This window comes from Hyalella azteca, unplaced genomic scaffold, assembly GCF_000764305.2.
Source record: "Hyalella azteca isolate HAZT.00-mixed unplaced genomic scaffold, Hazt_2.0.2 contig6976, whole genome shotgun sequence".
NCBI classification, from domain to species: domain Eukaryota; kingdom Metazoa; phylum Arthropoda; class Malacostraca; order Amphipoda; family Hyalellidae; genus Hyalella; species Hyalella azteca.
This window is the reverse complement of record NW_025937115.1, coordinates 23,426-95,514: the sequence shown is the minus strand read 5'-3', so window position 1 is coordinate 95,514 and position 72,089 is coordinate 23,426. Positions and strand designations below refer to the sequence as shown.

Here is a 72,089-nt window from a genome sequence, read left to right as displayed (position 1 = left end):
TTCTCTAATGAAAGAGAACCTACAGCGATCTACGAATGTTTCTGAGCCAACTCAATATCATTGCGAAGGAACCATTAAGTGGTGCGCAAAAATATGAGCTAACGCGTGCTAACTCATGGTTGTACGGACCCTAAATTAATTAGAAGTCCACTCTCTGCAGGTTTATTGCCACTGTACACTTAGCAAGTGAGATGCATGAAACTCAATAAAGTTTGAGTGCCCACTTCAACGCTTATCGTTAGCTAAGAAATCCTTAGTTTATTAATCCTTATTAATTTTGCGCGAAGAAAGAAAAATGGTGGAATTATTTCCCTCGTGGTTCTGCAAGCAAATTCATTTCGGATATCGATGATATTGCTAGACGAGCTATACCAAAAGACATGAAATTGTGTGTTTTCAAAGAGTGGACAAATTTCAGTCTGCTAAACATCCCAAACAGCTTTTGTCCCAGTCAAGCTTTTTTGAAGTTGCGTCATTGATGTCAATTTCAAGTCATAAGTTTCCTAGAGTCGTAAGCATAACCGAGGAAAATCGAATGATTTTTTCTTTGAGAACTTGTGCGTTGTACAGAGTTTTGAGAGCCATAGAAAACTTTGAGATTCACATCGTAGTTCTTGCAGCGAATGAGAAATCTGGCTTGAATTTATTCTCGATGATCTGGACGATAAGATCTCGCGCAAGTTTCAGGATCGTTTTTGCCTCCCCGAACTAGGAGATCTTTATCGAGAACATAATAATGAACATGTGGTGTGAGACATCAATGCGAAAACTTCACCGTTTTTTCGCCATCTTACGGCACTTGGTGGTTTATGTGACGATGTAGGCAGAGTTTGAGAGTGGACCCTCAGTATGAAGAGTTTGCAATTGTGAAATAACCAGCCTTTTTTCTGTACAATGAGGTAACTGCTCGGTGCTCAGTGCTGTTAATTATCACTTTTGAAATGATTATAAGCGCGGACCATGTTAATATTCGTCTTGGCTTATTTGTGGTAAACGATTGGCCGACGGGAAGACTTGGTAGATTGATTTGATGATTATATGGTTGACTGAGTAGGTGGTTTTTCCATGTTGCAAGTTGGTCAGCTTCTTGCTGAGAAGTTTGACTTAATAGATCCTAATGTCCGATCCCTGATTTAACAGCCGAGCAGCAACCCGATCCACAGCCTCTGCTATTAATTTTTATTTATGCGTTCGCATAAAATTCCTTCTAGACACGATAATTCGAGGCTTTGTGAACACTACGACAGAACGATCCGAAATGGCAGCTGATCCGGGGCCCAGTAGTTGCAGTGACCGGTGTTGCTGGCTGGGTTGCATACGAGTCACCAAAATTCAATACGAAGTGAGTTCATGTTGAAGCTGAACGCTGTTTAACTTATAAGTTAAAAGTTAAATATATATCGGCCAACTTATATCATGCAACTGCACCAATTGCAAATACACATATCACGATGTTTTTATGTATAAAAAGAACTTCTTGGTGAAGAAAGAGTAAATTTTACTTTTCTTTATTGTACCTGAACCACGATGCATGAAAAGTGTCGCAAATCGCGACCACGTACGCTGTGAGATCGACCGCAGCGATGAGGTAGGGCTGTGTTATCTCGTCCTCTTTAATCGCAGCCTCGACAGCTATCGAGCAATGCCAGTCTAATTTACGATCGACGGCTCTCATTAACGGCTGCGTCCGACCATTCGGCACTTCAAGACTGCTGACACCACCGTCACCTAACTGAGCATTCGTCCAAGCTTTCGGCACTTCGTGGCTGCTGACACCACCGTCGCCTAACTGAGCATTCGTCCAAGCATTCGGCACTTCAAGACTGCTGACATCACCGTCGCCTAACTGAGCATTCGTCCAAGCTTTCGGCGCTTCAAGACTGCTGACATCACCGTCGCCTAACTGAGCATTCGTCCAAGCATTCGGCACTTCAAGACTGCTGACACCACCATCGCCTAACTGAGCATTCGTCCAAGCTTTCGGCGCTTCAAGACTGCTGACACCACCATCGCCTAACTGAGCATTCGTCCAAGCATTCGGCACTTCAAGACTGCTGACACCACTGTAGCCTAACTGAGCATTCGTGAAAGCTTTCGGCACTTCGTGGCTGCTGACACCACCAGTCGCCTAACTGAGCAATCTTCCAAGCATTCGGCTCTTCGTGGCTGCTGACACCACCATGTACAGTAGCCTAACTGCTGACACCACAGTAGCCATGTACAGTAGCCAAACTGCTGCTGATGGAAGCCGCAACTCATGTGGACGCTGTATTAAAATTGAGACCGAATTCAATCAAACGACTTCATTATTTTATTTCAAGCATCACTTGCAATTGCTATTTATAAGGTATGTTTGCGTCTCGCAGAACTTTTAAAATGCGTTCGATTTAATGAACCTAAATTTGCTTACTCATACAAATATGTTATTTTACAAATTCAAGTACTGCAGGGCAGGAACACAAAAGCTTCTTTGTGAAGTAATGTTACGACTTTTGTAAAAAACATCTGTAATATTAATAACAATTTCTAACGATCCCTCATCATACCTGCACTGGCCAATGAAACTCCTCAAGGAATGTCATATAAATACTTATTGCTTAGATATTCAGAACAGTCACGAAGGCGAGTCATAATCCATTCTCTCGACAAACCGTGACGCCATGCAGATATTTGAGCGAACTACAACAGCACTATAGAACCTGCGCGAAACGATAGAAATATAATACAAGTGTAAATCCTTGGCTTGCGACAGCAAAAATCAATGTAAGAGCAGGATTTTTCTGGATTTTCTACTTAGATGAGGCAAATAAAAGTGATCAATAAATTTCCAATTCGCACATCCTCTAACTGTAATCAGTTTCCAGCTACTTTCTGAACTGCGCATCGCTTAGATATACGATGCTGATCCAAGTTGGATTTTTATTGCGCTTTCAGAGATTGGCGGAATCATGAGAGCTAATTCTGACTGATATCTACTGTGTGGCAGAAAACTGGTTCTCGTCTCGAGGCCAGCTTCTTTTAATTAGTTGAACGGCGGTAACAAGAATGCGCTGAAGAACTGATATCTTCCGTGACCTCAGCGGTATGCTCTACTTGCGTCGAGCTCATTAATTACGATGTCTAATTAGACGAATAAAACTTTCTCCTTCGTTCTGAGACAATTTTTCTTGTGTGTCAATTTTCGGCTTCGGCGCGAAGTAAATAAGTAATTGTTTGCTAAAGTAGAATGATTAATTCGATGGTGATATATGTGCGCGTACAGCTCTTGGTTAGAATAGTATATGTTTTGCACGTAGCTGTCCCAGGCCACGATGGATTTTTACCCAAACGTCGAACTTAGACAAAAGACAAACATGAGATAAAGTGTCATAAATCCTGCTGGTTCAACTTCATAGCAGTACACTGACTCGAGGAATACCGAATGAAAGAAAAATAACCTGTCAGCGTACGTTGAGACGAGCCACGCAAACTGTACCACTCAGTTCAAAAAAACACTACATTACGATCAAATAAAAAATACAAAATAAATACAAATATTTTCCGCCTAAAGTGAATAACAAATTATAGCAGTAGATTATTTTGTATTTTTTAAAACCATAATCTCGACCACAATCATTATTATTCGCATTCCTTTCAGCACAGCTCAAGCTCAATCATTTTTCTTTGAATGCAAGTATGATTTTATAGCGGTGCACATCGTAGACGCAGAGGAACTTGAAGCTTGAGGTTAATATAGCTCATAACTCACAGAAGACAGATCGCAAGCTTTTGTATATTCATAATATTGCTACTAATATTTGCATTAGGTTTCGAGCACGACTTATTGAACGTGTGGTTTGGGAAAGGTGCTTTCGTAAGTTAGTAAGTGCACATTTCCATGCGTTGTTCCTAAACATTTCAAGGTAGTCTGCCAATTGCTGTTTGAAGGAGTGCTAATTAGGGCTTACGCTATACAAAACGCGAACTCGTTTATGTCCGGCCTATCGCCGGCCAGCTAACATCTGCCCATTATGAGGGCCTTGCATTTACGAGGGTCTCAACGGGGGCGGATGCTAGGCAGAGCGACAGACGCAGCCACTCTCAGCGTCGCGGGTCTGTGCCACTAGGAACACTCGGCGCACTAGGAACATTCGGCGCACTAGGAACACTCTCCGCAATAGGAACACTCGGCGCTCTAGGAACACTCTCCGCACTAGGAACACTCGGCGCACTAGGAACATTCGGCGCACTAGGAACATTCGGCGCACTAGGAACACTCTCCGCACTAGGAACACTCGGCGCACTAGGAACATTCAGCGCACTAGGAACACTCTCCGCAATAGGAACACTCGGCGCTCTAGGAACACTTTCCGCACTAGGAACACTCGGCGCACTAGGAGCACTCTGCACACTAGGTGCACTCTGCACACTAGGAACACTATGCACACTAGGAACACTCTGCACACTAGGAACACTATGCACACTAGGAACACTATGCACACTAGGAACACTATGCACGCTAGGAACACTCGGCGCGCTCGGAACACTCTGCACACTAGGAACACTATGCACACTAGGAACACTCTGCACACTAGGAACATTCTGCACACTTGGAACACTCTGCACACTACGCACAGTGTGTGGTGTGCTCCCTGCACTCTTGGTATAAACTGCACCCGGTGTTTTGGAGCTCATACTGCACACCAGCTCGCTCTGGGCACCCAGTTCACATCTAACTCAATATTTCTTGCTCTGACTTCACGATATGAATTTAGCACATATTTGACGGAAATATTTTATGTTTAATTGATTTTATGGCGTTTCAAAAAAATGTGGACAATAAAAAATTATTCCCAAGCAGGACCTTTCATTTTCTGAATCAGAAGAATTAATGGGGTCAAGAGGGGGCACTAATGGAGTCATGTGGGGGCATTAATGGAGTCATGCAGAGGCAATAATGGAGTCATGTCGCGACATTAATGGAGTCATGTGGGGGCATTAATGGTGTCATGTGGGGGCATTAATGGAGTCACTGCCATTAACAGGGTCACGTCTGTTTTAGCAGAAGCGTCAGCGACGGCTCTGTCGTTATTCACTTCGCAAGTGAGCAGGAAATTGCTTCCCCAAACGGAGAAGCTCAATCTGATGCCATGTCATTCACGCCGCACGCACAGCCCCAGCATCCGGGGGACGTGAGGGTACGGACGGGGCAGGCCAGCCTCGTACCCAGACAGTCAATCCAGACAGTGCTAGCCTCTGTACCCAGACAGTCGATCCATGCAGTGCTAGCCTCTGTACCCAGACAGTCAATCCATGCAGTGCTAGCCTCTGTACCCAGACAGTCAATCCATGCAGTGCTAGCCTTTGTACCCAGACAGTCAATCCATGCAGTGCTGGCCTCTGTACCCAGACAGTCAGTCCAGACAGTGCTGGCCTCTGTACCCAGACAGTCAGTCCATGCAGTGCTGGCCTCTGTACCCAGACAGTCAGTCCATGCAGTGCTGGCCTCTGTACCCAGACAGTCAATCCATGCAGTGCTAGCCCTGTCTCTTATACACATCTAGATGTGTATAAGAGACAGGTGCTAGCCTCTGTACCCAGACAGTCAATCCATGCAGTGCTGGCCTCTGTACCCAGACAGTCAATCCATGCAGTGCTGGCCTCTGTACCCAGACAGTCAGTCCATGCAGTGCTGGCCTCTGTACCCAGACAGTCAATCCGGGCAGTGCTGGCCTCTGTACCCAGCCAGACAGTCAATCCGGGCAGTGCTGGCCTCTGTACCCAGCCAGACAGTCAATCCGGGCAGTGCTGGCTTCTGTACCCAGACAGTCAATCCATGCAGTGCAATTATGATGATAAAAATATTTAGTGTCCCACTTAGTTATGCCATTTATCAATTATACTCTCATTCGACTGATAGTTCGTAGGAATTATGAAAAATAAATAAATTTTTATTCCCTGTCGGGTGCTTCCCCGTCCGATATAGTATACCGAATTACGATGCAAACGAATATTATAGACAAATCTACTCATGAATTATACATGAGATGATTAATGCACAATAAAATTATATTGAAAATTAGGACCTTAATTTCGGACCGTTTTCAGTAAGGAGGATTTTGTAACACGATCTTGCAATCATTGTAAAACTTACGTCTAACTTTTTCATGCCAGTTTACGATCCTGGCTACATAATTGAATATAAATAATTTACGAGTTCCCTAATTATATTTATTGTTATTATTGTGTATCTCTCGTGTGACAGCACACAATGTGGCCACAAAATTGATACAAACTGTTTACGACCAGTAGTAATGAATGCTCTTGGATATTAAATCAAAACCTTAAAAGAAATATAATTTTTCTTGCATGCGGACTCAATTTCTAACTATTTTGGTCTCTCAACTTCAGGAGTTTATGAATGGGGTGAAAATATAAAAAATAGCAAAAAAATATCGACCGACTGCAAGAATTACACGCTTGAGTGCCCGCCTCTGGAAAAAACTCTAAGCATAACGGAACTTCTTTAAAAAAATAAAAAGCACGAACGACGCGTCCTAAGTTCGGAATCACCGAGCAGCGCGAGTCATAAACGCTGCCACAAACTTCAGGGCTCGAATTACGGCTCAGAAAATGGGGAAAAAATACTGAGCTGCCATGACTGTTGGGTTTAAAATTACATGAGAAATAAAGAAGGGATCAACTAACCGTGAAAATCGCATAAGCAAGCCTTTATAAACATCGGTGTTTAGGTATGTACCAGAAATTATTAGGCTTCTACTCCATTGCAAAGACAAGCAAAATTTATTTACAATATATTTGTGAAAGTTTGTGGGTTTAAAGATTGTGACTGTAAATACATAGGAGCTGTTCGAGCGCGTACACAAAACACTGATCATGTCGGGATATTTCTTCGGTATGAAATTTTACTTTCAGTGATGGAATCGTGGCATGCGTGGAAGAACACGCGGGGGGAGGTTGAACTGTATAAATGAAATGTAATTTTATTTCATTATCACGTATTATTAATACAAATATTTTATTAATAAAAATTTTGTTTTCATCTTTAAGCCGAGAGTAGAATGAAGTGCCATGCAATGTAAGGCGTTGAAACGGGTCGTTCAGTAATTAAAATCACTTTAGTTTCTAACATAGTTACTGGTCTAGGATTAGGAGATTTGAAAATACTTGGGATTAGGGGAAGTGGGGTGAAGGGAAGCGGATTTAGAGTATACGAGGTTGTTGAGTTAGGGAGTTTGGGAGAAACGGGGTTAGGGATATTAGGGTTAAGGGAATTGGGATTAGGGAAAACAGGATTGAGAAATTAAACTAGGGTAAATGATTAAGAGGAAATGGTATTTAGGAGTATTTGAATTAGTGCATATAAGGGATCTTGCGCAAGAAATAACTAAAAATGACAGTTTCCAAATTCTACAGTGAACTCTCAAATAATTCAAATTCTAAGTTGACTTGTGTTTGAGAACTATCCAGTCAAAATTTACAGACGCGGCAGCTTCTGATTTGCATTACCAGAAGCTGAGGCGACTCTAAATTTTAATAGGGTAGGCACTTCTTGCCTTCCAGGTTACGATCAATAAATAATAAAAACCTGCTTTTTATTTAATTAAGTGAAGTTTAATAAGCTAACCCAGTCAGCTAGGTAAACCATGCATGCCATGTCAGTTTCACTGTCAAACTTATTCCTTCTTAATTAGAGTTGACAAACGCCGTGTCAAGTTTGTTAATTAAAACATATTGACTGAACTCATTCTGAACGCAACTTTGTTAACCTTAATTAAAGCTTAGCACCCATGTTTCATTCCATTCAAAGTTTCCGTGAACCTTAAAAATCTGAACTACGAAATCGCAAGACAATCGTTGAAAATCGCAAGCAATCAGTAAACCTCCCTTCAGGCACTGGGCTGGTTTGGACGTATAATTTTATAATTGAAATTGGATAATTGAATTATATAATTTGTATAATTATATAATTGAAAGTATGGCATGCACTAATCTCTGAACTTCATCATTTCATGTATGGCCAGACTACTCTCTGAAATTCTTCATAACGTGCATGAACTGCTAACTGACATTTATCATTGCATGACTAAACTGCTCATGCACTGACAGTCATCATTACGTGCAAAAGCTGTCCACTGGCATTCATCATTACATGCATTAACTGCTTGCTCACATTCGTCATGACAAGAATGAACTGCTTGGTGATATTTATGAGAGCATGCACGAACTGTTTACTGACATTCATCATAACATACATGAACTGCTCACTGACATTTATACTTACATTCATGAACTGCTCAGTGACATTTATCATAACATGCATGAACTGCTCACTGACATTCATCATAACATACATTAACTGCTCACTGACATTTATCATAACATGCATGAACTGCTCACTGACATTCATAATTACATTCATGCTCACTGACATTCATAATTACATTCATGAACTGCTCACTGACATTCATAATTATATTAATGAACTGCTCAATGACATTTATCATAACATGCAGTAACTGCTCAGTGACATTTATCGTTACATTCACTTTTTATCACTTCTACTAGCGAAAAAATCAGATGCGACCCTCGGCATGGCGGGCAATGCAGATGAATTACGCCAGCTTAATTCATTGCAGGTCATGTGGGATTGTTTCCTTGGAAGAGAATTGCAAGATGAATTATTGTGCTGGTTATTAGTGTATGAATTATTACATCAATAACAGACAGTAAGTCATTGTTCACCAAGCAGAAAATCCCGCTGGAAAAATGATAGGAAGCTCTAATTTTTCCCTCCAGACTCTGTGCTTGCAAATAGTCCAGCCGTTCGCAAGGAATTCGCAATGTGAATTTCATACTTAGATAAAGAAAGTCGATTGTCTGGCGATAGAGCTTCAATTAAACGAATTTTTCACTGCAAGATTCACTTTCATATATTCATTTGAAACTAAGAGCGTGTTGCCCATGAACCTCCGTCTCCACCACCTTTAGTAATTGTAACGAAATAAAATCAACTCTACCACATAGAACCTCCATCAACTTGGCTCAAATAATATAGTTCCTGCACGGTATACCTGTAATTTGCATGAGCACAGAAATAAACAATAGCATCACTCGAACTTGGTGCTGATGCACATCAGTCAAATCAGCACGCAAATGTCTAGCAGGAGCATTTTACACTCCACCGCTTGGTGTGGTGTTTATCGTCATCGCAACATTTTATACATTGCTCGATGAAACTGCATGAGGCCACACTCTCTCCAGACCTGATGCAGAAATATATAACAACAAATTCTCTTACCCTCCCTGAAAATTTGCACGAGTTTACTAAAAAAACGTTAGGGAAATTATCGAAGTGAACGGTCCCACGGTCGGCCATGACGGCGGCGAGAGACAAATCTTTCTTGCCGCTAGTAAATTCCGTTCGCAATTAGATTATGGCTCTTACACATTCCAGAAAGTCTGGAGCCGTTAGGTTACTAACTCTGCAACTTTCGTAGCAAAAACAGACGCAGTTAGTAAACTACGGAGCTAAGATCTCAAGCGAACAAGGGCCTACATAAAGAACAATAATTTTCAAGCAGCAAGAAGGTAAAAGTGACAGCCCAGCAACCGGATTATCGACAGAAGCTTACAATTTAGTCCATTCAGACGCCTTTTAAATTGCTTACGTTAATAATGAGCGCTGTATAATGAGACAACTTTCCACGTATGCACGACTCAGGAGCCCCACAAGACCAGGTCGATGTCAGATTTACAGCGTCTCGCAAAATAAGATTAAAAACGATGATCCGGGTCGAAATTTGTACGAATATTCTTGTCGTTTCATATAGGGCTCGAATATGATGCTAAGCTTGCATGTGGCCAAGGCATCAGTGCAGTCTGTTCCAGTCATGGAGCCCGTAGGGAGAGGTAATTAGATGTGTTTAAAATGCGAGTCTTCAGTGGATTATGCTCCATTTGGACCTCTATCGTTTGATCCTGCTTGGAAAATTGGGATAATTGAGACTAAATTAAAGACTACTAAAGTTCAGGTCATTATCCTGGCAAGGAATCCCGGAGATATATTTGGCGTGGAGCTTCAACTTCGGATCATTAAAATGAAGAAATGATAAGAGAAAGCCTGGGCTAGAGGGCGATAATACTTCTTAAAGGTTCAATTATATTTATTGTTGAGAAATGAAGGCTTCTCAAAATATTTCCTGCGAAACTCATTTGTGACTAATTTTTCACCCACTTTTTTTAAAAACGGGAAAACATAAATTTGAACAATAATTACTATCTAACGTTAATTTTTAACGATTTTCTGTAAAATATTATTAGGGAAAAATGTTTGATGCCAGAATTTTAGCTGAGTTTGGAATATTTTAAAGTCACCAGTATAATGCTGTTTGAAGACAAGCGGCTATTTAGTTTGCTTGTAATACGCATCGTATTTCGACACGCCAATGCCAACACAATTAAATTACTACGTATGAAAATTATTTGTATTTTCCTGGTAGTTGAAGACAATTTCTCTACATGGACAAATTTCAGGTATGGAATTCTGTTCAGCGTAAGACGATCGCGTGAGTGTTCTATGTAGTACGTCCAGAGCCCAAGGTCTCTTCTCAGTGCAATTCATCCTATTAATTCAGCTGAATGATATACCTCTAAAGTCTCGGTGATGCTAGAATGTTAATTGCTCATCTCTAAGGATTTCCAGCACATCAATTCTTATTTTTAAGTATCCAATCAATTTACGGTTTTGATGAAGTGACCAATCTTGCTGTATCGGCGATCTGGATCTTGATTATCTCGCTGCTGATCAGATTTGCCGGTTAACGAAGTCAGTTTGCTTCAGGCATTTTAAAAAATTATACTAAAATAAAATATTTCAGGGTGACAGTTGGTAAAATTAATTACAAAATGATTTTTTCGGCGTGCACCTACAGAATTGTACCCTTAAATTTCGGATGTTGATGCTTAAACTTCTGATTGATGATAAGTCTAAAAAAGGCGCAGTTAAACGAAGTCATAGGTCACCAGACATACATCGCTGTGTCCAGCATTGCTAGGAACTCATTTAGCAATTTATAAACATATCAAGAAGCTCATTGTAGCAGTTACGATCATTGCATGGCTGGATGATTAGCGTTGTCTCATTAGGCAGCTAATCAGGTATAGCGTTCCCTGGTCTAATGGTAATGAGGCGATCCTCCTATGAACACTTATGCACTCCATCATGCCGACCTGCATGCTACTTCTGATAATTACGGTAGCACGCACGAGATTTCTCTCCCGAGATGTCAGCCAAATGCAGATGCCGTCCAGAGACTTCGGCTTCGTCTGCAGGGAACGACGACGAAGACGCTATTCCCCAGACTTCGTCTGCAGGGAACGACGACGAAGACGCTATTCCCCAGATTTCATCTACAGGGAACGACGACGAAGACGCTATTCCCCAGACTTCGTTTGCAGGGGACGCCGACAACGAAGAAGACGCTATTCCCCAGACTTCGTTTGCAGGGGACGCCAACAACGACGAAGACGCTATTCCCCAGACTTCGTCTGCAGGAACGACGACGACGACGAAGGCGCTATTCCCCAGACTTCGTCTACAGGGGACACCAACGACGATGACGACGACGTTATTCCCCAGACTTCGTCTGCAGGGAACGACGACGAAGACGCTATTCCCCAGATTTCATCTACAGGGAACGACGACGAAGACGCTATTCCCCAGACTTCGTTTGCAGGGGACGCCGACAACGAAGAAGACGCTATTCCCCAGACTTCGTTTGCAGGGGACGCCAACAACGACGAAGACGCTATTCCCCAGACTTCGTCTGCAGGAACGACGACGACGACGAAGGCGCTATTCCCCAGACTTCGTCTACAGGGGACACCAACGACGATGACGACGACGTTATTCCCCAGACTTCGTCTGCAGGGAACGACGACGAAGACGCTATTCCCCAGAATTCGTCTGCAGGGAACGACGACGAAGACGCTATTCCCCAGACTTCGTCTGCAGGGAACGACGACGAAGACGCTATTACCCAGACTTCGTCTGCAGGGAACGACGACGAAGACGCTATTCCCCAGACTTCGTCTTAGGGGAATATCTTACGAGGCGCTGTCGTGCGCGTAGCTAGCAATAAATGACATTAATGAGCTCTGCGACTCGGTGCACGGGAGGCGCAAAACCGAAGTTCACTAAATGTTTAATTAAAGCAAGTTTTCAATTCCCCGTACTTCTCAACTATCGTATTTAGACCGTTTCCACTAGTATTATGGTCTAAGTGCTGATGCGAGATATGGCGATAAGAATATTAGCGCACCTGCACTCATGATCAAACAGCGACTAATAAAAGAGATAAGATTTATGTAAGAATATCTTCCAACCTTCGAGAATATCCATATAAAGTGCGTGCTCTGTATTGAAATCAAAAACAACTCGCATATAAACCTTCTCAAATCAAACATGCGACTCCTGACGATGGTCTAAGAATAGAAAAAAATGAATCTAAAGGCTGATTCCAATATGTAATAGGTTCACATGTAGACTGATTTTTGAGTCTTCAAGCTTCCACAATATCGTTTTCATGACTCTTTTAAGCATTAATGTTCTTACTTTCATAAGCTCCTGCATATAATAATAGGAGCATATCCTATGAATATGAGCTATACGATCCACCAATGAGCTATATACGATCGATTGCAGTCAGTCAAGCAATTCGATGAGGTGAACAAAAAATGCCACCAATGTAATGAGAATTTATATGTATAGACATCAATATCAAAATAATTCTTACTTATATTTTACATCTGAATTCCTTTTACATGAGAACAATAAATAATTTCAACAATTTTAAATAATGCATAAGTTAATCCATGTTTATGCGTTTCTTCTTACCGGACTATCTGCATACAACAGTCAAAAGTTATTCGATCCATATTGTTGATGTACCAGTATTGGTTGGTGACTTCCCAATACAAGACCTCATTAAATTTTCGTATCAGTATCGAATAACAGCGAAGAAAAAGTTCAGTTATAGTAATATGAGTTGCCCAAAACAACTCAATACAAAACGTAACAAAAATGAGACGTGATCCTAGGGGCCAACATGATTTTAGGAACCAGTTCTTGCCCATCGTAACTCGAGCCTCGCAAGGTCTTAAGGCTTCGGATGCGGTGGCCCACTAACGCACCGAACATGCAGAATAAGTGGCAATGACTTGATAAAAACTCGGCCCTTGAGGTACTAAGTCCAAGTATCACACGACCTTTATTTCACGGGAGAAGGCATGAACTGTTGAACTTTAATTGAGGATTGAAAAGTTGTAGGCGACTCTCAGGTTTTAGAAAATCTATTTAGATTATAATGATTAATGTCAGTCTAAAGAAAAATCAAACTATACGTACATTTTAAATTAATGAAAACTTTTCAGAAACCATGTTCTTGCAGTCATGCAGGTAAGATCACAAATTTTATTATTTCGCCTAATAAAATCGGTTGCATGGATGATTCAGTCCAGCAGGCATCTTGCACTGAGTTGCAGAACAATAATTACCAATACAGGCTTCTAGCTTCCACTGAAAGTAGTTTTTTGTATGAAAGTGGGCCTTCGGTGAGTGTAAAATCCATTGCATGGTTGTTCGAGTAAGATTCAACATTGTCGCATCTGTTGTGCCGAGACAAACGTGATGGAAATTTGTTGATTATGCAATGGCAAGCTTGCAAGTGTCGATGTTGATCTAAAAAGAGTCCCAATGAATTATTTCCGGCATTTTCGAAGCCAGATCGTGTGGAACGAATTTAAAGCAAAAAAGATTTGAAGGCCATAAAATTTCTTCAATTAGCAGATTGATGCACTTTGAGAAACTTGAGATTGAAGTTCGTGACTATGGAATTTTGAGAAGATCATTTACGGTGGATTTAGCGCTTCGGTGTCCTTAAAAATGTTATAAGAGGACGAACGCGATCTAATTTGTAAGAAAAGACAAGAAAAGCGTGGCAAATAGAAAATGAAGCGTGAAAATTTCATCCTTTTAGAAAAAAGCTAATTTATTTAAAATCAGATATTTGAAAAAAAATTTAGTGCTTCTGACTTCTCCCATTTCAACAATTTCTTGAAAGTTGCATTTTTATCAAGATTTAAAAGTGCTCGTCATAATAGTTATGCATTCACTGCAGTGACTAAACGTCCATATTGGTGTCTTGTTTGCAAAAAAACAACTTGGCATTCTTGCCTCTGAAAGAACAAGACATAAAAGCAATTGGCACTTAAAAAATCATTTTATCGAAAATGTCGCACGCCTAATCTCGTGGCAGCTTGCATATGTATGCCGTTCTCTGATCGATGACAGGTAACCTGTTTCTGCAACGGCAAGCATTTGGCTGATGTGCGTGGCGACTGATACAGATCTTCATCGTCAGTGGGAGTTTTTGGTCGTCTTGGAGAAGCCAGAATGCCTCTCGCTGAGATGCTTAGCTCCCGATAACATCGCACCTCTCCTGAGATGCATGTCGGAATTCGTTGAGCTTGCAGCCTCCCCACACACTCTCACTTGCGTGGGGCAAAGTTTTGCATGCTATGTCGAGTGCACAATGATTTGGGAAGCCTTGTATCCACAGAGTGAAACTGGAAAAAAAATCAATATTTATATTGTTATTATAAACAGGTCATATAAAAATTCAACACTCGTACGCTCGAATGTTCAGACTTTTGTAAAATATACAATCGAAAAGAAACTCAACTGGGTAAAATTCCACAAAAAGAAGCGATAAAATGAACGTTGTATAATTTAGCTTGGAAGAAATAACACAAGCCAAGAAATACACGACGCAATTCAAACTTGAAATATTTTGAAAAGTTATATCCACAAAAAAATCGAGTGCAAGGAATGTCACTTTTGTACCATGATTTGCTCTTTGCGTCGCACAACGGGACCAAGAGAAAGAGACGAAGCCCTCTGGTAATTGTTACTTTCATCTATCATTCGATCATCCACGGTACTGTAGCTCTCGTGGGTCCTATTACTGGCGCTGATCGATGGTATTGTGAGATCGGTTCCGACAGTCTGCCAACAACGATCCTATACGTTCGACTCGGTTCACACAAGCGTTCGCTTCTATCCAGAATTTGGTCGAGCTTCATGCCCGCAGAAAACAATCCATCAGCTCACATCGAAGGAAATTTGCTAAAGAAACCACCTAACATTGATCGATGTCCGCCCGCGGGCCACAATTATTCCCGAAAAAACGTGATCTTCCATCTCATTGATTCAATCCTTATTCTATTCTTAAACTTGGTCAAGTGGAAGCCTGAGCTCTTCGAAGTAAATTATTATTGGAGCGAATTAATACTTTGCAGTAAATGAAAAAATTTCACACGGATAAAAAATCTTAAAAAATAAAAGTTGAGTAATAGTAACAGAAAACAAAAAACTTAAGTTAGCATTATTTTTGGAGGACGAGCTGCCACACTTTGCCTTGTTGTTTTTGCAGAACAATGGCCTCGATGAAACACTCTGATGACCCAGGCAAACACCTTTAAATATATCTCTCTCAAACAATGGAGTAGTCAATCACACCGTAATACTTTTCTCGAGAACCAGCAGAGACTGATGGCGCTGACGATAGGCTGACCGAAATGGCGCTCCCGATCGCGAAGATACCACATCGTTTACTGCAGAGCGTTAAGTAAACAACGAGGGATGGTGCACGCATATGCATGTAGGGCACGCAGCGCCGTACTATAAGTATTTCCTTCAGCCAAGTGGGCTATAACTGGCAACTTTTCCGACTTCTTTAATTAAACTGGCAATTGCAGTCTTCATGAAATTGATATTACGAGGCAGCAGGGTAAGATTTTCTTCATGTACCGGCGGGAGCAGTCGCGTGTTGAAATTATAATTGTGCTTGTATTATTCTATGTAGGGTAGAGTTTATCAATGCGATAGTTTTCGTAAATCCGTAACGTATTTTCCGGTAAGAAACTATGACAGAAACATGCACTATAAAAAGTTATTTGCTTTGAAAATGATGAAAAATAGGCTTAATCATTGTTTAAAATTTAAATATTATAATGCGAGTCTGCGGAGTAAAAGAGCTTGGACGCGAAAATCATAAAAAAAAACATTAAAATACATTAAAAAGACACCGTTTTTAACTTTTCATATGGGTAAATGACAAGAGTTTATTACAATTTTCGCGTTTGTACTTTAGAAAAAGGCTTGGCTATATTTGTTTTATGTCAATGGAGAACTTTAGCATACAGCTTTCGAGCTTTGAAGGGATTAGTCGGAAACAGTGCGTTCAAATTTTTGTCTGTACGAATGTTTCTATTTTTATTACTGATTTTTTTCATGTCGGCTGATCACGAGTGAATGCGCGGGCAACATGGCAGATGAATTATCCTCTAAGCAAAAACTTTGCTGTGAGCTTTTGCAGCGAGTTGAAGGCGCCAGATCAATTCCCGAGCAAGACTTTTTGAATGTCAGAGGTGGGTGGTTTTATCTTACAAATATGACCGCTTCAAATTTCCAGAGACGATTGTCAAGGAGCAATTTTGTGATCGATGAGCAGAGGAATAAACACTTTTATTTGCGACCGTGATTATTGAAGTCCGATCATAAGAGTTTAAATATTGTTTTATGAAAATTTTTATCAATTGAATTTAATTAGTTATTGAATATATTGATAGTAAGATTCAATTATATTTATAAGATTGTCATATTGACAGTCACCTGAGTTATATGATATTTTCGTATAACATTTATAGTATAGCATCCAGAAAAATAATTTCTCATCAGTTAATTTTCAAAATAAAGCCAATAATTTGCGAAAAAACGCAGAAGCCAGAGATAAACTAGTAATGTTTAAGCTAATCTAATTCTGGAACAATCATAAGTTTTCAGATAACAAATTGTATCAATAGTAAATTTCATGAATGCAAATAAATGAATAGATAATGAACAATTCGCATTATTAAATGTGAAATAAATCAAGATAAATAGTATAAAGAGATCACAGTACAGGTTTACATTATGTATTGTGGGGAAAGGTGCAAGTAAAAATTACGCGTACTATGACAAGCTATTGAAAGATTCTCTCAACTCTTAATCCACTTCTCAAGAAAAAAAAAACATTTCGTCTTTCGTTTGATTCAAAAATACCTTCGTGTTTACAGCACTGAGTGCATGAGCTTGTAAAGAAATGAATTTTTGGCCTACTTATAAATAGTGGTTGATAATTAAATCAAACAACCGTCCAGTTTAGGAAAAGTTGAGCAAGCACATTGAAAATAACCTGCATTTACTTATAAATGAGCGCCATTTGCCTGGTGTCGATGTCATTCTTGTCATATTAATAATTAAACACGTGCTAACAATGGTCATCAGCTGAAATACGTCTGATCAGTGATGTTGCTGCACTAATTTTGCTTGTGTGTCTTAGCGCGTCGGGGTTTCTACGTAAAGTCGCCGCTGCAGAGACCCTGGGCCTATATACTTTAAAAAAAAAGAGATCGTAAGTTCATCAGCCAATCACTGACGGCCTTTCAAGCAAAATCCACCAATCACAGACAAGAAAATAGAGCGTAAGTACTTACGTTCATTTAGCGAGTTTTGAAAGTATAGTTTTTTTTTGGTCCTGAAAATCACACCATTTAGAAGCTTTAGAGTTGATCTGACCAGCATGAATCAGCATTGGGCTCCTTACCGCATGAAATTGAATTCACAACGGGAAAATTATGTTAGGCTCTAAAATATCAACGAAATTTATGGAATAATCCGCCTGACTTTGTTTATTGTTTAACGATATCGAGAACGTAAGGTAAATGCAAATTAGGAACATTTCTGTTAGCTCAGTCCAAGATCCAATCAAGGTTTAGTGTTACATCAACGCCTTATTGGACACAATGAACAATTAAGGCTGAACAAATGGCGTCTCCAGTTGTTTAGTACGCGACTTAAGCCATCAGTTCAGAATTCACTCGGACCCTGCAGGCAATCACTTGCTTCAGTGATTGATTTCATATCTCTTCAATGATTGATCAACGGCCCTATGCTAAACACGATATCGCTATTGGATTTAATTCAAAGTACTAAGATTTATGTGACCTCGTATACAAATACGAGATTATTTCACTCATGGAACTATGAAAGTGATTCTCATAGACACCGAAGAAAAACAGAATCATTTGCGATGGGCGTTGTCGGAGCGAGGATTTGTTTCCGCGCGACCTTAATCCGCTGGGCAGTAAATTATCTGCGATACGCAAACACCACGAGGGCCGCCGCGCCTCGTCCCGCCATGCAAACAGGAACACAATTTGGAAACGTGATGAATTTGTCGTTATGGCAAAACGGAAGGCGGTAAAAAATTTTTTTTTTTCGCTCCATGCACTCGAAAATACAATTAGTGATGAAAGCTGTGTCTATCATATACTTCATATAATATACTACGAATAATATTCATGAATATACTACGAATAATATTCATGAATATACTACGAGAAAATTCATTGGTTCGTTTGTTGATGTGTTAAAAGAATGACGTTGCCGATACTTAGGAGTTTTTAAGTGCGAATCCTTAATAATTACCGTATCGGGGTGTTACTTGGACCTGATTTTCATTTTAAGAGGTGGTAGAATGAGGCGTAAAATATAATTTGAACATAAAAATATAGGAATCATGATTTACAAGATACATTTTTATTTTTCGGTTTTAATTTTGCAGTGTCCCCCACCGCTTTGAATGAACACGACCTATAGAAATAGTCCACAACGTTATAAGTTGTGTTGCATAATACTTCCCTTGTCTTATCACGATTCCGTTTGTAAGTAAAACCAATGAAAGCAGACCAAAAAAAATTTAAATAGTATCAAAATTGGGCAATAATTGCAAAAAGTGCGACGTTACTAGAATTAAACTCCGGTATTTATATGCCATGGTCGTGATAATTTTTCAAGTTAAATTTTTACTTGGATTTGTTTTTTAAATCGTTGCCTGAACAAGAAAAATCATGTCGAATAGAGAATAGAAAATGAGGATTCTATTCTTTTTACAAGACAGAACCTACAACTAATCATCGCGATTAAGCAATCGAGTATAAAGAACGCATGAATATTATATTTTCCTCAACCTGATGTTGACGTAGTTCTATTAATGTTCAGTATGAAGAATGTACGATCATCAATCAGAATCGAAGTGCTTTTTGAGGTGCACGCCCATCGTTCGATGTGGAAAACTTCACGATAGAAAATTTTAAAAGTTTCTTTGTCCCTCAGGTGGCATTAATATAGCCGTAATAATGCATATAACCTGGCACAGACACAATCATTCATCAGAGACGGAGAGCGCGAGGAAATGATGACACATTGATAGATCCAAGAAATTATGTGATTATACGGAGGAGTTAAGAATATTCTCAAGCACATGTGGTATTAATACAGCCATAAGAATATATCCTGCTGAGGCAAAGACACAATCATCCATCATTGGAGGAGTGCGGCACACGAGGGCAGATCGCCGCTGGGGCGCCCGTAGCCTCTGATGGATGAGACACGTTCGGATCTCAGGCGCCCGCCTTAGATGTCTAATTGAGAGGAATAACTTCTGAGAAGGAAGCCATCGGAACAGTTCTTCAACTTTCGAATCACATTCGCCCGCCTTAGATGTCTAATTGAGAGGAATAACTTCTGAGAAGGAAGTGAGAAGGAAGTCATCTGGATAGTTCTTCAATTTTCGAATCTCATTCCCCGCCTTAGATGTCTAATTGAGAGGAATAACTTCTGAGAAGGAAGTCACCTGAAGTTTCGAATCACATTCGCCCGCCTTAGATGTCTAATTTAGAGGAATAACTTCTGAGAAGGAAGTCATCTGAACAGTTCTTCAACTTTCGAATTTCAAGTGCCTGCCTTAGAAGTCTAATTGAGAGGAATAACTTTTGAGAAGGAAGTCATCCGAACAGTTCTTCAAGTTTCGAATTACATTCGCCCGCCTTAGATGCCTAATTGAGAGGAATAACTTCTGAGAAGGAAGTCATCTGAACAGTTCTTCAACTTTCGAATTTCAAGTGCCTGCCTTAGATGCCTAATTGAGAGGAATAAATTCTGAGAAGGAAGTCATCTGAACAGTTCTTCAACCTTCGAATTACATTCGCCCGCCTTAGATATCTAATTGAGAGGAATAACTTCTGAGTAGGAAGTCATCTGAACAGTTCTTCAACTTTCGAATTCAGGCGCCCGCATTAGATGTCTAATTGAGAGGAATAGCTTATGAGAAGGAAGTTTATCTGAACAGTTCTTCAAGTTTCGAATTTCAGGCGCCCGCCTTAGATGTCTAATTGAGAGGAATAACTTCTGAGAAGGAAGTCATCTGAACAGTTCTTCAACTTTCGAATCTCATTCTCCCGCCTTAGATGTCTAATTGAGAGGACAACTTCTGAGAAGGAAGTCATCTGAACAGTTCTTCAAGTTTCGAATCTCAGGCGCCCGCCTTAGATGTCTAATTGAGAGGAATAACGTCTGAGAAGGAAGTCATCTGAACAGTTCTTCAAGTTTCGAATTTCAGGCGCCCGCCTTAGATGTCTAATTGAGAGGATAACTATCGAGCAGGAAATCCAAAATAATGGAAGTTTTAAGAGTTCGAATTGTACATCAAATTTTCACTTAGATAATTGTAATGCATTTGACGTCAGCGACAAAATAACGATTCACGATAATTTTGAAATATGTTTAAGCTAGTGCGCAGTAAGTATGAAGTGTATGTCGCGCAGTAAGAAGAAGAAATTTTAAATTATTCAAGATACAGTTAATCGAACAATTTAGAAAGGGCTAAGGTGATTATTAATATTCATTTATCATTCAAAGTAGATCGGTGTAAAAAACTCCTTTGTTTCATTTAGTCAACAGCCCGAAATTTCCAGCGGCAAGATTGAGCACAATTTCTCAGACGGTCATGTAATTTTAAGTGTTAAAACGATCAGCCTGGAAAGTCGATGATGACAAGCCCTTTATGAGAGGGACTGTGGGTCAATCAAGGTGCGTTATCGGTCTTCGCAAGCTTCTAATAAGCAATTTGTGGCAAGATGTTGTGTCATGTGGCTGCGAGGGATGCGCCACCGCACTCAAAACAGCCCCAACTCTCTCCTAGCACCTTGCATTAATCTTAGAAGATCACTTCAAATCGCGACACCTCACAAAACACTTCCATGAAACTGCCCTTGAGATTATATAGGAAGCCTCAAGCCAGATATCAAGAGGCTTTGTGCAATTTTTCGTATAGTAAATGAGTGCGCCGCTCGACTTGATACACTAAGACCATCGATAGATACCCAACTCATCAGGGAAACTGTAGGTTTTGGCCATTGATTAGCATGTAATTTTGCCATCACAAATTCCAGAGACTTTTAAGAAAGTTTTTGCGCTGACGAAACAAATTCAAGGAAGAAATTGCTTGCATCCCAGTTGATTGTAGAGGAGGAATACTGTAACACTAGCTGCATATGTTTTGCGAGTTATAGTCAGGTCGTGCAGTGTTCTAACCTTCGCAGCTAAAATATTATTAGAAGTTCATAGCAGGGTCTGCTGGATTTTCAGTTGCGTATGTTGATCAAAAATCGTAATGTGCAAGGCGGCTGTGCCTGAGTCCTCGCCTCCGTAATGCATTCCTTGCTGCTACTTACATTTAATGGCCTACGAGTTACGGTCCATCAATGTCCATGAACGCTGATATTGATTTCACAGTATCGACTTCACTGGAGCTTCTACTCGTAACATATAACTGGAAACTTCTCAACGTCTAGATCTAAGAGATACAGCACTATTTTGCAGGTATTAAATTGAAGGTTTTGAAATATTGGCATGATCATTTGCTAATGACATAGCATTGCAGCGATCTGATACATCTCTCGCATTCTATTAGAAAGTATCAATTTTTAAACGTGCATACAGATTGGGCAGAAGCATTCATTACAGTCCAATAAATGCCACTGAGTGAAATACTAAAGAGGTATCGAATGGATGCCTCGGGTCCACCCCACAAGGCCGGTCATGTTACTATTAATTAAAATGGGCAGTAGTAGTATTTATACAGGGATTAAATTACTGTAGCACAGAATTCACTCGAGAGATTAAGTCCTGAACTCATAATCGCGCAAGCTAAGCCGCAAATTGAGAATCAAATAACGAAGAAAACCTATAATAATTAGAGATAAGAATACAAACATTAATAGTAATAATAAAATGATATTAAAACAGTAGGTGAGAAAAAGTTTCCACAATGAAATTAAAACTTTATCAGGAATAAAAATAATATCGGATCTCAATGAAAAACTTCAGTCAAGTATTCTATACATATACTTTTGTCATTCAACTTTTCAATTATAAATGGGTTCGACTAACCGATATCTCCCTAATCTGAAACCGTTCAATTATGTTATAATCGGCAATTTATCAACCTTTCACAGGGTCTAGAAATTGTGGTTAGAAGTAGTTTGGTTTGGGTGTTAAATAAATATTGAAGCGAGAGTACCTGGAATTAAAAGAATTTATAGTACATTAGAAATTAAAATTTTCATCTATGTAGCGTGTTAAATGTTTATAAGCCGCTACCGGAGACGATGGAATACAAGATCTAAGAGTGTTAGCTAACAGGTGGCACACGTGAAGAATGCACGCCGCCACAAAATGACTGGCTGACAAAAAAAAATTCAGCTGAACATCACGTTTTTATGCGTTCCAGGATGTGAAAGAACTCGGTTGATGTTGCAGCAAAGTCATGAATTTCAAGCAAAACGTAAAAAAAACACAATGGGAGAGTAATTAAAGATGAATGAATGAGTGGTTGGTGCTGTAGACTAGCAAGGTTAGTTTCAGAGAATGTAACCAATGACGAATGTTAAAAATTACGAACGAAACATTTAAAACGGAGAAACTACGACCAGTGATAAGTCAATAATTGAGGGAACAATTTTTAGCTGATGGTTTGAACTCACCTGTTTTTGTTTATACCGTATATATCGGTCGGCGGATATATTTTCGTTTAAATAATTACAAGGTAAACCTTCCAGGCAATCGTCAACATATCTCCAACTATACAAAAGTCAAACGTAAATTGCAATAATATTTATGATCATCGGAGCGTCTAAGATCTCAAATACCCGTTGTATGTTGAGTTCGTTGAAGGGTGAGGAAGATCTGGAGGCGTTGAGTGAAGGAGTTGAATCAAGGGTTGTGTGATTTAGGTTAATTTAGGTTAGGTTAGGCTCAGGTTAGGTTACGTTTAGGTTAGATTAGATTGAGTTGGGTTTGGTGTAGGTTAGGTTGGGTTCGGTTAGGTTCGGTTTAGGTTAGGTTAGGTTATGTTCAGATCAGGTTACGGTTAGGTCAGATTAGATTAGTTTGGGTTCGATTAGCTTGGCTGAATGGGTAGGGTTAAATTTGGTTAGGTTGGGTTAGGTTCGGTCAGATTTGTTTCTGTTAGGTTAATTTTGGTTACGATTTTTTGGATCAGTTTATGCTTAATTTTTTTTCTTGAGTCGGAACATCAAATTTTTTGGAGGGAAGTTATGTTGGACTCGACGATGAATTCCGGTGTAGTCCGGATTTCAAGACAACCTTATTAGCACCTAAACTCTATTTCTCTTTAAAATTCTTTATTTACTGGAAACTATCGCTAGAATTTACAAGTGCAGAGCTGCAATAAACTTCCACACTGCAGAAGTTAGTGTGGAAATCCACAAACAAGTGGATTTCTACACTGCGAATTATCCAATTGTTTGTTTAATCCTACTGTACTGAGTAAATGAAAAAAATAATCTGCTAGAATTATCCATTAATTGGGTAGCCTGTTTTTTTTAGACATTCCTGAGTAAACTGTGCCTTCATCCGTACTTTGAGTGAGAATTGCACGCGAACTAGTGAACAAATGGTGACCAGCTGACCGAGATTTTGGGCAGAACTGCATCATCAAGGACACAAGAAACTGCTAGAATCTGCTGCTATCCATGTACTAGATTGTTGTGCTAATGTCGTAAAAAAGACAACTTTACGATCACTGATTTCGTTAAGCTCTCAGTTTAGTAGAGGAAAACAATTGAGTAGCTCGTAAGCCTATTATGCCGGTGTTCAGTAGCAGCCTGTGAACAAAATCCTCCATTCTTCTGATAAACTCTAAGGGTCTTCATTAATAGAACAGGAATCGTATAAGCTGAAAATTAACCAGTTTTATGTCGCACTTATATACCAAAGTATGCTTTTGGCAGGCCAGATTACAAGACGCAGAGCAGGATTCTCCTCGAGGCTGTACCGCTTACCTTTTATGTGCGTTCAGCTATTGTCACAAGCATTTTGATGACTCGAGAATGGATCCAATGAACATTGCTGAAGGTTTTCTCTACCGAGTTGCTATCGGGAATACAATTTGTCTGTACGAATTTGAAGCGTACCGTTGTTATTTAGCACTAAATAAACTTAGTGGTTTATTAATAAAATTCTATACAATATTTGCACAATTGGTTGGTATCATTTGCATTCTCACAATATAAGAAACCTTTCTCATACACGATAAAGGTACGTATGCAATGTTCAGCTAGCAGGATGTAAGACTTAATTCAAGTAAATTATTTTTTCCCGAGAATGATTCTCGGATAGAGACAAGTTTTGTCAGCTGTAGCTGCTTTCTCGTTGATGACGATCGCCGCCAACTGGAGGAAAAGAGAAATTCTCTCGTTAACTCTATGAACTTCGGTCGTGGTGTGAACTTAGACGATAAATGAACAATTTGCTGTCGCACCATTCTACTGAAAATCTTTTGTATTTAGTTGGTGAGCACGGACGAAAGGCAGAAGTAACAGATGCTCAACATAGGACAGACTGTAGCCAAGAAATTTATGTGACACTCTCTTATCAGTGTCCGTCACGAAGAGGCTCCGAGGGCAGGCTGAAGGTAGCTCCGAAGAGTACGTCCGAATTGTCGAGGATTAGAAAACTTTTTGACCATCACGCGACAGCAACAGCAACCGGAAATAATAGGTTAACCTTCTAGAAATTTTGATTTGTTTTTAATTTTCTGACGTAGGTGCAAAGATCTTGAAGTCATTGATCACTGAATTGTACTTAATATGTGTATCCGTTATTATTTTGTCGAATAAGCAAGAACAATTAAAGTGATAGACGTCTATTATTGTGCGATGGGAGGAAGAAATGAGCAGCTCGTGTATCCGTTTAGAGTTGAAGCTCACACGTGTTCTTATCAGGCCGTCCTTTGTGACGTTTATCTTCAATACGTTTGATTTACTGAGCGGTAGGTAGGTCGTCTTCACAAGCTGAGGCTCCTGCAAATTTTAGAAACCACGATAAGGGATTGGCAAGTATAAGCCTAAGAAGCCCAGAGGAAGAATCGTCGAAAAGATTGGCAAGGATTTTGTAAGCTCATGAATTCCCTATAAAGTACAAAAGTTTGTATAGCTAAGAGCTACCGGGAGGTTCGATAACACTTCTCACTGCTGACCGTAAACGTTCAACCACAATGAGAATTGCAGCGCGTTAACGTAGTCTTATGATCGCAGTTTATCCGAGTGGTCTTTCTTAACGCTGCGTAACTGTTCAACAAATGGCAAATATGACGGTCATAAACTGAGGCTCATACAGCGAAGCATCATGCGACGAGGCTTACAAATTACTGAAGACCTGAGTTCTGACTGTGCTTTGCTACATTCCGCTATTATGAAATGCGAAACGGATATTCAAGAAAAAGAGAAAAATAATTTTTTATTGATAATAACTTAAGACTTTGTTTATAATGTTAAGGATGTCATTTGCTGCTGCAGTTAAGTTATATAGAATAGCTGGAAACCTTTTAATTTTTATGTATGGAAATAATGTATATTATTTTCGATCGTTAAACTATCATCAGATTTGCAACAACTCTTACATGGAATGAAAAATGTGACCTAAAGATATTTTTCCTGATGCGACGCTCATTTGTAGGCGCAATTAAAGATGAAGAATTCGCGCCCCACTCGCATGCAGCTGTGAGATGGGAGCGGAGCAAAAAAAGATTCTTTATAAAATTGTTTCTTCTGTATTATTTCGGTATAGCGGTGCAACCTCTTGCTTTTCTTTTTGTTTCTTCACTAAATGTATCAAATAACACGAAAAATATGGGGAGAGGGCAATTGCACACTTCCATCTGCACTTCTATTAATCACGAGAGGACGCTACTTGCGTGAAAAAATTTTACTGCAGCTGCATTAGCTTATTTGCTCAGATAATTCGAATTATTTTTCGAGGAATTGGTTGATGGTGTGGAGAGCGTTCAGTTATCTCTGAATCCCATTCATCGATATACAAACAAAACCTCTAATCTTGCATACTATTTCATGCACAAAATGTGTTAAAATTTGTAAATTGTTATTTTTTAAAACCATTTGGAATATGATGAATTCTAGTATTTTTTTAAGTACGAGTATAATTATTTTCCTTTTGCCACTTTATGGCATGTAATCGGCAGCGTCACTTTACTTATGTCCAAATTAGCACACGAGAGATGTGTTTCAAATTCTGGCATGCTTTATGTGCCGATACTGAAAGAATTATTTACCACATCACGATCCATTATTTATAATCACTATTTAATTTTAAATTAAATCGATCCGGTCGAATGTGAAGCCTTTATTTATGACCAATGCTGAACTTTAGACCGTCGTAAGAATTGTTCAAAATTCTGTCCCTGACAATGATGCCTTTCACACTCACGTGCGCTGGTGAAGACGAGCGTGTCCATAAACCTGGAGCTGGTCAGAAAGCGTCATTCTTCTTGCACGGCCTTCACTTTATTGTCTGAATAGTTATTCATCGAGGAGTTATGAATAGTTCCCTCTAATCTGCGAGGCGGTGATACTCGATACAGTGAAGACCACAGCCACGAGTCTCTCAGGCGAACGTGCATGGCACGCGACTTCTATAATAAACAAAGCATTTTTTAACTTTTAATTTCTCCTAAAGCCCTTTTCAAGTTGAAGTTACCCAAATCAATTGAAATGTACTGCTCGTGACCAAATTTTGCAACTTTTCTGCGTTAGAAGTGATGCAAAAGTGCAAAAGTAAAATAATTTTTAGAGATAAAATTGTTGAAAAATTTCAAGCGATATCAGAAAAAGTTATGTTTTTTAGTTTATGGTTAAAACCGTTACTGAAAAAATTTATTTATCAATTTAGTTACACCTGTTTAGAGAACTGGGAACCGTTTAATATTCGGCATTCGCTGTAAATTTGCTTACGATTACGGAGAAATTTGTTGTCTGATTCGATAGGGAAAAATATTTTCCCATATATCATGAACGGAATGAATTACTTACGAACCTTCAACATATCTATTCGAACGAAACTTGGCGAAGTCGAGCCAACTGAGCACGGGTTAAAATTAATTAGCTGAGAACGAGTGTTTGAGTTGTAGTCTCGCAGATCCCAGTCAGGAGAAGATTGTATTTCTATATAATTTCAGGGAGAAAACCCATAAAATCGAGCTTATTACGCTTCCCTCGTGCCAAACGACACGATCCTTCATCGCTGACTAAGAGGTTAGGTTTCCTCGAGTGATTACGACGGGAACTTGAGACGAGTCCTTCTGCCAAGTCAATACGAGGTCAACAGGACTGCTGAGCTATGGGACTTATCCATGGAAGGTTTCGTCTCGAAAAGCACTTCTAAATCCTGTGGTTTTTGCTATTTTTCTTGGCGAAAACCTTTTACAGCCTCGAACTCGTGAAACTATCTGGCCTACACTTTCGAAAGTCACACCACTGTCGAGATTGCGCAATAGCTCAATAGATAATTTCAGCTTGAGGTGAACATGCCGATAATATTTTATTATATAATATTATATTATATACATCTACATCGCGAATAATACTCGACTGTATCAAAGTTGATCGTATCAATTTAATTGTATTATTTTTATATTACTATATGAAAAATTATATGTTTCCATTCGGAAAACATTTACAATTAAGAAAATTATGCGATTATAGGCACTTCGCGAGAATCGCATGCAATATTTGAATGCGAAAAGTTGCAAATCATAATTAGATTAAAATTCACCCTGAGAGATTTATTTTATTTCACTACAATTCGAAGATATTGGAAACCGTATAAGCGTTGGCGCAGTACAGAATTTAAACCCTTAATTGGAGAGACAAAGCCACACAAGATACAACGCATGCATGCGTAACGATACCATCAAATTGTTCGTATCGATTTCTGTGCTAGAGATTCGTTTGTTCTGATCTTAATCGGTACGCAGTATTGGTATATTTCTTGAACTCGGCTCGGTAGAGGCTTTCGGTATCACAGGCTGCTAATTTATTGGGACCAGAGAGATCATATCTCTTCCTCATGCAAGGTCGTGTACAGAACACGAGATCATCATTTAAATTTCCAATGCATGCCAGTCTCATAGGAGTAACATTGGCTTAGACAAGCTTTTATTCACTCGGTTGTGTGAGCCTCTATTGTTCTGTGCGTAAATGCCAGAGTATTTGAATTAGGGCGATATAGTGTACAGTTTTTTGCCTCTTTTCTATTGATCTAAAGAACGTACACTTAAATCCATACATTCCAATGGGATTTTTGCACAATTGATCGACCACCTACACATTTTCATCTCCCACCACGCAGAATTCAAATGACTCCAATTATTAAAATGCAGAGTTTGTGAGCCCCCAAAAAGCAATAAGGAAAAATCAGAGCAAATTATTTGCATACAAAATATGGATTAATCTCTTTTGATCTGAAGCTCGTCGAATGGCTTCCAAATAATTGACACTATTAAATACTGCGTAAAATTTATAAAAGAAATTCAATCCGGGTCACTATAAGATTATATTTTATTACGAGCTACTGAAGGCAAGTTCTATTGGTAACCTAAGACGACGAATTAAATGAATTGATGCCTACCTACCTTTTGGCACAATATTTTCCCCGTTGAGTTAGATAAGCTGAACGAGGTTTGTATTTAAAAACGAGTTCGGTACAATGTAGGTTGTAGAGCGCTGCCGGAGCTACGTTGTTGGTAAAGTCAAGAGGCTGAGGTTGCATGGCGAGCTAAGCTGCGGCTAAATGAAGTCTTGTAGCTCAAGCAGTGGCCAGCGAAGTGATGAAGTACCGCGGCAAGAAAATTTTTTCCATGACACTGGACATGCCATGGTGAGCTTAAATTAACGAGACTAACACTGAGACTATAACGCGCTCAATATATTATTTAGAATATGCTTGGATTTTAAAATGAAATAAGAAAGATGATTATCTGAAAAAATTATTGCCAACAAAAAACTGTGTGTGGTGTGTCGCTGAATGCGGATGTGAAAGGGTCTTTAGAGCACAATTTTAAATACAATTTGAGGTTCACTGAGAAAATGGGACAACTGGTCGAGCTGCAAGTTAAAATTATCGTTCATATGGCGGGTGGTGTATTGGCTTCGATTTTTCATCGCCATAGAAAGGTTTAGACCATTTATGTTCACCATGAATCACCCTATTCGAGTGATTTACTGGGTCACACATGGCTGTAGTCGGACTGAGAATAATAGAATTTAATAAATTCTTGTCCAAATATCTCGGGGCTGTGATTCATCGCTCACATGTGCCTCCGCAGTTCAGTGGAACTAAGGATCTAGCTGCCTTGCCTCGTCATTTGCTCCTCAGTTTATGAGTGCACATGGACTTGTATCAGTGATATTTCATCGTGAAGATCTGGTAAGTTTACTGCAATGTATTGTTGAACTTCCAGAAATTACAAGTTTTGTTATCACAACAAGTAACAAACAAACAGCCCTCGTATACATCGAGGCTTCTGAGATTTATTGACGTCGTTACCCGGCCGCACTGACAAAAAAGTTTCGAAAATCTATGATTGCCAGCGCATGTAGCAATTTTGGGGCCGATTTATATTCATGTCAATCTCACTTGTGAAAAAATATGCCCTGCATGAAATCTTCTTTAATGCGATGAATGAGGTAAAAGAAAGCAAGTTCTTATTAATAAAGATTCAAATACTTTTGATTAAATGTAGGGATAGTATTTATATACATTGAAGCGCGATGGAAAAGTGAATACATTGATAAGTTTTGTTTACAATTCTAACTTATTTCCTCATATCGTGTATTTATTTTGCCCCAACTTAATGGCGCTTGGACACATCCCCAAACGACCGAAAGAGACAAAAGACGATAAAGCGCAGTGCATTTGGGGGCCATTAAAGCCGCCACACCAATAATTTATAGCGAGCACCCGCCTCTGATGACGCGCCTGATTCATGGCGCTGCAGAGACGACGCGCGGTCGCAACTGCGTCGGGAGATGCCGCGGCGCTGCAGGCTCTGCTGGCCACTTTTGTGGCATGCTCGGAGCCATGCTAATGGCATCCTCGATAGCATTCCTGCGGCATGAACGATGGCTTTCTTGTGGCATGAACGATAGCATTCTTGTGGCATAAACGATGGCATTCTACTTATATGCTCTGTGGCATTCTAGTGGCAATTTCGGTCGCAGGTTGCATAGTTTTCCACTAGTATCATTTCCCGTGGTATGCTGGATAACTTTAAGGTATCATTTTCGTAACATTCTTGTAGTTATTAGAATATCATTAGTGTTGTTGGTATCCCGGATAAAATAATCGTTTCATAATTGGTGGCATGCTCAGCTGTCATTCTTGGACATGCTCGGTGACACTATCGGTCTCGGTTGCATTGTCACTTGGTGTAGTACGCGAAAGGTAAAATGAACGTTAGTGACTCAATACCGTAAACTGAACGACTTGTGCATGTGGACGCGTACATTCAAATACTGATCTATCAAAAATCCTACCTAACGATACGCATTTTATCAATAACAATTTGTTTACTTCACAAGAAGCAAGACAATTATACTTAGGAGAAATTTAAATGTTAGCAAGTTAGGAAAATTCATAGATGAGCTAAGAAAAACACCGATTCAGTTTTGCGAGTAATTCCAGCATGGTTTGGCGATCATAATAGGATGCTAGGTGGCCTTTAAATCTCATTCTTTGATGGACCCAATTTAATAAATTAGTATTTATTTAAGTATAAATTCAAAATGAATAATTTATACACCAATGGGAAGAGAAAGATACAATTTTTTGACAAATTCAAATGCTGAATTGGACAGCGGTGGCCGCCCAATTCCAAAACTTGAAGTCCGCAAATTTTTTAATCAGTCACTTCCTGAGCGTATATATAAGGTTGGCGTATAGGAAATGAAGATCTGGCTCTACACTTCTGGCCACTGAGATCACCTGATCTCACCCCATGTGACTATTTCGTATGGGGTTACGTCAATGAAGCTGTTTACGTCCCGTCTCTACAGCAACTGTTTACGTTCCGCCTCTACCAGCAACAGTTTTCGTCCCAACTCTACCAGCAACTCGGTTTACGTCTCGCCTCTACCAGCAAATGTTTACGTTCCGCCTCTACCAGCAACAGTTTTCGTCCCAACTCTACCAGCAACTCTGTTTACGTCCCGCCTCTACCAGCAACTCTGTTTACGTCCCGCCTCTACCAGCAACTCTGTTTACGTCCCGCCTCTACCAGCAACTCTGTTTACGTCCCGCCTCTATCAGCAACTCTGGTTGATCTGAAGAACCGTATCACTGCTACGGTGCACTCAGTAACAGAAGATATGCTTTCTCGTGTGTGGGAAGAGTTTGGCTACCGTTTAGATGTTTGCCGTGCAGCACAAGGGGGACATACTGAACATCTATAGATTTGTAAACTTTTTTTAAATTTTTCTCTTTCCGTTGGTGCATAAGTTATTCATTTTGAATATATACTTAAATAAATACGAATTTATTAAATTATGCCCATCATTCAAAATAACCATGTGCATTGACATCGTTTATGTTGTGTCGAGTATTCCATTCAAATGCTACGTATATAGGCATCGCACATGCCATGCTGCCAGCATGCACGACATCGTTCTTGTGGCATATTATAGCAGCTTCACCACATGTTTTGAGATCACGTCAATATTGTGATGTAAGTTCTGAAAGTTCAGACACATTATTTCGTTATTATTTCATTTCTTTGTTTGTTGTCTCGATTTCAGAAGCATTAATTCACGAATTTCCAAGGTAGCTTACAAATTAACCTCAATCATGGAATATTATCTAATGAGCTCGGTACTACGATCATGTCCAATTTCCGGAGAGTACAGACAATTTTACTCGCTGCTGCCTAGAGAAAAAAATTCACAAGCTACCTCAAAATATCTCTCAATATCACAGCTAAATAAAAAACGTAGAAGTTACTAAAAAAGTAATAATATTTTTATTTTATTTCTGCCGTGGACTTATTATTGAAACACTATAAACGGATTGATGTACGTCAAATCTTTTGTTTCAGACTTTGTTGATATTCCAGTTATCTTAGAAGCCACGATTATCATTGAGATTACTAGCCCTAATAGCATTTACTTGTCCAAGATAACCAACATTGCATGAATGTAAACATCGTAAGAATTTTCGAAAGAAGAAGTAGAGATTACATGAAAATCGCGTGGAAGTGTGTGGAACAGTTTGTCAGATCAGAAGAATTTCTAGTATATCCATGTATAAAATCATATGAGATCCACGATACTAAGCTGTCAGAGAGGCTTCATTCAATCAAACTAGCAACTTCATACCAGCTAACAAACAATCAAACAAACTCAAAATTATACAAAACGAAATTAAACGAACATCAAGAAGTGTTGACAAATTTACCGTGCTTATGGTTAATGTCGTGGCAACCGCATGGTCGTAACTCAACAGTTCGGTGACAATTGACCTTAGCTGAAGAATACAATCGCAAGTCGTCGCGATGAGTTACTCGATAGCTCATTACTATAGCAAATGTGAGAACAGACTACCTCACTCATGTCGTCGGTTTCCTGGACTAACAATAATGACCTATAATAGCGCACCCAAAGTGAGGGCACGTGTGGAATTATTTCTTATTTATTTCTGCTACTCTGATAAAGAAGTAGCTATCCCAGTGATTTTTCCCAGTCATCAAGATATCGCTCTCGGTGACCTAGCAGCTCTATACGAACGACCTCACCGTACAGAGCTGTACTGCATTGCACGTCATCAATAACATTGACATTCAAATCCGAGGAAATTACCTCCTCAATATTTGAGTCTGGGATAGCTAGCTGCCTAAATTATCTAGTCCTGAATATTTTTCCACTTGCCTTCTAATTAATTCTAAATCTCGGAAATTAATTGTATCAAATTATATTTTTTATTGATTTCTCCTCACACCCAATAGTTTTGAGTTGTCAAATAGGCTAGGGTATCGTCTCATTTTATATTCTATTTGTGCTCGCAACCATAATTTGAAATTGCATTGTTATGACTAAGATTATATTGATCTGAAGTACACGAACAAACTGCATTTCAGTGGCGTGGTGATACACGTGGCGAAGATTTGCTCTAAGCTACGCGTCAGTTTACACGCGAAGGCTGAGAACCGCACCACACTCGTGTGTCATAGCTTCGTGAAGGTAAGGAGAGTAATAACCCAGTCGTAGGTTGTTATCAGGTCACTTACATGCCGTTCCTTTTTGTAGCTCTCTCTAGGGGTTAGAGTTCAAGGAAAGGCGAAGATGGATCAGAGCATCTAGATGATGCGGCTTCGAAAAAGTGAAGGAATATTCGTCCTTATTTCAGCACGATAATATCACACCATCTGGAAGTTACTGTCTGGAATCGACTAAGATGGTCGAATGCAGAGATTAATAATTCAACCTGGTTAGATTAATAAGCTTCTCAGTTGGAGCTTCCTTGTTGAGGCTTCATTATTTTCGCATGTTTTTTAGAATGACGGAAAACTGGATTTTAGTCTGGATTATTGTTCTAAACTACACATATTTGGGATCGCATCGATAACGAGTTCCTCGCTTCTAGACAATAATTCAAACTTAGACAGGGGAATTTAAGAAAAATATCTCCAATGTATCCAATTGGAAATAAGTAAACATTTTACTTCGACGGTCTCACTCTAGGGCGCATCCGCAGACGTCGGCTAATCTTTACGGTCTTGTTTGGCAAGCTTCAGCGCAATCAAGTTTTTTCCAGAAGCGAAGAACGCTGCTGTTTGCTCCCAGTATTCGATTGCGCGCTGGTATTGTCTTTGTTTATGGTATATTTTTGTGCCTCATTTGTCAGATGGGTGCAAAAATTACATGACTTGGTTTGAAAGATTGCTTTGCAGACCTCAGGAGCTGGAATGTTGTTTACTCCTCTGCTGCACGCATTTTCACCGATAGCAAATCGTATCGGGATGATGAGTTAAACTCGTAGAAACGTGTTAAGTTAGAGCAAAGAAAACCTCGTTTATTTATACTGTTTTTATAATCTAAATTGCAAATAAATTGGTGATTAAAAAAACATTTACATAAATATTCAGAATTGCAATCTTTTGCGCACCGCCTAAAATGTTTAACTCAAAAAATTATTTCTTAAATACTCAACAGAACTTTCATCACTAAATTTCGACTGAAGCATAATCAAAGAAAAATCGGTGCGCCAATATCAATTCACATCGAACAAGTTCTTTTAATAATAGAGCTTTTGAGCTTATGATGCTCGGAACACATACTTGAGCTTTAACAATGATGAGGTATGCAATGGTAGGAGCTTTACGATCATATCGCCAGAGGAGACATTCTTTCTTACCTGGGCTTCGACAATATCACAATGACTAGGAACGCGAATGCAGAGCATGTGCTGTGATAATTTTGGATTAAGTCAGTATGTCTTATCTTCCATTACTCAATTTAAACTCAACGATTTAACTCTAATATATAATTAGAAACCAGAGGCACGTTATTTATCGTTTTGACGTGGTCGTAAGTTAGGGTAAGGACAATTTCTTGCTTCACGCCTGCAATTTCCAGGCTTGGTCGGAACCTGATTTGTCCCTGGATATTGGAATTGAGATGTTTCAATTTTTATTAAATACACATTACGTTTTTGCTCGCCTATGCTACTCCACATAGTACAGAGTCAGCGTTTTAATTTAAGTTTTAAACTTTAGTGTTTCGATTGACATTTATAATTTGAGTTTTTGCATATGACGATAAACTTAGTAGTTTTAACAGGATCAGCTGTTTTATGGAGCTTTAAATAGAAATTTTCGTCGTCAATAAAATACCGTCCCAAGCTCCTTCCACCAATTCATAAAAAGAGGATTATTCGCTAAATATTAATTTTGGATTTCGATGCCTGAACTCAAAAAGTGCACGCAGTTCTTGTGTGTTTGTTTGTCTTCAATCTTTAAACGCGATGATGCCTTTGTTCAATCAAATGCACATTCTTCCTGCTTCAGATTGTTGATCTTTGTTACCGCAGTACAACAAAGTACGGTGGCGATGTGAGAAGGCTCACCGAGATGTGCAATTCCTTAAACGGCTTAGCACTTTCCACAAAGAAAAACTTTAATCGCTCTTTGTTCATTGTATAGTCAGAGCACCAATATGTTTTAGAGTAATGCAGATGGTCATAAATTGATTATTTAACCTTCAAATATTTTTTAATTTCCCTAATAGTTCTCCTAAAAATAACTACAATAGAAAACCATGCAAGCTTGCAACGAAATTCAAGTTTACTCGCGATTTATTGCCGAATTTTGCATAAAATATTATAAGTTTTAGGTTTAAACTTTTGTCTAATGAGCCTGCGTACCTAGTTCATTGTTACAAGCATCTTTGACGCCAGTTGATCTATCATGTGACAAAAGGTTGAATTACTTAGTATCAAAAACTTAAGTAGCAAAACTCAGTTCATCATTATTTATGCATGCATCACCAGGTAGGATCGAGTCCTTCATTTAGTTCTCAGTTCTCTTTAGGTCGCGAGGATTACATTGCACTGAGCTTAGCATATCAGACGGGAACACGGTGGGTCCAAGAACACAGCTGTTGAGGACGCTAAGGTTTTTACTAGTGGGTTGGGGTTTAAAATTCCTTTTCTTACAATTTTTTATTTTTTTTTGCTGTTTCTAAATCAAATGTCAAAAATTACGATGAGCTTCTCAGTTATTGGGCTCTTAAGGAAATGGTAACGTCGGCATTAATTGGTGCTCACCAGAGGGTATCACTAATGTATGTTTCAATCAAATGGGATAAAACATTATGAGTCAATTTCCATAATAAAAAAACAGTTTGATGATCATATATCATTATGTTACCATTGAAAAATACATCTAGTTTGTTTGAAATATTCAGTTTGCGAAAACTTCAACGCGTCCAATAAAGTGATCCTGGTACGAATTGAATTACTAGTGACTGGGATGAATATATGGTGAATTTATTGATGAAGAATAATCTATTGCAGCACAAAGATTAATATGTTACTCAATGATGGATATGTTATATTTGCCTTGGTCCCACAAAACGGAAGCTTCTCTCAAGGAAACATCGACGCATGCTAAAGAGTGATCCAGCTTTCCCTCGCATTTTGCGTTTTATAAAACATTCAATTTTAAAAAGAAAGACTACGTAGAAATTATTTAAATTAAAATTTTATCGGCATAATACCACGAAATTTTGTTTTTATTTAGATATTGGTCATTTCTAGAATATCCAAGTTTTATAATGTGTTAATTGAAGTGGGATTAGGGTAATTGAGACTCTCAGATATCAGGGATTATATTTCTTCAGTAACGTTGTGTTGAGATGCTAGCATTTTTCATTGAACAGCAACTCCGATGCACATTCAGGACTAAACAAAATTGTCACCAGTTTCATGTTATCTGAAACCTTAACTTTACTGAACAGTATGTTTATCATTTATTATCATATTAGAGCATTACCATTGCATTTAATTCAACTTACATTTAAGACTAAAATTTCTTCATATAATTTGGCATTTCAAAGGGTTTTTTAATATTCAATGCTTCTAAAATATGCTAAATCTGATCGAGTATTTTCCGTGCCGTAGTTAGACTTTAACTCTCGTTTGAACGTTCGCGTGCGGAGCCAAGAATGAGATAAAGAAAACAAAAAGGTAAGAAAAATAAGATAAAATTTCAAAAATTCCTTTAACTCCAAAATATGGGCATTATTGAATAAAGTGTAAATATGGCTAAGAATGTACAATTTTCATGGATAAGACTAGGCAACTTATAGTGAAGTGATTTTTTTCTGTCCTTATCCTAAAAATTAGTTGAATATTTTCAACCATATATATTTATATATTCGACACACACAATTCCCAATTATGTGTCTAAAATTTTTACTATAATCTCACCTCCAAAACTAAAAGCAAAGATTAAAACAGAAAATCGCTGCAAATTTCTTGGCTCCACGCAACTGGTATGAATTTTTGGTCCTTAGGAGCTTTGAAATGATTAAGGCAAATTACGTGAATTTTTCAACATCGTCGTAACTCGAGCATGGTACAGCATATGCATTTTCTACTCACTAAACGATCTTTTTTTGAAAGGTTAACTAAAAATTCCAGTTGTAAATGAGCAGAAGAAATGAACAGGTGTGCGTCAAAAGTGAAGGTGTAGCGGCGGAGTGAGGTCACTAGAGGTAGTAGAGGCTGCAGCGTGCCAAGAGTCCAGCATCTATCAGTGTCGCAGAGGCAACTCGACTGAGTGCAGCGAGCCTCTCAAGTCCTCCGAGACTTGCTCGGTGCCCCTCACAGCAACGCGACACTCTCATACTGGAAGTGTTCGGTCAACTTAAAAGAGTGTACGTGTACCAGGCCTAGAGCTGCCACTGCATGTGATGTTAATTTAAATCTCGCTGCCTGACTTGAAATGAATTCCATGCAGAAACGGATAATAGCTCCAAGAATTATTGGATTGGATGTCTGGAAAAATGATCAATTCTTCCAATACTGTTACAGTTAGGCCTGAAATAAGTGATGAAGTAACTTCAAATGAATTAGTTAAACTAGAAGCTACTCATCATGCCACAGATGAGTCTCAAGAAAATGAGAATGTTCTTCCAAAATCTGAAAGTGTTGAGTCGGAGCGCCGTGGAGTTAAGAGACCCATCGATGTTGATGACTATGTGGATGATGACGATGAGTGCAGCTTTGACAGTGAACAATTTAAAGATGATTTAGATGAAGATAGTAGTGAAGATAAAGTTTGGGAAACGTTCCAGGGTTTGGGAAAGCAGAGAGGAGGCCGACTGAGCCGTACCTATGGACTTCGGCCTCGCACCGGAATCCGGCGTGCTTGGGTTGACGGAGAGACTCCCCCAGTCCGCGGGGCCTCCCGCCGGGGGAGAGGCCGGTCAAACGCTCTCAAGTCTAAGTACAGGAGAAACACAGCCAATGCTCGAGAACGAGATCGAATGAAGGAAATAAATGTGGCTTTTGCCAATCTAAGAGGCGCCTTGCCTTCATTTACATGCAGACGGATCACGTCCATGACAAAGATCAAAACTTTAAAGTTAGCTGCTTCCTACATCCGAGCCTTAAGTGACTTATTGAGTGACTCACCATCAGAAGAATCGAAGACACTAGCATTGCAGTTGTTCCAGGATATTCCAGAGCAAAATAACTTTGTGAATTCGATCCGGCACACGCTTGATGCCAACGTGGCGTGTGGGTCTCAATCTTCTAGCGCCTCCTCAATTAACAACCACACAGTACACACATCAACAATGAGCACTAACACTGTTAACCGCCCCTCATCAGCACTCGAGGCGGCTCTCACTAGCACAGCCAAACGTCCTGCTTATGCAATGGGACAAGGACAGCGTTACTATTCTCAAGGCCACCACTTAGCTTCAAGACCTAATTTCGTTCCTCCTCCGCCTCTTCAATTACCTAGCATGAATAGTACTCTAAATCTTCATCCATCTCCTACTCAGCATTCCCCGTGCGCTTCTGCATATCCTGTTTCTCCAGTAGTTTCCATAAATTCTTTGGATTGTTCTCTCCAACATAATTACTCAAATCCATCACCAACCATTATTACCGCGAATGTAAACGTAATTCAATTATGTCAAGAAACTTCCACATCTGAACGGATCACTATGCTCACGCCCAACACCTCTCCCGCATCCTCTCAAACGTTCATCCCTCAGTCCCCATACTCCCCTTCTCCATCTGTACATTCAACTACCTGCTTGCAACCAACTTATAGTGAGTTTCCAACTAACTCGACTACCCCTTTACCAGACAGCTCAATTTCCAGGACTTTTTATAAATCGAAAACTCCCATGGCATCCATGAGCCCTGATATAAGTTCAAACAGTCAAACACCGTCTCCGAGCTTCAGCTTCAAAGAACACATAATGTATAAATCAAAAATATCTGGGTCTCAAATTTACTCCCATTCATCTGCACATGTACAGCCAAATCATCAATCATCAGTATTTTTCGAAAATTCTTCACCTATTCCCAATTCCGCCCCACCCAACTTACAAACAACTCTGCACCAACCTTGTGAAACACAACCTACGGGTTCGACTCATAATTTTCTGCGTAATCTTCCACCCAAGAATGCACTTTCACCTATGCCGCAAGCCGTTGAGCCCAACCTAAGCAAATACTCCGGTTTGAAAGAGACGCAATTTCAATCGAGCACGACGACCAAGGCAGGAAACTCTCCGAAGCCAGAAACGTCTTTTGTTCCAGGAGCTCACTCATTCCAGGGCTCCAAAATTAATGCTTCGAGTCAGAGCTTTTCCCATACACCAAGAGCGTGTCTGGACTCTTCGGCTTCTGGTCTACAGGAAACTCCGGACACCAGTTGCCCGTCTTGGAATAATGTTAACGTAGAATTTAATTCTTTACTAGACGAACCTGAGTGTGTACCAGAAGAACCTTCCTTGAATTGGGATGAGCTTTGTTGGTCATTAGGATGATGTTTTTCGAAAAATAGGCTCAAATATATCTCCTCTTTTAAAGAGCATTGTCGGATGATTGAGGCATAATACGCATGATTTATTGTCGCTCCATGCGTTTCTAGTCAAGAATATTGTGATTATAACGTGTTGCTAAACTATGTTTTGTTGTTTTTTTCCGAGAATATATAACTTTACGGTGTACGCAATCATCGTCGGGATGATAAGTTTTTCCTTTCGACCGAATACAAATCAGTTATTGAAAATTAATTTCAATTCGATATAAAAATTCTTTGACGATAATTCATTTCATGCTGCCATGTTTTAATTCTTAGCAATGCTGAGTATTTTCGCTTCGCTCATACTGATCATGCTGGGCTGCGTATCATAACTCTAAATGATTGACGGCCCAAGTGTCGTGTTAGTTTTCAAACGCAGTTGTTGTCAACGTTCACTGGCATTGTGTGTTGGTCTTAAGGCCGATATATTGCGCTGAACAAACAAGTGAGGCCGAGATTGGCCCACGAATATCAGTATTCATAGAAATTTCTTGCAAATAGCTTAGGTGGTAGCTGGCTCTGCAATCTGTAAGACAGAGGGCGCTGTACATCATGGCTAAGATCAGTGACACGGACAGAGACAGCTGAATGACTCTGCCATCAGTCCTAGCGAGCGTTTCGTTGCAAAACATTCTCCTGGAGCGTACAAAGCGTAGATTAAGAACTCGAATTAATTTTTGTTTATTGATCACTTTATTATTTTATGCGCCTAATTTTCTGCAAGTTTATGTTTTATTCAAGTGCGATATGTAATCACTGAATTCTGTAGTTATATTAAAAATTTTGTTGCTGGTACATGTTTCTTGAAGTGTAGTTATTGCCTCAAAATATTTAGGCTTTATGCTAATAATATTATTTTATTTATTTGTCCATATTTCATGTGTTATTTTCAGTTAAATCTGTTAGCTTAGGAATATTTGTAGTATTTTTATAATGTACTTGAATATGTCCTCGTGAACCTGTGTCAACAAGCAGTCCCTAAAATTTTCACAATTCTGTGCATTGAATTTTAACTCTGAATCTCCTCGAAAATTAATTTCATGATTACAAAATTTATTAATAAAAATAATTAATATCGTGTCCGAAACACTGCAAGCTCTAGCTAGGAGTGTGGTAAGCAGTGTTCGTGAAATTGTCGCTACCGCCGGGACAGGCAGAGAGATTATCGTGTCGGGGGCCTGAGCGCATGACAAGCTTGTAATTAGATTACGCCGTTACTGCACGAGCGCGTCAAACACGCATGACCGCCTGTCCAGCTCTGTCTCTCGTAGCTCTACAATAACAGTGTTAAAGTAGACTTAACGTGTCTATACTGTCACTATTGTTATTTCAATTGAGCAAGTGAGAAGCCATTATGGGTTTGCTGGTTCCTAATATTCACAATTTTTTAGGTCTCAATTGCATGTACCGAAATTTTTTATCGTGCTGTTCATTGTTGTACATTCTACATTCAATAATAAGACAATAATTGAAATATTGTTATATTAAATTGCAGTCGTAGCTAGCTCTCAAATTCTTAAAGCACAAATTGAAAACAGATACTTCCCACACTTGATTGCACTGTTATATTTATCTTTACTGGCTCAAAAATGAGATTTATGTTTTCGCAAGCTTAGGTCTTCCACCCAATAAGTTTCCACTCGTCGCTTTCTAATAATGAAAGTTAGATTCTCCAGCAGATATCAACGAAAGGCTTTCTTCCTCAATTTGAGTTCACGAAGCGTTCACGAAGAAATGACGGAATAGAAAAAAACATTTCCATGGAATTTTTTCGTGTGTTTACTGTTATCCTCGTGGTATTTTCTCGGTAGACAGGCTCGGTTGACTAATGTTTAAAAAGATGCTTCGCCTTAGAAATGGATTCTACCGTTTAAATTCGCTCGTTTAAATCAAGAGATTTTGGCGAGATTTTTGAATTTTACAATTTTGTGTACATTCGCTTGGATTTACTTCACTCTTTCATCCGATGTCTCCATTACCTCATTAATTTTTTCGTGTTTGACTGCATCAAAACTGATGACTTAGTCAGCTCCGTTTGCTCATCGTTACTTGGAGTTTATTTAAACAAGTCATGGGAGAATTTTGTGCCTCCTCATGATGATAAATCGTAGGACAATCACCAATCTGTTTAATAAATCTGAATTGAATTCGGAATTTTTATTAAGGTCCTTAGCCTCATCTAACAAAATTCGAATAAGGTTATTTTTCGATCTTCAGTGTTAAGAGATAATTTGATGCCGTTGCATTTGATTGTAAATAAAGAAGGATTTCTATAAATGCAGCTGCTCTGCAATTCTGCCCTTTCAAAGCTGTAATTTTTTAGAAACTTTTAGTACCTTAAAAAATATGCAGAACTTTAAGTAAAGTGTGCTGTTTTTGCTACTACAACAGTTTCCTGTTTTTTCAAAGATTTATGAGGATACTGACAGCAACTGCTTTAAATAACTTTTTAACATTTCGATTCATATGTGTGCTGTCATATGAGACTTGCAGAGTATAAACATCCTCGTACGTCGGCGAGAGCCGCTCAAGGTTTGCCAAAAACAAACTTTGCAAGCGACAGCAAACTTTTGACCACATCCGACATTCTCATCGAATGATGACTTAAGCCTATCATGGAGGCTTGACATGTAAAAATTCCTAAATCTGTCTCTACAAAATCAGGAGAGCATCATCGTCGGCCAAACTCGAGTCGGTCTGTGCCCGCTGACAATCCGCATATTATTCGTAGCAGAATAGAAAACGAAAAACAAGATTCTTCTTATTTTACATATGCTCCGAATAAGTTCCTTTATTGTCGATATTTTTACGGAAAAAATAAGAAGAAAAACTAAATTGATAAGCTAATAAACTAAACTAAAATTGAATTGAATTTCTGAATTTCAAGAAACTAAAAGTTATCTCAAGCCATACATATCAAACCCAACTGAAAGTTTAGCTGCCAAGTAAATGTTAATAAAATTTCAAATTCCAATAAATGATTTAACGAAGCCTCTGACGCCACCAATGATGATTGAAGAGATACAATAAAGAATACAATTAACGAATGTGAAACTTATGCTATCAAACATTCTTAAAAAGTTAGTGGATTTTTCCGTAAATAGAGATAAATAGGATCCTATACTATATTGGAGATTAAATGCTTTTCTGCGACTCATTTCTACGAAGCCTGTGAAACGCCACCTTTTTCAGCTTTCGACGCGATCAGGAAGCCTCGAAAAATGAGTGATTTGCTGGTAAAAAGTTTGCCATGCTGCCTGTGCGGCAGCCGAGAATTCAGCAGGGACGGCCGAACCTGTGCGCGTCGTACGCGTCCGATACGATCTCGCACACATCGTGCGGCCGAGTATTCACAGCCGTCGCCATGCGTCGATCGTGCGAAGCTCGCGTTTGATAAGAGGGAGAAACCCTGCAGTCCGTAGTTTCTGGGTAAATTAAATTCATCCCGCGCAAAGTTATGGTCGAGATGGCGATTCGATAATGAGATTATCAACAAAATTAGAGGATGCGATGGGAATCTTCCCATGACACTTTATCCACACTGAGTTTCAGCAATTTTCACGAATATGGGATGGGATCTTCACAAAGACTGACATCAGACTGCATAAAAATTTCTATTTCATATTCAGTCATACATGGGCGATTATTCAACGGAACTCACTTCACAGCTATCATTGAAGTGAGTTTTCTTGAATTCACTGCATTCATTAAACTTGATCTATTTGATTTAACAATGACATACGTAAATCATGTCGGGGCAACTGCACTGAACTTCAATGTTCTTAAAAAATGTTTTTTAACCCAGTGTTTATTTTTATTTTTAGCCATTTTAAAGCTCCGAAACACTCATCATTTGGCTTTTTTATGAAATGAACGACCGTTTCACGATCATATTAAAAATATAGTTTTTTAATCATTCTATTTGAGTCCTTGCAAGTCGATTAACAATTCTAATAGTGTATGATTCATACAGAATAGAGTTTGAAAATTATTTGCCGTCTTTGGAAACCAATATACAACATCAAATGTCAATTTTTTGAAGTGAGATATTATAATTTGAGCATTCCAGCCTCATTTGCAGGCTGAACGCAGGACTCGTGAGGGCCCACTGCGTTGGAAGGCTAATGTATTCTAAAGGTCACTTCAGTCTCAGTAATATAATAGTCAGGTTAGTTACTGGCTCTTTTCCTCACAAATGAGAGAAAATGTTTCAAAAGAATTTCACTTGAGCTCGGGGCCTTTTTTTGCTTTCTCAAGGAACATTTTGTGCATGAGGAAGCTTAGGTTTCGTCACGGTCAGAGATTTCGCTATGCCAAGTCTTCTTATGAATTCATTTTCATTTCACGTGTAGAACTGCAGACGTTGACAATCTGAAGATGTATATTACGCGAATGAAGGCTGGAGAACTTCATTCGTTATCGGGTAAAATTATGCTTGGCGTAGATTTTAATTTTTTTAAATGTAGACTTATTACAACAAATTTAAAGATAATCTATCAATGATTTCGAAGAATTGATCAAGTTGGTATCAGCAGTGCATATTTATTTTCACCCATGTTACCATATCCTACATGGGGCATACAAATTTATCGTATTTAGCAGGTGTTACACGGACATGACTAGCGTTTTTAGTGCACGTAAGGGCCTTGTTCCCAAAGCAATTGCAGCGACTTACGCACGCTAAATACCTTCTCTTTGACGTGCGCTGCCATCAAATAAGGACAGCGCAGACTATGGGAAATCTACAACCAATCACGCGAAAAACGTCGCACATTAACGTGCCACCGCAAACATTTCAATAACGCTTCAGGAATAGCTTATCCAATCACGAATGACGACAGATCAAAATCGTGGGAGGTCTCATGTATGCAAATCTATTTGTAATAATGACAACCCGAATCGAAGGAATAAGTTTCGTTAAAAACGCACGAGTAACCTTGCGCTGGCAAGCGGCCAAGTATGGAAGAAAACACCGAGTTTAACACCACTGTGCACCGTCGACGACCGTGAACTCGTGCTATTCAACACATTTTAAGCTAAAAAATTTTCAAGCTAGGATTTTCAATGCAAGCCTAATTTACTGGAACTCTTTTTAAATGCAAATTATTTTACCACAGTAAGTTAGCAAAAAATTTGGCACGTCTGAAAAAAAATAATTAAATTAAAATAGGAAATAGGACTTGGGAAGCATCTTTTCTACGTTCATCTCTGAATGAAACTTGTTTTAGATTCTTATGGCAGGAAAAGTAGATTTTCATTTAATACCAAAACGTAAAAAACCCTAGAATGGTTTAGCTATGAGCCAAATCCAAAAAAACTTATATATAAAGAATAAGAAGTTAAAGCAGTCTAAATTTAATAGTACTGAAATATCTTGGTACGTCATTATATCGGTACTTCAACAATACAATTGTATACGATGATACAGTCACGCAAGTTTCTGCTTGTGTCCCTCCACAATATGTGAGTTATTTGAATTTTTTTTCATTAGATAGAAGCATCACGCATTTATACCGTGACCGTGGGTGTAAAAAAATCCAGGGAAGTCGCTCATCAGCAAGCAAAGCTCGCCGCCACAAGCTTAAGAAAACCACTGCACCAATTCTTCATAAAACTGCGCAGGTGACGTCTTCTGGAAATGCAAAATAATAATCAACTCTATAATAGTGTGAAATCAATTAAATTTTGTGAGGAATGCAATTTTAAATAAGTTCTTACCACTGTGATTATTTAATGAATATTGATCGTGGAATGAATTCATCGCGAGATTTAACCATCACAAATCAAGAGTGAATGTCTAAGAAACCTTGCTTTGATTATCGAGTTAAAAAAATTGCGAGGGTTCTTGAATGCGGAAGTTTCATAATTGCTCTCCCCTCTAATATTATTCCTCCACTGGATCTCATGATATTACTCCTACACAGGCCCCCTAATAATATTCCCCGATATCATTACTCCTCCACAGGCTTCCCCTCATATTATTTCTTCACTTGATCTCCTGATATAATTATTCCTCCACCGGATTTAAAGATATATTCCTCTACTGGATCCCTAGCAATGTTGATGTGTGTGAAGTGTGCGGTTTATTCTCTCAGCATTCTTATTCACAGGGCGTGGTCTAAAATGTTTAACATCATAACTTTAATGTGTTTACTGTAGTTTTATTGGATATATTTTTATTCCTTTCATACGTATCTTAGTTGTCTTTGCTCGGATTGAATGAAGGTTTACACACTATTCTACAAAAAAAAACATTTTTGACGAAGCTAAAAGTTCAAACAGCTTGTCTGATTTAACACATAAGAGGTACTGATTATTGACGTGTTATTATGAGCTTTGTTTTGGATTATTGCGCTCGGCGCATGAAAGTTTGGAGTGCGTCGGCCGGAGCCTGGATTGGTCACGCTAGAATAACACGAGGGCCAGAGGTGCGATGAGGTCGTCGAGGCCAGCGAGGTTACATGCTGCCTCACGAGAAGGAATCGATGCATAAAAGACGAAAAATCATGTGGAGGAAAAAAAGACATTAAGAGGATAAGGCAGAGGCTCCCGCCAGGTGGGACTCCTTGACGGTTGTGCGGCTGAGTGGAGCCTGCTGAGGTAGAGAGTCCAGTGAAGGGTGAGTTTTTCTTCAAGGAATTGATGGACGTATTGGCTGGGCATGACTGAGTAAAACAGCTTTCAGGTGTCACTCTTGCATGTAAGTGATAGTCATGATGCATCTTCAGCATAATAGTCAGGTCGTATTTGCAGCTGTATGGATGGCTTCGGTGCGGCGCATGCCGTGTTCGCCGAGGTGATAAGAGGACTTACTCATCTCCGTGTCCCCGTATGAAAGAATCATTATTTTTCTCGACTGTCACATGCAGTGCCGCGTGCTTTACCGTATTCATTTCTCGAGTGCCGTTCTAGAAGGACCTCTACGTCTAGGAGGACCTCTGCACCAGCAATAATGTTCCCAGGTTTATGACACTTGCTGTCATCGAGGCAATTTCATCAGGAGATCAGTCGTCGAATTAAACTAATTTATGCTACCTGAAGGCGTTCTGAAGACCGAAGCTCTTGATATGCGGAACTTACAACTTACTGTGCTTATTAGCTGTGCCTACGATGTACAGAAGAGAGTTGTTTTTAGTTACAGTAGATACAACGTACTGAAAGTATAATTAGGTCTGTCCCCAAAGAGGTGATAAACATGTAATTTAAATAAAAAGAGAGAAATTTGAAATGCCATCTGATTCTCAATTATAGAATTTTCTTTACTACCTAATTGAAGGAGATGACAGGTAGGGAAGATTGATTTTCATGAAAAAATTATTGTAAAACTGGTTTGGGATCGAGAACACCTAGGTAATACCATTCTCAAGAACATTGGTTCGCCGAGCCCTCTCTATCATACCTATAAAACAAACTCGATTTCACACAAGTGTCTATTTATACATTGTGTCGATTCGTGTAACAAACTCACATCATCAAGAATTTTTAGTAAGGGCAAGGCTTACTATCCTTGCCTAGTCAAAAATTAGGCGTGCACGTGATTTAGAATACAGTATAAGGTGATTCAAATTCATCAGATCGAGAAGCCTGGAATTAATTTTAACGTAGGTTGGTGAACTATCGAAATGAACACGTTTTGAGCTAATTATTTAAAGATATGATTCCTGCATTCACACTGGCACGCAACTGTGAACTTAGCTAATCCGTTACGTTTAACACAATTTTCTGTGTTGCCAAAAAACGATGCTGATCACATCTCCAGTCTTCAATCCAGCAAAAAACCATATAATGATGTTTGGTATATGGCGTCTGAATTAAATCGCGAATGATAGATTTATGTGGCTTTAGAAGGAGCCGAGCAATATCCACAAAGCTGTCGCAACAAACGTGCAGCTCAGTGTAAGCTGCTTAGCACCATCTAATATATTACAGACTAGAGGAATATATTGCAGTCACCGTCGTCGACGCCTTGGAGTTTGTAAGTGCCCAGTATGTATGAATAAATATAAGACTCGCCGCACAGTCGAATTGGCTCGGGTTTCTTGACTAGAGTAGCTCGAAATTGTGTTGATCGGCATGAGTATGTCGAGTAGCAGACCATGGCTGTACTTATTGTGTTGGTGCCACATGAACATTAAAATAAAACCTCTCAGTCATTAACACTGACTGGAAGAACGCGTCAGGCAATGGCTCATACAATTGAATTCATTATGGTTTTGGCAGATAACACAGGTCACCACGACCGAGTTAAGAGAAAAAATATTGTCTGACTCAATTTCAATTCTAGTTTTTGCGTTTGGTTTTTGCTCGAGCAATCGATCGAAACTTTTCTCCATTGAATTAGAGTTCGTTGTCGTGTTGCCGCCATCTCCGCATTACTCAGGTACGATCGAAGGCATTGATTGTTCTCTTGTATTTTTTGAAAAAAAAATCCGCCTCGACAATGTAACATTCAGATAAAAATCGGAGGCTGAATTCTTTCCTGTATTAATTAAAGTTTCTATCAAATTCCATAGCGTTTAGTCCAAAAGAGTGAGGGCAAGGTTTACTATCCTTGCATGCCTAGTCAAAAATTAGGCATTTGATTTCACGTTGAAGACTAGAAAAAAAATATTCATTCGTCAGATTTCGATTTCGTCTTGTCCACATACGAAAATTTTTTGAATGATTTACAAGTTTAAATACATGCAAATGCACTTTGAATTCATTCAAATTGGGAATAGATTGAGAATTCGTAAGCTGAGATGATATGCAGTGTCTGCGGTCATAAATATGGAGCCAGCAGCTGGGAAGTTTTCTCCTCGTAATTTTGGTACAAATTGAGTGTGAATTACGCATGACTTGACTACTGGAGACTGAACTCAGGAGTAGAAGCTGATGAGTTAATCTAGTGAGGTGCTTCTGAAGCAGCAGGAACCTGTGACCTCAGCTTCAGTCCAATACCCATACCTGCGGACGCCCGCCGAGCGGCTGGGAGGAGCTGCCGAAGCTGTCAGCGCTTCAATACCTTCACTGCAGGCAGAAGCAACAAGTAATTTACTTCACAAACCAGTCAAATTTAATCTTTAAAAACCCCGAAGAATCTCTTTCCATGGCTATGTTTATTATCTTTTGTTTTTAATGTCCAACCACGTTTCATATTTATGTTGTTAGTCCGGGCGCCGTCTTGAGTGAGACAATGAACAATAAACTGCTTAAATTTATTACATGGAGTGTGTCAGCTTCGGAGGCGTAAATTATCTAAGTAGCAGTACTCAGTCGTATGTTAAATATTTATTTAATTTAAATATTGAATCATCGTCCATGAACCCCATTACTAACAACGCGCTTCCTGAAATATCTTATAAATAAATTTTCCCAATTAAAAGTTTGCCATGAGAACGTCTTTGATCTGCCACGCAGCTCCCGAAGACTTCCTGTCGATGGCTTGCTACCGGCTCATGCGTTCGACATGGTCTGCGAATTTGATTCACTAGCTGTTCGATATTCATCAAAGTAATTAACGTCAAGAAATCGAAATTAGTGAATTAATTTATTGAAGGGAGTACTTATTTGAGAGGCTCTTGAAATCTGCAACGGCTTTGTGAATTTTTAGAAGCGTTTTATTCAAGTGTTTGAAGCCTATAGCTGTTACTGGAGGCATAAAGGCTTCGATGCGAGAGTACCCACAACACATACCGTGTCGATATGTTACATGGACTTTACATTTCGTTATTAATTCTTATTTTACATGTGTAATCAGTGAGCATGGTTTGAAGGGTTAGTTTGACTTTTTTCCATTACTTCATTAGTAAATCAAAGTGAAAAATTGTTTAAACTATGAAACTTGTTAGGAATAATGCCATGATTCTTTCTTAAATGAGGGATTAAAAGGGCACTTATATATCCCCGTTGCCACAATTAGAAAGAATTTATGGGATTCTCGAATATCATTGACAATTATAGAAAGTATAGCAGTGCTGGATAGAGCTGCCAGCTATATAGCAAGCTAAAAATCGACCTACTTAACGACAATCACTGAGAAATTGTGTGTAGCATGCATTTATGGCAATATTTTGGAATATATTTCTTGCCAAATGAAACAGGCACTTATCAGAAATGAAAATATTGAAAATATAAAGGGAAAATTTTGCAATTTGCTTTAAAATATAATTCTTCATGAGACTGCGTAGCTCATTTAAACAATTGTAGCAATAAACTAGAAGGGATGAAAGGATTAAGCTCCGATAGAAAGATAAGAAAATATTCTACCTTATTCTTTAGCTGGCTTGTACGAACTTGATAACGGAACAGATCTTTCTCGCAGACCATCATATGAGGGATACTCAAGAGGAAGATTTCGTCAACATACAGAAAAAATAAATCTAATTAGTCTAGCTACGATTGAGAGAACGAATTTCAACCACAACGGCAGCACATCAAAGAGTATCAGTGCTAATTCTAGGCTCTTCTGAACCCAAAAGTAAATCCTACAGAACCATAGATGGCAGATCAGAGTTACGTTGCGTCTTCGAAAATTCAATGTCTTATTCATTCAAAGAAGTTTGCAAGTAGGTGGTTGTTAGTAGATATTGTTTGGACAAATATGGCTTGGTCATATGATTTCCAGCGCGCTGTTTCATAATTTCAAAACTATGTATGATTCTTTTAAAACAGTTTGAAGCATTAGAATCGGAAGAAACACCTTTAAAGTAACTAATTTTGACACCGGTTAATTTCTCGCATTACTGACGTTTAATGACCACTTCCATTTACATTCATCTTCACGCTATGGACACCAATCGTATAACTTTCATGCTTGCATAAGAAGTTAAATATTAAAATGTTCTATACCTAACAACAATCAAACTAGAAAATTAATTTGTTCCATTTGGGAAAATTTTGCCAGTAAAATTTGATTAATACTCGCAAAACTGCGCTCCTTATTTCAATATTCGTCTTTCTGTTGTTTCTATCAGGATGAAAAACAATTCAGTAGTAGAGTTTTAAACTGGCCTGACACACTAATAATTAAATTTATAGCTGTAATAGCAACGACAGACCATTACGGGCATCCATCGGCAGCCTCTTAGCCGTTTAAGTTTCAACGTCGTCGATTCATTTCGCTGCAGCATGTGATGAAAATCTCGGTATGTACATCAATTACTTCTAAATTGCCAATCGTTGGCCACCGACGAATCTGCTATCGTTTATCAATAATGCGACATGCCGAACGACTTGCGTCACGCGTTTGTGATTATTGTCGAGACAAGCGATGTTCGAGGGAGAGCTCAGGAGATGCAAAAATGAACGGTGTGGTCGTCGCTCAAGCACCCGAGTCGCCAATTAATTTCTGAGCCTTATAATCTACAGCGAAGATGCCGGGAAAACAATATGCTACCATGTGCTCAACCACAACATCATGACGAGTTTCCAGTTACTTTAAATAGAGATTCTCTTATCAGATTTCTTAAGAAGCACGAGCGTGACTAGAAAATTTTAAAGTAAATTATACGTACTTTTACGTTGGCGTCTGGAAGTTTACCCTTAACAATTGTTTTAATATTTTAATGATTCCTATGATTGATGCGAGAGTGGAAGCTAAAGTTTTAGTATTTAAATTCACATTAATGATATTTTACAGGGGAATAAATTACGCAACTATCGTCAGTTCTTCATTTTGCGTATATGACTTATCAGCAAATCGGTGAATGTATCCGTTTGTATTTGCTAGGACATCAGCGAATTTTTATTTTAGCAGCTCAAAATCAGCATTAACTTCTGTAACTGCTGCTTTCCGTGCGTGATGAAATTCCTTCAACTTGCAATCGAAACCAACCATATTACGTGCCGTCCGATCGAGCAACTGGAGCGCCATGGACTACCATGATAAAAATTAGCGCCATATTATTACAGGCCAATTGTCGGCTATCATAGGGCCATCCATAAGTATCCTGCGGTGTTAAAAAGATACGAGCGACATAGATAGCTTCATAAGCCCATCCATTAGAAAGCTCTGAGGCCCATAGCATCACACGATCTATATTCAATCCCAGCCGACCTCTCGTCTCTTTATTGAACATTGGCCGGAAGATATTTTTTGACTTATTATCCATATTTCATCAAGATGGCTGGGCTCTCGCAGGACTGTCGAGGTTAGACAGTCGTGTTGAGGCAGGCTCATCAATAAGCAACCTCAATGTAGTATCCGTAAAATATGTACGCTTATTTCACTCAAGTACTACCCGGACCGAGCACGAGAAACTTTCAGGCCTTCCATGCCTCCATCCACCAGACTTCTCACCTCACACAAATATAAGGATAAGGGATACCAGCTCAAAATTATTTTCGAGATTTTCTTGCTTGAGAAATGGAGATTTTGTATAGTTTTTATGATGAAAATAACAATTATGATATTTTTTATTAATTTCCCTAAAAATACAACACAAAAAATAAATCTTACATGATAACTTTCAGAGAAGGCAGCGTCATTATAATCGAACATAATTTATGGAAGAAAACCATTAACCGTTCAGACGGTAATACTTATCACCAATAGCCGTCCGCTCAAGAATATCATATTCGTAACGTGAGCCTCTTTTCAGGAACGAAAGCTTCGTAAAGAAGCGGGTGGTCAGTAAGTCATTATGTGAGCCTCAAACCGAGAACCGGTACTGTACCAGAGCCTAGAGTTGTGATCAATGTTGGATCGTGACCAATCCTTGAAGAATCAAATGAAAACTCGAAGCGAAATCTTACTCTGCGGCCATAACTTTCATCTCAAGGAGCATCCAGCTTCTTCCTACACCATTAAGATTTGAGCCTCCATCTTGAGCTATGAAAAGCACGCTTGAATTAAATAACTGCGTACCAGAGAAGGTACATACGGAGCCTCAATAGATCTCTCTCTCTAGGAGCTCACAGCCATCGCTAGACGATCGGGTGCTTGCGAGTTGCAGGCCTTGTGATCATGACATGAATATACTGCTGGCTCTAGTTTGATGTGAGCTGATGGCGGTATGAAAAAGATAACTCGGGGCACTTCTGACTTTGTTTGGCATTCGAATGAAGCATTATGAGAGATCCATAGCGCCCAAAACGCTGCAATTTTTGTTGATTCAAGTCTGTGGGGCAAATCACTATTTTAAGAACTTTCCCTTCAATGCAAAGGCAATGAAAGGCTGACATTTGTTAGCAAGAGATGCAAGTAAGATTAAACATGCAAGTAAATCTTCAAAAGTCATTTGTGATGGATTTACGATCAATTCGACATCAATCATTTGCAAATGAATCAATCATTTTCATTCTTCATCATTATAGTAACAGTGGTTTTATACGGATTAAAACTATCGAAGCATATTATTTCCCAGCGTGTTAAGAAGCTTCCCAGTTGTAAACGTGGTTCAGAATACCAGATTAGATGGAGTAGAGACATCATTTCAGCGGTCAGAACACACAGATGTGGCGCTAAAAATCGCAATCATATGGAATACATCCGAGTTCTTCAAGCCCCGTATTTATACCACGAGGAAGTATGCGGGTGGCACGGGATGGGCTTTACTCGTGTGATTTACCGAGTTGCCAGAACAAGAGAGAGACTTGAATAAGTTCTAATCAATCCAAGGACTTAAGCTTCTAGGCAATGGCTGGCTCGGAAGTTTATGGAGAAGCAGCGAAAGCTCCGAGACTGCATGATCAAGTTACTGCAACATAATGACATGCATTAACATCGTGAATAAACTGCACGCCGAGAGAGGCAGGCAGGACATCTTACGCTTCCTTCAAATAAAACTTAGGACTCGCGATTGGAATTAATAAAAAGGCTTTTTAGATTTACGAGCAGTGTTCTAACCACGAGCCATTACTCTACAGATAGTTCATAGTTTAGGTAGAATTAAATGCCTCAAAATATAGTACAATAGTTTCCCTGGAGGGGTAGGAGCTAACTAAGAGATAAAATCATATAATAAAAAACAAAGCAATTTTGTACGGTACAAGGCCAATATAAACAGAGGTTGAAAAAGTATCACAAGAAATAATATCGTTGGTTCTTCAGGCGGTTGGGCATTAACACTAATTTGTTCGTGTAAGTCTTCTCACTGAGCTTGCACCTAATTTTCAGCAAAGATTTTAAAGCAGCTAATCATTGGAAGCCTTTGATTTTTTGCCACTAGGCAATAAATTACCGTCTATTGGTGAGTTATCTGAAATCCATCTACACTTGAGGAACCAGACTGTCGATAATAACACCTACGACGCCCTGTATTAGAGCTAATAATGAGGGTGTATAGTTAAAGATAAGAACGCGAGTGTCAGTCAACATGCTGGGTCCTACATCATGTCCGGTTGGGGTGATGTGATCTCTAGACATCCCATCAGGATGTGTGCACAGTGCTAACTTATCCACGTGTTCTGGCCGGGGTGTGTGATCTCTACACATCCCATCAGGATGTGTGCACAGTGCTTACTTATCCACGTTTTCTGGCCGGGGTGTGTGATCTCCACACATCCCATCAGGATGTGTGCACAGTGCTAACTTATCCACGTGTTCTGGCCGGGGTGTGTGATCTATACACATCCCATCAGGATGTGTGTGATCTCCACACATCCCATCAGGATGTGTGCTCTATTCTCGTACTAATTCAATCATGTGCCCTCCCGAGGTGGCTGCGGAAGCTACACATCACATTAGGTTGTGCTCACTATACACTGAATAAACTATTTGTTGATCAAGCGCAAAAAAGTAGCAAATGGATCCTAATCGAAAACCTTACGATTTCATCAAAATCAAGTTCCTTGTCAGCCAATGATAGGATCAGATACGCATATTTAATAACCTTTGAATTCATTATCTAATAATTTTCATATTCAGCCTAAGCCAGACACTATACTTTAATAAAACACTGGGATTTTAATCCAAATTTTGAATTAGCCTATGCCAGTTTATAGCTGATATTGCAATGTATAGCTGATATTACCTACTGATTACATGCAAGTTATTGGTCAGAATTTTTCTGTCGTAATCGAGGAATTTTCTAGACAATAACGATTCTTTCAAAAATTTAATCATGTAAAGATTTCCGTCATGTCTCCCTTGTTCATGCACTCCTATGTAAAAATATACTATATCTGTATTGATTACCATATGATCTTTTCTTATTCCATCGCAGTGCATCTCACAATTTCCACATCGCCAGATATTCGCCTCAAATTTGTTAGCATTCAGCAGAATATCAGAATTCAAGCCATGCAGAATACGTCTTTTTAAAAAAAACACCATTTTCCCGTACGTTTTGGATTTCTTGTAGGGAAGCTTAGGGCTTTAAGAAAGACGGAACCATAAGCAAGCTTTGAAACGTATCTAAGAATTTTATGCAGATGCAATTCGTGTCTTCAGAAAGCCTTGGTTGTTTTGCAATTTATTTTCCATGTCCAAGGGCTTACTTGGAGTGGCGCGTTGGGAGAGGCGTATCTTCCAACGAAAGCTGGAGTTCAGGTTTAGAAAAACGAGCAAAATCAACTGAACTTGCCGAATGGACTATAATCAGAAAAATTTCGATGTCAGATGAACGAGCCTGAATCTAATTGAACTACGCTTAGCTGTGCAAAAAGTCGTAGTGGGCAGATTGAATCTTCAACGAAATCTCCTCTTTAATAAGGAAGCGTGTTATTTCATGCAGATATGTTCTTTTAAAAGCTGATGAAAAACACCTAATGTCGCGAAGTTCCACTTCAAACAGCAAAACTACTGAAGCGATAAATGGATGAGCAAATTACAACGCTGTGCGCTTCGTAAAAATTCTGAAGTCTCTTATTAGAGACGAGCGCTCAACGCTGCCTTCTCTTGTGATAGACTGCATGGGAGGCGGAGCACCCTCAGCAAACATCGTGCGCTTCCACATGCTGCTGCTGCTGCTGCTGTTGCTGCTGTTGCTGCTGCTGTTGCTGTTGCTGCTGCTGCTGCTGCTGTTGCTGTTGCTGTTGCTGTTGCTGCTGTTGCTGCTGCTGTTGCTGCTGTTGCTGCTGCTGTTGCTGCTGCTGTTGCTGCTGCTGTTGCTGCTGCTGCTGCTGTTGCTGCTGCTGCTGCTGTTGCTGCTGCTGTTGCTGCTGTTGCTGCTGTTGCTGCTGTTACTGCTGCTGCTGCTGCATGGGTGAGCTGCAGCTGCTGCATGGGTGAGCTGCTGCACCAGCTGCGTGGGTTTACTGCTACAGCTGTACGAGTTTGCGACTGCTGTAGCTGGATTATTTTGCTACTACTCGCCAGCTGGAAGGTTTTGACGATGTTGGTACATGCAGGTGTATTTTACTGGTGTTTATAGTGATGCTTACTGTTTTACTCTTGCGCTAACGGATGCTAAGTGATATTTACAGCGGTATTGTGGTGTACTGGTGCTGCGACTAGTTTCTATAGTCCTTTCTGCTGTTTCCATTCTTGAGTTCTTACGCTACTAGACACAGCAACTGCCTGCTGTTGCTTGATATTGGGGCTTGTATTTTTTATTCCGAATTCGAAAAATGTTAGCTCAACAGAGATTAGCAAGTCGAGAGATTTCTGTAGATTCATACCAAATTTGAATCAAGCTTTTGGCACACGTGTATCTGATTTCCCATTACTCTATTTTACAGGCTGCTCCCTTAAGAAGAGCTTTTCATGGAAGTCGGCGAAAAAGTCCTGGGTCGATATGCCTCTATCACTTGCGAGGCAGCGACGGCTGAGCGAACCTGATGAGATGACCCCAAATTACTGACATGAAACCTGCACCTGCACTCACTGGTCGAGGCATGAGGCCCGCACCTGCACTTACTGGTCGAGGCATGAGGCCCGCACCTGCACTTACTGGTCGAGGCATGAGGCCTGCACCTGCGCTCACTTGCCGATGTATGAAACCTGCACTTGCGCTCACTTGTCGAGCTATGGAATCCGCACCTGCATTAACTTTTCGATGCATGAAATCCGCACCTGCACACACTTTTCGAGGCATATAATTCGCACCACGTGTCCAGACATTAAACCCATACTCACTTGTCGAGACAGTTAAAATATATGCGAGTATAGGTTAGGGTATTGATGTGTGTGAGTGTCACATTTATGTTAAGTCAGTAAGTTCGTATCAATGTGAATAGAGTCCGGGCGAAGCTTATGGATCTGATGAAAGGATTCCCCAACTCGTAATATTAGAGTCGTAGCATTTATAGCGCTACAAAATTTCTTTAAATCCAGTGATACAAGATTTCTTTTGTATCACTGGATTAGCAATTATCCGGGCTTCAGTTGAAAAATTTTCCGAGCAACATCATAACTGCACGAATTTTAGATCTGTAATATTTTCGTGAGTGTTGTCCTAACTATATGAGCAGAAGTTGCATCATGATCGTATTGTTAGGGATTGGAATCCCTAAAAGCACAAATGAAAACTTGAAAAATTTAGTGCAGATTCATTTTTTGTAGATGCAGAGACTTTTTCTTATGAATGTAATATCGCGGAGTCTCATTTACGTGAATGTAATGTACGTAGACTCAACAGTGCTAATGCCTGATAATTGAGTTTAATTTGCAATTAGGTTACACCAACAACGTGAATGTAAGTTTATCGAGTCTTAATAGCATGAATGCAGGGTAATAACGCCATAATTTCTTCCTTATCTTGGGTTAAGGTTCCTTTGTTAAATAATACGATCTATCTCACGTGCTAATACGATCTGTCCCACGTGCTGATACGATCTGTCTCACGTGCTAATACGATCTGTCTCACGTGCTAATACGATCTGTCTCACGTGCTAATACGATCTGTCTCACGTGCTAATACACGATCTGTCTCACGTGATAATACGATCTGTCTCACGTAATAATACGATCTGTCTCACGTGATAATACGATTTAGCTCACGTAATAATACGACCTTTCCTGCGCGCCCGTATATAAGATCTATTTTACCTTACGTCCATTTCACCATTTGCCAAGTTTAGGCCGTCCTCGCCCATGGTTACACTGATGCGACTCCTTCTTTATCCTCACGCCATCGACAGGCAGGCGGCTCCGCCACCGGGCTGAAGGGTAACGTTGAGAGTACCGGTACCGGGAATTGGCCATGATTTGAACAAGCTGATGCAAAATGCTATTGCTCGCTAATTACTGATTGGGGCAAAATCAGTAATTATCATTAGATCGTATTATTACGTGAGACAAATCGTATTAGCACGTGAGACATATGCTATCCGGGATTGTGCTCAAAAACAGTTCCAGTCATGTCTTGTCTGTCTTTGGTGAACTATCTACGCCTCAGATCCTTCGGCAAGGCGCTGAACAGCCATGAACTCGTCTCAGAAGGAAATCCCTCCGAAGAATCATAAACTCTGGCCGCAGCTCGGTCGTAAGATTGAAGTATCCTGCACCGCCTCCCTTGCTTTCATTGTGATTTGTCACTATCATGGAGGTCTCAATTTCAGAGTTTAGACCCAGCATAATTATCGATTATTAGCAAAGTATGAAGTATTATTTCTTCCGTGTCCTCTCCAGCGAGTACATTTTCAGACGCTCCAACCGATCTCATGCAGGAATCTAGGTTCCTCGCCCCGCGGACCGAAGAAGCGAAGTTGCGGCGCCCATGTGCGGTGCCCAAAGCCAGCAGCAGTACTTCAAAAAGGGGAGCTTGAGGGCTCTGAAAAGTGTAATCATTGGCGTTGCTTCTATTGTTCTAAATGTCAGGCAGCTCCATATCATCTGTTGTCTGCCATTTGCAACTATTGCCGCGATGTGGCCAACAAACGTAGCTTCGTAACTCATCAGCACTCGAAGATCACGATCGAGTCGCTTCACTTCAATTGGTTCCCTTCCAAGTAGTGGTGCTGCATCTTGGCCTATGTTCTTACTCTGTATCTCATAAATTCAAACTTGATGTCATTCTATTGCCTATTATTGCCTAGGGTCCAGTCATAGATAATTAATTAGTGGACAATCCATCCTGCAACATCCGAAGGCCAGTTTGTCTGTGATCCTCATCAGCGCTCTCGTATCGTCCGTCAATGACGATATATGTATATCGATACATGAGTAAGTTTCGATTCGAAATCGCGGCAATGTGGACGAAGAACAGGATCGGCCCTTAAGCATTGAGTTCTATGGCACTTTGCTTTTCACCCTCGCTGCGCTCAATTTCGAGTTTCCAATTGCGACAGCTAGTATCCTATCTGTTAGGAAATTCTGAATCCACGCTAACAAGCTTCATCCTACTTCCAGCAACCTTAACTTTCTGAATAGAATACCGTGGTCAGCTTTGTCAAAAGCTTTCGCCAAGTCCAAATATACATAACAAGTCTGCAACAGCTCCCCCTTAAGTAATGTTTTATATGTAGTTTAATTGGAGCCAAGTAAATTAACTACTGTTCTTCCATTATTTTCATTCAGAGAGTACAATAATCTAAGCGGGACGAGAAATCAAGCTTTGACACAATAAAAGTTGCCACATCTGTACCTGTGATTTTGTTAGGCTTTAACAGACCATAAATCCGACTCCAAACGAAGAAACTGCCGGTTTGCCCAGCCCCACGGACGATATGCGCTCTCATTCATTCAAGTGCTTCGTGTTTCTATACAACCCGTTGCTCCAAATTGAGATTTACCGCTGAGAGGTTAAAGGTTTTGTGCTCTATGGATCGCGATTCTTTTAGAATAGATTGATGACAGCATCGCTCGCGAAATTCGGCGTCAACGATAACTTTATCAGATTGAGTCGCTCATGTGAATCGCCTTCAATAGCGGGCACTGATGAATTGCCCGATAACCCAGTTCGAGGAGCCGCGTGGTTTCAGCTCAAGTGGTGGGGCCCAAGACTCTGCTCAGCCTGACCTTTTCATCGGTTCTCGAGAAAAGAAATTTATTTGCCTCTAATCAAGCTTATAAATTGTCCTTGAATAAATACCCGAATGAAATAACATGAAATCATGTACCGCGATAAATGTCAATTTTTGGTTTTGGTTTTAATTAACTTTTACTGAATAATCACCTAGATTCCTTCGCAAAAAGTGACATGGTTACTGAAAGAGTTGTGAAAAAATAATTCATAGATTTTTTATTTTATTTATTTTTTTTTTGCCAACACAGACAAAGATTACTTATCTTCAGCCAGCAGTTCAAGAAACGTCCATTTGAATCAATTACCAGACAAAAGAGAGCCTCGAGTTACATTTCACTTGTCAATCTTAGGTAGTTTCTCGTGCATTCATCAAGTCTCTTCAAAGAATAAAATAATTTCTGGCGGGTGTTTTTCAGTCGAAGTTTGAAGTGTTCCGTAACATTAGGCCTAATTAGCGTCTTTAAGTCGCTAAAGAACAGAGAGCTCGAGCAACTTCTTTTTAGAGCCATAATTTCCGCCTTATTGCAGGTCTCATATTTTAGCATAGATGTCTCTGTCATGATAAACTCAAGTCTTAAATAGAGCAATTAGAACGTAACTTTCGAAAGCCTGAGTCTGCAGCGAAAGAGTGTATGGGTGGCGGTTATTAGACGCGTAATGACATTGTTCCTGCCCGTAAATGCTGATTACACCTTCGCTCCTACACAGCCATTAAGAATAATATAGAGTTTTCTTTCTATGGTACACATAAGCAGATCCCTCGATATATGCACGCTTTATTCACCCTACAAAAAAATGGGCCTTTATTTTTTCCCAGTACGAAGCTAGTGGAAGAACGAACACCAATAACAGTTTTTTCTGCTTCGGATACATGCTCAAAAAATTGTGTTGCGCAACAGTACTTTATATATAATGATTTTTCATTTGTGTACGGTGACCAAATTTATTACTTGGGTCGCATTGTATTTTTTATCTTGGTGTAAGATAATTTTTATTGGTAAAAGTAGTATTTTACCTTTTTATTATGGTGAAAAATTTCTACTCATGGATGGGAGTGAGTTAGGAATTCTCGTTACAGGGGCCACAGCCCCCATTTAACGGATTTTTTCAACCAGAACTTACGTGATACTGGTTTGATAAGCCTTCTGCAAATTTTGGCAGCTCAAAATTTCTAGGCTATGCTTACAGTACGCAGCCTTTAAAATTCATCACAGACGAAAGCTTCAGACCCAGACAGGCGCTCTGCTCATATATTTTTTTGAAAGATTTATGAGGGCACATTCACAAGCGAACGAAGCTCGTATTATAACGACCGGATTGATGCGTCTTGAGTGAGACCTTTACCTGCGCGTTAATCCATTATTCGCACGAAAATATCCAATAATTTTGCATGATATTTGGAAAATATATCAGGATAGTCTGTGCGCTGATACAAAATATTTATACCAAGCCGTTTGCGATGCTTGATGGTAGGAATACAGGACTCATGAATTCACTCACAAGAGTTCACTGGTAATCATGTAATTAAATCTCCATCTTCATGAGCTTTTTGCAGTGCTAACTTTGAAAATTCATTATAATTCTCTCATCATTAACTTGAGTCAAACTTTTTATTTCTTTAAAAAATTAACGAATGATAAATAATTATTGCTTAATGTATGAAGTCAATATCTGCAGCCCCACAAGCCATGAGGGAGGCGATCATTCCTGCTCTCTTGCAATGCGTGCAACTCACTTTGCTTCCTATTCTTACGAATCACTTGAACGCAATTCATCGATTGACAAGCGAGGCAGGCAGTTTTTGTTTCACAGTCTCTAAATGAATGACTTATACTGCTCTTAGTTTTGTACCATAAGACGGTTGAAGCAGCTTTCATGAACGAGGCTTTCTTAATTTATAACTCTTTTTATTTAAAAACCAGATGCCATCAAAAATGAGTGTTGCCCGAAACATTCGCCCGAAAATATGCACATCTACATTGTTCTGCCCTATCTACAAAACCAAAAATAAAACGAAATTAAATATTATTTTCTTTTGGTTATGCCAAATATCTAATTTGCATTCTTCGTTTACAAGATTACTTGTAAGAAAATTTGCACATTTACCAAGCAAGATTCATTTCAGCGAACTTCATGAGAGCGACCCAGGCAACAGGATCCGCAATAGCGTTACTCATCTCAGCGCTCCTCTTTGGCCGCGCATTTCTCGGGTTTGCGTCGGCGCGGGCCTAATCATTTGACATTTCCCGTTGTTTTCAACAGAGTGGGCCTTGGTAATGGGGATGTTATGCGAGGCTGTGGTCTCATCTGTGCAGGTTTTTCAAGTCGCCTCGGGACGAAGCTTAGCGCCCTGCTGGCTCCCAATGAAAGGTTGCTGTCCAGATTTTCAATGTTGCTGATCACCTTTCAGATTCTGACATCTTTAGAAGGTTTTTGTGACGAGCCTCGGACGGTGCATCCGAATTGTATTCGGCCGCTAGTTTTTTGTGTCGCGGCGAGCGGATGCTGATGTCGTATAATTTCATCGCCTGTAATGCATTGCATCTCGGCCGATTGCAACATTAACCTTTTCGATGTTTATTGTCAACAAATATCCACAAAAAATTTATAACGCCTTCAATATATCCCAGGGCGGACGATCAAGGCAATTTCCTTTCGATTTTCTCGATTCTGGAGACATTCACTTCGAGGAAAATTGCTAACTGGATGAAGGTAGTGTCGTGTGTATGTATGAACGCAGACAAAATATTTACGCAATCAATGCGACATAAAGAACTTGCATTCAGAAAGTACAGCAATGTCGCGTATGTCAGTACCGTGTGAAAAATAAGGGTTAATACTTTACTACAACTTTGACATCTTTTAGAAAATCAAATTTATAAATATTGTTGAAAAAATAATAAGGAAATATTAACAAGCACTAACTAGAAGAGAGATTTACGGCAGCGGTAATAGTAATGCTTGAAATGAAATTCTTACCATTTTGTACAGTAAAACATTTCTAAAAACGATATAAATTCATTTATTCAAGTACTATCTGATAAATTTACCTTTAAAGAAATTAATGAAACACATACAATTAAATGTAAGAAAAGGGAATACTAGACATATATTAAGGGTCATGTCAATAAAGTGGGCAGACGTATCGTAAAAACAAGCCACAAGTAACGTCGCAGGCTTTACCCACGACACTCGAGACCTCATGCCCTGTCTCGCTGAGAGCCGTCGAGACTCTCGTACTTCATCTCGAGGACGAGCTGCCCAATGCCCTCGATTCTCTCGAGCCGAGCCCATGTCCGTTCAAAAATTAAATTGTGAGGCATGCTTAGCAGAAGGAACAATTATTACTGTAGTTTTTTAGTGTTTATTACTAACTTTACTTTATGATTTTATCTCGTAGATATAAAGCAGTTCAATAACTTTTTTATGAAATAAGAACTATGTTTGCATGTTCAAATCGAACGTACTCAGGGAATGCGTTCATGATGAGTCGTATGTAAGATTCTATGTGTTATCAAATATATTCGATTTATCGGTTATCAGATATAGTAAGTGAACCTCCACCTTATTTTACATGAAGAGTCGCAGGAAAATAATCACTAATCATTTTCGTAAAAACATCTCTACTTAGCCAAAAGTTTGAGGGCTCGGACCACCATTGGTGAAAAAAATCGTCCGACAAGTAATTAGAAATTCAGAAGAGCAAAAAATATTCCAGTTCACAGCTTTCTCCTGCCCTCACTTCCATTCTTAGCGCCCCTCGAATCCCTGCAGTCGACCGTCAATTCAGGCTTGCAAAAATTTGTAGAAAAATGAAATTTCGAATCATTCCGTCCTTTATGCCAAATAAATCTTACCAAATGCAGACATGGGACTTGAGGTTATGATGAGCCTTGAACTTGCGATCAGACGTATCGCAAACGTCTGATCGTATATATATCGTATCGTATATATATATATGTCGTATCGTATATATGTATATCGAGTCACTTTCGAGAACGCGGCCTCAAGCCTGTTGGGTTCCGTGGCAGAGTTCACAGGGAGTCGATGGATCTCCTGCGAGGAAATTCTTTCGATATTATCGAGAACCTTCCACTGCGGATACTACTTGTTCAACATATCTCGAGCACTCACGGCATCACGAATTCTGATTCATGTCTGTGATACGGAGGGTTAAGTGTCGTGCAATACTGAGCAATGGCAAAGCGAGCCTTATTCAACTTCAGCTAGACGAAACGGTGTATATAGCGACGGATAGAGAAGACGAGGATGAAACTTGTGTTGAATACTTTTCTCTTATATTCTTCTGTACTCGTGGGAATATTTTTTTCTTCATCAAAGATGTCCGCTTGAGTGGTACAAATCAACGATCAGAAGCCAACGTTTGGCGGGCAGAGAAGTGGCACTGAATTGAGTGAGATTCTAAGGTCGAAGCAGTCTTGCAATGCGGAGCCAACATTTAAATAAGATCGTGTTCAGGTCAAATATTATAATCCTGGATTCCTGGAGCATTAATTTTGTCAAAATAAAAGCTCTTTATTTCAACACACCCATCTGACATAAGAAATTTTTTAAATTTCATATCCGGAATGATGATATAAAAATAACTGCAGGTTAGGCAAAATATATAAATTACTTATAGAATAATATCATAGAGAAAAATAGATAAATAGGAACGGTCAATAACTGTGTTGATAGGCTTCCAAATAATAAAATTTATTTAAACATTCGTAGGATTTAGGGCCTCAAATATATTGGTAGCCCATATATTAATGCATAAATCTTTTTAAATTCCCTTCTAGTAACTAAGTATCTGGTCTGCCTTTATGCAAATGAGATTTGCTCTCAAATTCAAATGCGGCTCTCTGATTATGACTTGATTAAAAAAAGCAACGACTGGACGCATCGAATTCTGGTAGAATTAAGTCGTCATGAGGGCGGGGGGCAAGTGTAGCTAAAGTCCGGAACTGAACGCTCGCTTAGCGCAGCGCTTTTATACGAGGGCGACCCTCGCCGTAAACTGCAGTCGAGGCTTCAGTCACGCATCACTGTCTATCAATACGGCAATGGTTCGTTGTGTTAATTTCTGCACATATTTGATTACATCGGATCTTTACAAGTTGTGAAAAAATATATTATGAATTGTTTTAACATTATTTCAATTTTCTGTTTTTATTTTATGTAAATTTTGTTCATCTATATAATGTGTTTTAAAATCAACTTGCAGTTCAATGAAACGAGAGACTTTTGAGCCGAAGAGAATGCTTGAAACGAACTGCATTTTAAGCGCAGACCCAAATGAAATATTAAGAACGTTATAACTTTCTTATGTGGGTTTTATTGCACGCTGCGTGTTTTGGACTCGACACACAAGTGTTTCGACCTCCATTTCATACTGGAAATAATAGATGAGCTCGCTGGGAGGTACGGTGCACGGCGAGCACAGTCGCTGATATCAGGCTTATCAGCGGCCGACCCTCGGCCGCTGATAAGTCTGTTAATATATTCAACAAGGAACACCATCGACGCTTGAGTAAGTCGAGGAGCCCCGACGCTTTACGATAAGCTTGATGCGAGCGGCCACCAAGAGTTTCGTATCCCCGAGTGAGTCTCGATTCTGAAGACACTAAAGCCGTAATGGACTTCACGCGACTGCGCACAAACGTCGACCGAATCCTGTGCGCTATTTACAGGGAAACTATAAATGATTATTAAAAACTTTTTATATTTCTTTTTGAAACCAGCGAATATCAATGGTGACCGCTACAGAAATGACGGGCTATGATTTGAAATTTTACTTCAATTTTGAATTGGAATTTTTGACTGGAACTCGATTGCCCAAATTGTTTAAATTTATTTGGTTCGAGACAAAACACGAGACGAACTCCTGCATGGAAAATTTAGGAAGATGCTTAATGCTTTACAATAAAGTAAAAATTAGATGACACTTTCTTATAACTCATTATATGAATTTTCACCTAAATGAGCATTCGATGCCAAAATGAGTTACAAATTGAATTAATTTTAACTGGATGGTTTTACAACTGAAAGTTGATTCAAACATGACTATCTGCTGAATTTATTCTGATAATAAAACCTGTTAAAAAACTTAAAGCCACATCACGTGCTCACGAATTTGGGAAATGATTAGCGATGGAATTTAATCAATTTTGAATCTGTTATGAAACAGATTCGTCTCCGTAGAAAAATTTAAGCGTGAATGAAGGTTGGAAAGCTCAGTTCATTCGTCGGTTAAATATATTTATGGTTAAGTTTAACCACAAACCACAGATCGGTTCTTGCACAACTAAAAGAATGCTAATCGCATTCACTGACTGCATGCCAATTACTTTTATAGCCATGGTACTATAATTTGAAATATAACTTTTATCCATCGTCTAATTACCAATTAAATTCAATGATTGCATTGGAGACAGCGCTTCATGGTTAAGAGGAATGCACTCATTGCTAAACTAAGTAGCCTAAACCCCCATACAAATCCCTAGCAATCATAGCAAGTAAGCCACGAGTTGTGGTATAAGTATGTGGGCCTGATTGCCTTCGCTTATAAAAGTTCATTCAGCCTTCGATGGCTTCAACCTACTTAGATAAAAAGCATTCCAGACCCGTGAAACCAATTATGTTACGGAATTAGCTCTCCCTTTGATCGCTCAGACTTTCGCAAGTGCAAAAAGCAAAGCGAATCTATTGAGTTGTAGTTCCTGGACAAATATCTATGGGCTTCTCTTCTCAAGTCGAAAAATGTGTCGCTCAATTTTATTGCTGAACTTATGAACTATAAAGCAAAGATACTCAGAATTGACATGTAAAATAAAATTAGAAGTAATGATTTATTTATCAATAGAATAACCTACAGGCTGGAGAAGATTAATATAATTCTTTTTTGTAGAAGATCGAATCATCAAGTGTTGTCGAACGGCAGGCTCTTAATTAATAAGATTGCAGAGTGAGATTTTGAAGAATAAAAGAAAAACAATTCTTATCTCAAGCCATGATTATGCATAACTAATGCTCTAGGCTGCCCTAATGAACTCCAATATTAAATTTTATGAATTGCCTGAAATTCGTAATATATGGACAAGTGTGCTAGAGCAAAAGTGTTTCGAATGCGCACCCGAAAAATTTAATCAATATCGAGGCGAGGTGATGAATTAAATCATGTCTCCCGCATACGACAAGCTAACTGAAGTCAATGATGGATTTTAGTTTTCTGAATTTTCCTACCCATCGTCTGATCAGGAAAGAATTTGGTGCACTGAAAACTCCGGTACTAACATTCTGTGAGATGACACAAACAGACTCGGCAGGTTGCCTACAGACCTGTGTCTATAGCACGTTGTGGTGCTATCGACAGTCCTCACATTCTGTTTCCAGATTGCAACAAACTAGGCAGGTTAACAACAGACTCTCTTCAATGGCAAGCTCTGGACATGGCATGTTGTAACCAAACGCAAACAGACTCGGCAGGTTCACTGCAGACTCTGGTCGATGACAAGCTCTTGTCCTCCAATATTGCAAGCAGACACCAACAGACTCCAACAGACTCCAACAGACTCCAACAGACTCCAACAGACTCGGCAGGTTCACTGCAGACTCTGGTCGATGACAAGCTCTCCCATATTGTAAGCAGACACCAACAGACTCCAACAGACTCGACAGGTTCACGGCAGACTCGCGTCAGCCTGTGGGTGGCCGGCAGCGGGGAAGGGCGTGTAAGGAAAATGTCTGTCAATAAATTACGAGTGTGCAATGCCACAACATGCAATGAGTTGCCGCTAAAGTCAGGCATACAAAACGCTACTTGCACTTTTTGATGCTAATTATGCCTTTAAATCAGCTAACCACCGCACTGACGCTAATTATCGGCCTCCGGAAACTCTTATTACTTGAACGACAAAAGCTTCGACGTCTCTCTCACCAATTACAAATTAAAGAAAATAATTTTCGCACAGTGTTTAACGAATTGCAAGGGCAATTAGAGTCATAATGAGGAAGGAACGAGAGACCAGAAAATTATCAGAGGAAATAAATTTTGGATTGACTGACAATAATAGCTACTGTAATTTTAAAGTACCAAACGAATATATCTTAATTAGAGATGAAGAAATTGAGAAACTTTCTCCATGCTAGAAATGGAGTAGGTTGTGAGAAGACATACATGCTCAGCAATGATCTGAATTTTGTAATACAAGAACTCGCAAGTAATATGTTATCAACGAGAATTTAAATTTAATGTTGAAATCTAATCACTATTTGTTTTCTTAATTACTATCGATCTTTAATTTTTTCCATAGAAAATATTACCTTTCATTACGTGGTTGTGAGAAGGATGAACTTGACGTAGTCTTCTGCTATTTAGCCCGGTATAAAAACTTTTTAATGAATATTATAGCAAACTTTATATAAATTAATACGGAGTATTCAAAAACTTTTCGCTTACTTCCACAGAAAAATCAACGCCAAAAAATAAAATTTAATTCTTACACAGAGCGAATATGGCAAAATTTTTCGAAGCTGGGAGAGCACCAAGATTCTAAATCCTGGTATGAATTCCATCTCCTTAAGCTTTTATAAAAAATATGCAACTCCGCAACTATGTACGTCTGGATCCCTCGTTCCTATTTAAAGCGCAGTGTCGGCCACAATGAAGATGTTTTTTCAAGTTCTCCGCGCTTGTCGAAACGCCAAGTCCATTGTTATAAGCCTCGGCCCTTGGACCTCTCGAGCGCTACTCGCCCCGAAGAGCTGGGGAAGAGAAGGCTTCGTTACAATGAGAGTTGGAAGCGGGGACGGCGCTTATTTCGCTCAAGTGATGTAAGCTGTCAGACTCACTCACCATAGAGTGGAGTGAGCACCGTATAGTGAGGTCGTCATCACAGTGCCATCATTCTGGTCCCGGGGCTTAGACCACCCTCACCGGTGCTTCCTTGTCAGCTCATTCCTCTTAATAACTACAGGTGTAGTTTAGCTTGCTCATAATCGTTCGAAGATAAACAATCGTTAATAACGATCAAATTCATCACTGAGATTAATATTCTGTCTGCATTTTCATTTCGCTTCTACCTCATTCTAGACTCTCCATTGTTTTTCCACGTTTTCCAATCCCTGTTTTTCCGAATTATTTCCACTTCACCCACACGCACAACCGACCTGCCAACTACCGGCAGCTGACATTGTAATCGTCGAAGCCTCCATATTTATGGTGCTTAAGGTGAAAATTTTGTGTTCATATCCTCCATATTTACAGAGGTTTTTGATAGTAAAATTTACTTACTCATCAGAAATTTTCATCATTTAATTTCCATCCTGACGAAAATTTATATTTCCTAATTTTATCATTTCCATTTCAATTTAATATTTATTGTCATTTTTGTTAAAAAATATAAAAATGTAAACATACACTTTTGTATCGCTTCACGAGATCTCCCGACAATTAAATATTTTGTGTTCGATTTTCTGAACGCGAACGCCTGAAGCTTTATCGGATGAACTTCGGTTGGCCTCTATAGGAGACTGCAATTTGGTCCTCAGATAATCATGTAATCTTCAAACTAATTACAAGTTAACCACGCACTTTATGAATCCTCGAATGGCATTTGAATCGACACCCTAACAAACCTTAAGTCAATTTCAGATCTGATTCACTGAATAATCTAAAGATGGTTGCAGTGTTGGTTTTGTCGGCGAGGACCAGGGCTACCAAAAAGCCTTGTTTAATTGCGGGTGTATTTTTGTCGTGATATTCGCCCTCATGTACGGCTAATTCAAATGCTGTTTTTTCTTCCGTTGAATTTCAAGCTTATCGCTGCAACGAATAATGTTCATCTTGTGTAAATTCGAGTTTGATGCCATCAGATTGTACGATTTATTTTATCGCCATACGATAAAATAAAATAAAAATAAGATTCATTTTACCGAGCGATATGAGTGAGGGTTATTCGTGTGACCTCACAGACACTGTTATAACTGCTTCACTATGTCATCACTGGCCGAAAATAAGCAATACTTTTGCCATCTATAATCCGGCGGTAATTCTCAGAAGTGTAGCGTACGGCATGCGTCGCCGCAAGTGATCACTTGCCTGTCTTATCAGTTAGTGTATCTGCCGGAGAGCGCGTGGGATCCAAGAGTGGGGAAAGCCTTTGAGGTCATTAAGGATCTTGGGTCAAAACTGCATTACGGCCTTCCATTGTTTAGGATTAAGAGTTTAGAATTCTCGGGATATTTACTTCCTGTTATTGAGAAGAAGATCTGATAAAATATCACGCTGATGCTCCTCGCCGAGCGTCCAAATTTTCTGATAGCTCGACTATTGCTTGTACGAGATGCTTCTCGTGACTTGAAAATCTTTGGAAAAAATTTGCAGCTCTCTGGTAGTCTTTTGACAAGAGCAGTTCTGCTCTATGGTATGAATGGAATGGATCCAGCGCTTGTAGTGGGAACGAAGCTAAATTCAGCTTTTAAACTTAGATCGCATGAAGTTTTCCTAATAAGTATTCTTCCTGTGAAATCAGGCACCACCCAGTAATGTATGACAAGAGAAGAAAAACCCTTACCTGTAAAATATACAAAGTTTGATTTGAAGTAAGAATAGATTCATCATTATTGGAAGTGATGAAACACACAAGGTGACAGGTGATCAAGCTTTGATAGGTTCACATTCTTATTGAATTTACGAGCAAATCGAGGCAATTAAGTGATACTCAGTTTCATATATGAGGAAGTCGACTAGTGCGTTCGCCGGAGTTGATAACGTACCTTGGCCACAGGGTTTGGGCTCAGGCCTACACTCCGGTCGGTATAGTGCGCACTCATCGAAATAAGATCCAAAAATGTCAGCATGACTCTTTCTTTTTAGTTGACGCCTTGAGTTTAATCATCGTATAGAGGTTGCTGCTCCTGATCCAGTGAGAGCCCTAATAATTCACTGATAATAAAAATATATTATGAACTTCAACTATTTAAAAAATTAGATGAAAACGACTTTGGTTTTTATTGAGCACAAGATCGAAAGTACGTGGATTTACAGTAAAATATTCTTTCGAACTTCTTTGAGAAATAAACATCTACATCCTGCTATATGTTTTACGTTCTAAACATATAAATTCGATATACTTTTCTCTGCTACCACGATAACGATAGAATTATTTCAGCTCAAACACCCTACAATTTTATTATTTTAATTTCACAACAAAATAACAATCGCATCTCAATTACCAGTCTTAAATCGAGTCTGCATCTGAGAACAAACTGCGCGCTCCATACAGTAACGAGGACCGGTTACGAGATTTGGAAATGTGGTCGACTGTCGCAACAGCTCATTATTCGAACTCCTGGCAAAGCTCTGTAATGAGGCTCTAGTGCCGTCTTTGGTCATTTAGAGAAATTTAAAGGACTTTTATACGCTAGCAGTTGGTGGAGGCCGAGCTTCTGCCTTGGCTTCTGAACGATGAAATTCTCTGGCTCGACTGTGAGACCCAGCGTGAGGCGAGCGATTCGCCGGACTAAGCGAACTTAATCATAAAACAAAGCAGCTTCTTCAGTGAACGTCTAACGACTATTAATTAAATGACCACACGAATGCTATCGATAATTTGCAGTGAGAGACGTGTACCGCTTATCTAAAGCTGGTGCATCAAATGCTGGAATCTCGGCTGAATGTTATACATTATATTAGAATAACCTGCAAGTTTTTGTATCGAAAATGAGCTGACGACTCATGAAGGCTACAAACATATTCAAACAGTCTGGTTTTCTGTTCAGGAATTGTGATGAAAATCTGATTCAATTGATTACTGATTTTTATCATCCAGAAAATCCTTTCTTGTACGCTGTCTGTTAATTATCAAAACAATTTTCGGAAATCAAGTTTCCTTGAATAGACGCCAATTGGTTCGCCAAACATATATTCTTGAGATACAGTTTTGAAGCACATATTATCTTACAATAGGCTGTGAACAAGTACACGACCTTGGACTGAAGTTATATCGGCTCCTAATTCATAACAGTGAAAAATAAAGAATGAAAGTCTATCGAATAACGTTCGCTATATTTTCCATTGTACTGAACGAAAAATGCGCACCACCGCTCCTTTTCTTGATGTATCATTACTGGACTCGAGACAAGTTTCAAAACTAAAATTTGCGGTCGTTTTATCAGCGTGCGATCATCACCTTTGAGCGGCCACCGATACGACTGCAGTCAGCGGTATGGCACCCATACTCTACAGATGTATTTCTATGTCGACAAGGTCTCAACCTGGCCCTATGGTCACGACCGCTCGATATTGCGCCGTTCACATTTAATCGACAGCCAATTT

The 72,089-nt window shown here is 39.3% G+C and overlaps 1 protein-coding gene across 1 annotated transcript; it reads left to right on the top strand.

The window, feature by feature from the left end:
• The first annotated feature begins 37,642 nt into the window (after window positions 1–37,642).
• On the top strand, window positions 37,643–42,067 carry LOC108672798 (mucin-5AC-like). The gene has a single exon (XM_018160542.2). The coding sequence runs from the start codon at window positions 37,867–37,869 to the stop codon at window positions 39,880–39,882; it is 2,016 nt and encodes a 671-aa protein (XP_018016031.1). The 5' UTR covers window positions 37,643–37,866; the 3' UTR covers window positions 39,883–42,067.
• The last annotated feature ends 30,022 nt before the right edge of the window (window positions 42,068–72,089 follow it).

Excerpts from the sequence above, each read along its gene's own strand:
- LOC108672798 (XM_018160542.2), top strand. The coding sequence starts at position 37,867 with ATGTCTGGAAAAATGATCAATTCTTCCAATACTGTTACAGTTAGGCCT.